The sequence below is a fragment of the Dendrobium catenatum genome, unplaced genomic scaffold, assembly GCF_001605985.2.
Source record: "Dendrobium catenatum unplaced genomic scaffold, ASM160598v2 fragScaff_scaffold_1508, whole genome shotgun sequence".
Classification (NCBI taxonomy): Eukaryota; Viridiplantae; Streptophyta; class Magnoliopsida; order Asparagales; family Orchidaceae; genus Dendrobium; species Dendrobium catenatum.
Window position 1 is genome coordinate 216,907 of NW_021319970.1, and position 72,089 is coordinate 288,995.

The 72,089-nt window shown below is 35.0% G+C and overlaps 1 protein-coding gene across 2 annotated transcripts; it reads left to right on the plus strand.

Annotated features, from left to right (window-relative positions):
- Positions 1-20,535: 20,535 nt before the first annotated feature.
- On the plus strand, positions 20,536-49,774 carry LOC110110711 (arogenate dehydratase/prephenate dehydratase 2, chloroplastic). 2 transcript variants are annotated; one of them, XM_020842315.2, is made up of 12 exons: positions 20,540-20,918; positions 21,007-21,071; positions 21,150-21,242; positions 46,264-46,464; positions 46,546-46,626; positions 46,863-46,958; positions 47,038-47,115; positions 47,266-47,355; positions 47,450-47,517; positions 47,681-47,762; positions 47,842-47,929; positions 49,337-49,774. In XM_020842315.2, exons 1-11 carry the CDS (start codon positions 20,660-20,662, stop codon positions 47,899-47,901), a joined length of 1,173 nt encoding a protein of 390 aa, XP_020697974.1. In that variant the 5' UTR covers positions 20,540-20,659; the 3' UTR covers positions 47,902-47,929; positions 49,337-49,774. The 2 variants fall into 2 exon arrangements, 1 of the variants encoding a protein (XP_020697974.1); XR_002304741.2 differs by lacking the exons at positions 47,842-47,929; positions 49,337-49,774 and having other exon boundaries at positions 20,536-20,918; positions 47,271-47,355; positions 47,681-47,754.
- Positions 49,775-72,089: the final 22,315 nt, after the last annotated feature.

The following is a 72,089-nucleotide window of genomic DNA, read 5'->3' on the forward strand; positions in this document are numbered from 1 at the left end:
TTTTCTCACCCTCAAACCCTCATATTTCTTTCCTTCTTACTCATACTCTTAATCCTTATCAATGACTGGTGGGAAAAGATCCAAAATGGCGATCAATAGTTCCTCGAGGGCATTTGTCGACCCTCATTTCATTGAGACGGCTGACCAAGCTTCCTATCTTAGATATACAATCACTAGGATCACACCTTTAAGGATTGTCAATCCTCGAACACTCACTTACCCGAAACTAAATTTGTTCACTCACACCTCCCTCACTTTCATTTTGACACTAGCCTTCCCATTCAACTCTAAAACTTCTCTATGAATTCTTAGCTAGTCTTAGGATGAAGTCCAACTACACCATCCTACAATCCTATGTACACAAACACCTAGTAGATATCACCTATCAAGATGCCATAAACTCCTCCAACTTTTTACTACTGGAGATAAGATTCACATCTTGTCTTCAAATCCTAATTATGACTAGGGTCCTACCAAACAACTACTGAGGAATATAAATGTCTCCTATCATGATGGGGCATCAAGCACCTTAGTCAAGAATGCTAGGACAATTTAATATGTTCTTAGAACCTTAGTAATCATAAAGGCTAGTGATCGTGTCCACATCACTCCCCTACTCTCAATCACCACCTTTTATATAATGGCCCATAAGGAGTTTAATGCCACTGATCTTCTCTTTCGATACATTGAGCACCTGACCAGTATTAGAGATCCAGGGCACAAAAGAAAACCCAATATTGTCTTAGAACACATCATAGCTTTTGTCCTGAAAACCAAATATAATCTTAAATATCCTACCCCACCATATTATTAACCTGTCTACTATAACGACAGCTCCTTCATGTTCTTTACAGCACTCTTCTCCATATAGGGCATGAGGAGGCTGAGGCAGATACAGAGGAAGCTTCTCATGTACCTATTTTGATATGCCAGTACTCATAGCTGGATTAGCAGGTAGAGCGGTTCGACTAGTGGGAGGCTAGGTTTGACTCTTATATTGCTGCATATGAGAAGCATCATGTGGGGAATGTTTCTAGATTTGAAGAATATGTGACACACCAACAGCAACATCATGATGAGGATATGGCCTTGTTTGGGAAGCAATTTTCTTCCATTCACAGTCTTTTTCAGCCACCACTACCTCATCCTTCACCTAATCAAGGCCCTCCATACTTGTGGAATGTTTTTTGTGATGTTTTCTATGTGATGTTTTTGTATTATTGTTAGTTTCTATTTCTTTTTTTTTTTCCTTTATATTTCATTTCTATTTCCTCCTCCTTTTGTGATATTAAAAGGGGAAGTAGTGGTATTGTTAGTGTGTTAGTGTTGTTTCATTATACTATTGTTTTTCATACTACTATTATTTAATGTTTATACTACCTATTTATTTTTAGTTAAATTTGCATTGCTTGGTTCACATTATTCTCCTTTACTTTATATTTCATTAATCATCTTGAGTTGAATTTCCTAATAAATATTTATCATCAACAAAAAAGGGGTAGATTGCTGCAAACCTAGATTTAAGGATTATAATTTTGATGATAATAAATATTTTTGACATTTTTGTTTATCTATTATTTCCCTACCTACTAATGTTTTAGGTCCACAAGATTAATTGTAATTCAAACCAACTCAAGATTAGGTAGATTAGGACTGAGTCATTCTGTAAGTGTAATTCTAATTATTTTTCCTTTTCTTTAGTTAAATATAATAAGGTGGATCCTGATATTAAGTAACCTTACACACACACACTCAGGGGGAGAAATTCTGTATATTTTAGAGTTATTTAGTTTGGATCATATCATCCGGGATGATCCAAAATTATCCTTGACGACTGAATAAAAAAAGAAACCATAATTAAAAATCTTGTATTAAGAAAACCAAATTAAGCAAATGACCATGGATGATATTTACATCATCCTAGATGATAAGCTCAAATAAAAAAGAATCAGCCACCAAATTCTTTTAGATATGATATTATTTTTGGTAATCGTATAGGAAAATCTCATATCATCATGGACAATTCATTATAATCATGCTTAAATTAGTCATGTGATTAAGGAAAGTAATTAAGATTTGATTGATCAATCATATCGTCCTAGACGATTGCAGGATCATCTTGGACGATCAGTTAGAAAAACCTTAGTCTTCTTCTGGATCACCTGGATGAACAAAATGATATGATGGACGATTAGTTGAAATTTTCCATCATTCAAGGGTATCAGCTAGATGACCAAAATGATGTGCTAGATGATAATCCTTATTTTTGAACTAATCATCCTAAACGATATATTATATTTTTTCATCGTCCAACATATATCTTCTAGACGACTAAAGTGATGTGTTGGACAATATGTATGATTTTAAACTAATCATTCAGGATGATATCCACATTGTCCTGGATGATCAGAACAAATAGGGCTACTAATCATCCAGTACTCCTAGATTGTCCTGGTTGAATGGGATGAAAATACATTGATCGTATAGGATGATCTGTCGATCGTCTTGGATGATCTTTGATGACAAGTTACAAATTAGGGCAAATTTTAAGCCCATCTGTATAAGATCTCTTACTTATTTAAGGAGAGATCTTTTGTTGTTATGCTGACTTGAGAGAGATAAGAGAAGGAGAGGGAGAGCTTGGGAGAGAGTGAGAGGATCTTATGAGGGGGAGTTTGTGAGGGGTTCACAATAGTTACTCCAAGCAAGGATTTGAGTCGTCTTCTCAAGTGACCCTGGTTCCTTGGAGGCTCAAGGAATGTCTTCTTTAGCTATCGATTAAGGTTCTCTGTCTGCTTCAGGATGAATTAAAAGGAGATGGGGTTCTCTATCTCACCAGGGTTAGTGGAAAAGAATTGTTTTTAAACTCTAATAAACTTTCAAGTGGTATTTGAGTGAGATTCATAAAATCTAGTTTTTTTAAAACTTTTGAATTTTGATCCATGGCTAACTTTAGTAACCAAAATATTGTGGAAGGCTATTTCATTACCCGACCACCATTGTTTGACAATATACCTTTTAATTTTTGAAAAACTCGTATGGCCACATTTTTATAATCTATAGATTATTACATATGGATGGTTGTTACAAAAGGTTATTCTACACCTTCACATGAAGTTAATGGCATCAAAACTGAACTTTTGTTTATCGAATGGACTCTTGATGATATTGATCTAGCATAACTTAATGCAAAATATTTAAACTATTTTTTCTGTGCACTAAAATTTGAAGATTACATGTGTGTTTCAACTTGTACAACTGGTAAAGATATTTGGGGTAAATTATGTATCACTTATGAAGGCACAACTGAGGTTAAGCAATATAGATTGAATATCTTGCTTCATGACTATATACTCTTTTGCATGAAACCTAAAAAAAAATATCTAAAATGTATACTATGTTTACATAAATTATCACCTCCCTACATATCTTAGGAAGAGAACTCACTAACTATGAGAAAGTTAACAAAATATTGAGATGTTTATCCTCTTCCTATGATGCTAAGATAACTGCTATCACTAAATTTAAGGATTTGCATACTTATTTTATTGATAAATTACTTGGATCTCTCATTGCTTACGAGCAAGGAGTGAACTAAAGACAACTTGATGCATGTGAGAAAAAGAAGGAGAAAATTGTGGCACTGATGACTAATGATACATATAATGATTCTTTTGGGTCTTAAAGTGATGATGTTGCCTTAATCACTAAGTAATTCAAAAGATTTCTAAGGAAGAAATAAAATCACCACAAGAAATGAAACAAAGGTAAGAGCAGTAAGTATTCTAAAGGTTCTTCTGATGTTATATTCTATGAATATAGGAAGCAATGACGTATAAAAGTTGATTGTCCTAAACTTAAGGCTCGCTCAAGAAAGGAGAAGGGTGGAGAGAAACCCAAGTTCAGGAAGGATAAGAAGCAGATTCAAAAGACTTTTTGGGCAGATTCTGCATCTGACTCCTCTGAGACTAAAGTTGAAGAGGACACTACAAACTTGTGCTTGATGGAGGATGAATATTTTGGTTATTCTCACCAAGAAAAGGTATGTGAACTAACCTAGGATCAATTACTTAAAGTCTCTAAGAAAATATATTCATCATATAGGAAACTTAAGAAATCGTATGCTAGCCTGAAATTGGAAATTTTAAACTTTTAAAAAGAGCATGAAGTTTTGCTTAAAGATTGATCTACACTTGATAGCAATCATATAAAATCATTGGATAAGTTTGATGAATTGAATAAATAGCACGAATTATTAAAATCATCCCATACTATACTTGAAAATAATTTTAGAATATTTATAGATGAATCTAAGAGTAGAGAGCACTATTTAAAAGTTGATAATGCTATTTTAGAAAGTGCTAACTCATTTTTTAAAGCTGAATTGAAAGTACTTGAGGAAAATAGGATTCCACCTACACCTGAACAATTTTTCAATCTAGATCTAAAACCAAAAATTTTGAAACATAGGAAGAGGCACTATAACCTAAATGGATTAGACCACCCTTTTCCTGGTGTTAAATGATTTTCATGTGGCATGTTATGACACATCTCCCACACTTTTACTGTTCACAATAGTACACATTGGGTGTGGAGACCCAAATTATATAATTCATAGCATAACACAAATGTATTGCATTCTTCTTTCTATAAAAAGGGACCCAAACTTATTTGGATTCCTAAATCTGATATTTGATGATTTTATAGGTGTGCTTTCATAAAATGACCTCGTGAGAGAATATGATACCTAGATAATAGATGTTGATGACATATAACTGGAGATGCCAATCAATTTATTTTGTTAGAGGCCAGGGCTGGAGGCAAGATCACTCTTAGAAACAACACCACTAGGAAAGTTATGGGATTAGGAATAATCAAAAACTCCAATAATCTTTTGATTGAAAATGTTTTACATATTGATGGCTTCAAACACAACTTGCTCAGCATCAGTCAGCTTTATGATAAGGGCTTTATCATAAAATTTTTATCAAGCACACGCATCATAAGTTTGAATAACAATACTATTTGGTAGGAAAAAAGGATCCACAACATTTACATGCTTGATTTAAATAACATTGAATGTGCTGCTTTATTTTGCTTAAAAACTACTGCTTATGAGTCTTGGCTATGGCATAAGAGGCTATGTCATTCTAGCATAAAAATCCTTAGGAGAGTAACCTAAAAGGAATTAGTTAGAGGTGTCCCCAAGCTTAAGTTCACTAGAATCACCTGTGTGATGCCTATCAATTAGGGAAACACGTTCAATCCTCTTTTCATTCCATTAAGGACATTATCACCTCTAGACCTTTAGAAATCATTCACATGGATTTATTTTGACCCATTAGCATTGCAAGCTTAGGGGGAAAAGTTTATGGATTTATGATTATCGATGAGTACCTGAGTTTCACTTGGATTAGATTTCTGTCACATAAAAGTGAGTCTTTTGATGAATTTAAATCCTTCTCCACTTAGATTCAGAAAAATCTAGGTTGTGAGATCTTAACCATACATAGTGACCATGGGTGAGAGTAAGGGATTAGTCACATCTTCTCAACTCCTAAGACCCCTTAGTAGAATAGGGTAGCTAAAAGGAAGAATAAGACCTTAGTGGAAGTCGCTAGAGCCATGCTTGTTGAATAATCACTTCCAAAATACTTTTGGACAGAAGCAGTGAACACAGCCTGTTATGTGTTGAATAGGGTGAATGTAAGATCCATACTGAATAAGACACCCTATGAGATTATTAAGGATAGGACACCCAACCTTTCTCACCTCCATATCTTTGGCTGTAAGATTTTTATTCTTAACAATGGGAAATCACTCTTAGGAAAATTTGACCCAAAATCTAATGGAGTGTTCTTGTGATATTTAAGTGTGGGGAAATCCTTTAAAGTGTTTAATAAGAGAAAATTGGTGGTAAAGGAGACTACTCATGTAGTGTTTAATGAATCTAATCCTAAGAAGTTAGAGTTGAGGAAGAAGATGAAGTATGAGAGATTACCCCAGGAATATAAACTATAAATTAGGAGAAAAGGGTAGAGAATCGAAACACTGATGGAGTAGGTAAGATTGCCCAAGGAGTATAAACTACAAATCTGGATGAAAGGGTAAAATCCCAAAAAACTTTGCATATAGATTAGAGATATTCTTAAAGTCATCCTAAAGATTGATCTTTGGAGACTCTTCTGAAGGTGTTAGAACTAGGCATGAACTTAGGAATAAAGTAAACCATTGCCTTTATCTCATTGACTGAACCCACCAATATCAATGAAGCCCTTTCTAATGAATTTTCGATCTTAGTTATGCAACAAGAACTGAAATAATTTATGATGAATGATGTTTGGGAGTTAGTAGAAAGAGCTAAGAATCAAAGTGTAGTATGAACCAAATGGGTCTTTAAGAATAAAATGAATGATTCTAGTGTGGTGGTTAGGAATAAAGCAAGATCGGTGGCTAAGGTGTACAACCAAATATAAAGGATTTATTTTGAAGAGATATTTTTGTTGAAACTCGTTCACTATGAATTAGGTTGTTAAACCTAAGCTTATGTCCCACGGCTAACCAAAGGGGGGGGGGGCGAGTGAATTAGTAATTAAAAATTAATCCCTCTTTTTAATTTTTTAAACCAAAAAATAAACTTAAATGAGTTTTATAGAAATAGATTTTTCAACCACAGTTTTTAAAAGTAAAAACACAAAAATTAAAAACAGCGGAAAAATAAAGACACAAGATTTATAGTGGTTCGGACAAAACAAGACCTACATCCACTCCCCGGAGATACCCTCCGAGTATTACACTAATACCAATAGTGACTTTCATTTTTCACCCACAACAAGGCGGAGAAGCCTTTACAAACACTCTTTCCACCACTACCCGGCGCGGTAGAGAACCATCGTCCTTTTACACTATCCCCAGTGTTGGCAGGGAACCGTCATCCTTTTATATTATCCCCAGTGTTGGCAGAGAATCATCATTCTTTTACACTATCCCCAGTGTTGGTAGAGAACCATCATCCTTTTACACTCTCTCAGTATAGGCAAAGAACCCTTCGGCTGTTCGCACTCTCCAAGTGTGAGCAGAGAACCGTTCGGCTGTTCACACTCTCCAAATGTCGACAGTGAACCCTTCGGCTGTTCACACTCTCCAAGTGTAGGCAAAGAACCAGATTTCCTTGACAGATCTTCTCACAAGAAATCTAGAAGGAAGAAAGAAAAGAGTGAAGTAATCCCAAATCACAAATAGAGATTCTTACCTTTGAATATCAAGAGAAGCCTTCACGCTCCAGTAGTAGAAATACTCCTTCGAACACTCTCTTATACTCTCTCATTTACTCTTCTTTTAATAGCCACGAAGATCAGTGGACAAAAAGATATTGTGGCAGTCAAAATTGGACTTTATATAGGAGAGACGAGAAAAATCGTCAAAAAACTGCAAATATTCAAGTCAATATGCATTGGATTGTCCCGTACGATCGTGGATCGTTCTGGATGATTTTACTTAAGTGCATTGGAAATGAACCTGATGTATATGGGTACGAAATGACTTCGTACACACACATCATCCCGTACGAACTAGGTTCGTCTGGTACGAACGGTTATTTCATAGGTCGGTTCCCAAAAACTGAAGAACATTACTAAAATTTCAGAGTCAGTTCACTTCGTCTTGGGATGAATTATGGGTTCGTCCGGATGAAATTCTTCCAGAGAGCAAATCATCCCGGGACGAATACACTTCATCCTGTATGATAGTACTCCAGAGAGCAACTCGTCCTGGAACCAATACACTTCTTTCTTGAACGAAAATTTTTCAGAGAACATTTCGTCCTTGGATGAATACACTTCATCCTGGATGATCAGGATTTCGAAAAATTTTCTTTGACTCCTGCTTGTTCCATTGCTCTTACGAGGAGATAGTTGACCTGATCGTCCCGTACGAACTATGTTCGTCCCATACGATCAGTACAAATTTCTCAAGATCTCCTTAAGTGTGTGTGTGTGTATTCGCTCAATTACAATCACTCCCTTTCAAACTTAATTCAAAGAAAAATACAAGTTTTAAAAACACAAAGTATCTCATGCTGAATTTGATTTGAAGTCTTTGTAGTCTGGAGTTTGATTTTCCTGAAATGTTAGTACACACAAGAGCAAAAATAACTCTTCCAGAAAAACTATTAGGAGATAACTATACATAGAACAATAATATTTGAAATCATCAAAACTATATAAGTTGCAAGAATGTAAAACATGCAAATAACAACTCTTTTAACAATCTCCCCCTTTTTTGATGATGGCAAAATAATTATTGTTTCTATAATTTTCAAATTTAAAAAATCTCCCAAACTCCCCCTGAATTGATGAACACGTGTACATAAGGAGGAATTTTTAGAAATATACAACAACCCTAAATAAAACAAAATACAACATACACAAAACACAAAACAAAAACAAAAACTAAAATAAAAAACAGACACACACACATACAATATGAATCAAACAAAACCAAAACCACGATACAAATAATTTCTCCCCCTTTTTGACAACAACAAAAAGTAAAGAAGAAAAAGACTTGAAATGTAAGTAGACATATGGAAATTATTTGATAATTCAATCTTGAAAGTGATTAAACTAAGTATACAAATAAAATTAAAATAATAGCCAAATAATATTAATTCATAGAATTTAAGAAGAGATATAGCATTAATAATAGAAAGAATATATCAAAAATATGAGTCAATTTAGACTCTAAGATAGAGAAAATCATTGCAAAAGGATGAATAAAAAATTTGTATATTTCAAATTTCAATACGAAATATGAATGTACAGTAGATCAATTTGAATTAAGAGATTAAAAGATAATGGAAAAAAATAATTACCACATGTGGCGCTTTGCGCATCTTTTCAAATTATTGGCATAGTTTTGTGCATCTTTTTACTTTTGGGCTTATTTTGTGCCTCTTTTTCAACTTGCGAATCATTGCTCATTTCTTTTGATTTTTGTACATTTTTTAAGAGTAATTTTGATCTTTCCAAAATCATAATAAAAAATTTTAAATTTTTTTGAGTCCATAAATATTTATTGATAAGTGAAATACAAAATAAGAAATCATCACTGTTGCAATAATAATATTAGACATTATTGTAGTCTAAATGAGAGACATGAAATTGACAATCTTAATAACATCAAGTTATAAGCAAAACTTAAATTTAGAAATAAAATTAAATTTTCTAATGAATTTAATTTTGACTTGCATTTCAAAGTATAACACTATTAAGATAAAAAATCTAATGATTGTCATAAATGCTAACACACATTTCAAAACCATAAAATCTAAAAACACGAGAACATATATTGATATCACTATGAAGATATTACAATCTAAGCTCAGGATATCAATACAAAAATAAAACATCTAAAGAAAAGAAAATATAACAAACTCACTTATAACATCAACTAACACACAAACTATAGAAAATATAAGTGCAACTATCATTGAGAATGACCCTGATCTGGAGGAGGAGGAGGGGGTGCAGTTCCAAAGATGTTAAAGTAAGTACTCATCATAAGCACATTGGTACTGATATCATTCAGTTGGTCCCTCATAAAATTCATGCCATGCTGATACTATGCGGCCTGCTGCTGAAGATGAGTCTCAATTTGATCAAAACGTTGATCAAAATGAGTCTCTATACGATCAAATCTTTGAACCAAATCCTGATAATTTAGTTCATTGGCGGGTGCAAGTGCAGCTTCTGGTTCTTCCTCTATATCACTAATGACATGTGTTTTACTTGGTTCTTCTTTGAAGATTGCTCTAAATGATCCATCGTTGTAGTAGAGAGGTTCTTCTAACTCTTGATCAAGATGAACCAAATTGTATTTCTTGTCCAGAATGTAGGCAACTAGATGTCCTAAAGCGATGTTCTTCTTTCTCTTATGCTCTACATGACCAATTTCAAACAACCCATAAAGATAGTCAAGGATAAGTTGGGCTTCATCTATAGGTTCTTTAGTCATAATCAAGAAGGTCACCATAGAAAGAAGAGGGGTAATGTTGATTCTATCACCAGCTTTAGGAATTATAGAAGTTCTAAGGACATGCTGGATGATACGTGCATTTCGAACGAGACCGGATACTCTAGCCACGTGTTCATTCACATTGTTTCCTCTAATAACATTATTAAGTTCATACAATGCATAATCATGAGTGTTGATCAAGTGATGGGCTCTAGTTCCCTCTGTCCTTAAATTCAAAAAGGCTCCTAAGTCAGCCTTGGTGATTTCAACTTTTTGTTTGAAGACAAAGGAACGGATTATAGAGTGGTCAAAATTAAAGGACATGTTGGTGAGGAAGTAGTGAAAGGTTTCTTTATTATAGAGATAGACGAGGGTAAGGATAAAACCAAATTATGTTGAAGCAAATACGTTCATCACCTGAGAGGAAATTTATTCTTGGATTAGGATTCTGGAGGGTATGATCTTCGTTGAGGCAAACCTAGGAAAAGATTCCTATTTGCCTTGGAAAGGAAGTTTTCAGATGGATTTCTATGTGGTTTCTTTGCCAGAATCTTTTGACTCTTAGTTGAACTTGCCATTTGGAAAAAGATCTAGAGTACGAAAGAGATTGAAAGTGAAGTTTTGAGTGTGACTGTTGAGTTCAAAAGCTCTTCTATTTATTGAAAACGAATAGTTCATACCAGACAAAAAATTTTTGTCCCATACGAATTTTTCGATTCGTCCTATACGAAAAAATTTTGTATGGACGATCCAATACGTAAAAATGAAATGGCTATTCGTAATCAACACAACTTACGAAGCATCCTTACGTACAGACTTTTGACTAGACTGATCGTACAGACGAACACGTGTTTGTCCTGGGACGATCAGAACTTATATCAGTTTAATGACAGTTGAAACCGTCCCCTCCATCAAACCGACATGTGTTCGTCCAGACGAACCAAAGGTTCATACGTACGAAGTTCGTATTAAAAACTACCTTATCCATTCAACTACTTTATTCAATCATCCCGTCATTTGAAAAACATTTTGTCCCGGATAATCGTTACGATCGTACAGATGAAGTGACAATAAAACACTGAAAAATGAACTCAAACGGTTCAAAATCCGATAGTTTATCACACTACACAAATCGTCCTGTACGAAAGCATTTCGTCCCGGACGATTGTCTCTCAAAATTTTCAAATTTTTGTACTCAATAAAAAAACTTAAACACAAACACACTAAAAATATAAAACAACGAAAAAATACAAACTTTAAATAAAGAAAATCACACATACAAGATCATAAACACATAAAAACACATTAACTAGTAAACAAACATCAATGTTGCAAAAACATTTTTATTTAGGCATTCAAATCAATCAACCATGCCTTATTCTTAATACATTGAAAGTATCAAAGGCTAAAAGTTTTGTAAAAATGTCTGTAAATTAATTTTTAGTAGAAACATGAGTGAGTTTAATTTCTCCTTTAGATACATGATCCCATATGAAATGATGTCTTATGTCTACATGTTTGGTTCTTGAATATTGAATAGGATTTTTAGAAATATAAATAGCACTAGTGTTATCACAATAAATTGAAATAGTGCCTATAGTTAATCCTAAATCAATCAACTGTTGTTTCAAACAAAGTACTTGTGCCACACAACTTTCTAATGCAATATATTCAGCTTCTGTAGTAGATAGGGCTACTGAATTTCATTTTCTACTGGACAAAGAGACTAGAGAATTTTCAATAAATTGATATGTTCCAAAAGTGCTCTTTCTATCCACCCTATTACAAATTGATTCAACTCTTCTTGTGTGGCCAAAATCCAAAATTCATCCAAAAGTGTTTGATCAATATTTATGGGTTCTATAGTTAAAATGAAGGCTGAATGATTGACTTCTTTGTTTAATCCACGCCTAGTCTTTACACCCTCACTTGGTTCACCTATAATCAATTCCCTTGGGTGGTTTTTAGAAAATCTCAAATTTCTAGGCAAAGGGTTTTCTATCTCTACATTTTCTTCCAAATTTATTTTTTCAATCTTTTGAGAGTTAATCTCAATCTCATCTTTTACAACATTTGGCTCTTATATATTTTCATATTCATCAAATACAACATGTGTGGTCTCCTCAATTACCAAAGTTCTTCTATTAATACTCTATTAGATTTTCCAACACTTGAGTATCCAACAAAAATTTCTTCATCAGATTTTGGATCAAATTTTCCTAAGGCAGATTTTCCATTGTTATGAATGAACACCTTGCAACCAAAAATATGCAAATGAGATAAATTAGGTGTTCTTCCTTTTAGAAACTTATAGGGTGTTTTATTTAGTTTAGATCTCACATTCATCCTATTTAGAACATAACATGCAGTGCTAACCGCCTCAGCCCAAAAATATTTAGGAAGTGAGTATTCTGCCAACATTGCTCGGGCGGCTTCTATTAATGTTCTATTTTTCCTTTCGACTATCCCATTCTGCTAAGGGGTTCAAGGTGCAGAAACATTGTGATTAATTCCTTTCTTCTTACAAAATTCTTCAAATTTCTCATTCTCAAATTCTCCTCCATGATCACTTTGTATAGAAATAATTTCACACCATAGTTTTCTTTGAATCCAAGTCGAAAATTTCTAAATTTCTCAAATGATTCACTCTTATGAAATAGAAATCTAACTCATGTGAATCTTAAGTAATCATCCACAATCACAAATTCGTATACCTTCCCTCATAGACTCACAGTTTCAACTGGTCCAAAAAGATTAATATGCAAAATCTCTAAAGGTTTACTAGGTCTAATATCCTTATTGGACTGAAAAGAGGACTTCACTTGCTTTCTTAATTGACATGCATCACAAAGGTGGTCCTTAGTAAAGTCTAGTTTTGATATACCTCTAACTAAATTTTTTTGGGTAATCCTTTTAAGGTTTTTCATGATAGAGTGACAAAGTCTCCTATGCCAAAGCCATGACTCATCAAATATAGTTTTCAAACAAAAAGTTGTAGGAGATTGAATATAATTCAAGTCTAGCATATAAACATTATTTACCCTTTTACCATTCAAAACATCTTTACCATTTAGGCTTAATATACAGCTAGTAGAAAAAAATTTCACATAATATCCTTTATCACATAGCTGGCTTATACTTAACAAGTTATGATTTAAGCCTTCTACTAATAACACATTCTCAATGTAAAATTTATTAAGATTTCCAATCATACCTGATCCAACCACCTTTCTTGTGGTATTATCTCCAAGTGTAATCTTGCCTCCACTCTTGGCTTCCAACGATATGAATTATGCAGTATCTCCAATCATATGCTTTGAACATCCACTGTCCAGGTACCATATGCTCTCACGAGATCTTATGTGAGAGCGACCTTGCAAAATTATCAAACGTTAGACCTGGGAATCCAACCCAAACAAGTTTGGGTTCTCCTTTTGGCAATTTATAATCAGATGCATGTATGATATGTCTAGTTTTATGCATCTTAGGTCTCCACACCAAATAAGTTTTCATCTTCAAAGTACAGGTGTGAGCTATATATCCAAACAATCCATAATTATTATATTTAACTTTTAGAAATTAATTCCTAAGTCTTCTACCATTCATCTGTCTATTTAGGGATTTCATAAATTTAGGATACATAATAGGATAAGTAAAATCTTCAAGTTTAGGGGGTATCCTATTATCCTCGAGAGCTTTTATCGTTAATTTGTAAAATGCATTTCGATTTGTATAATTTGATCTATAAATCTTGCTCTTTGATTCATCCTTAAAATTTTTAAAATCTTTTTCAAGTTTAGCATAGGATTATTTTAAATTTTCATATTTTTTATTCAAGTCATCAAACTCATCAAGTAATTTCATGTTGTTGTCATCAATTAAAGCATGATCTTTCTTAAGAATTTCCTGTTCCTTTTGTAATTCCTCAAACTCTAAACTTAGAATAGCATGCATTTTCTTTATTTTCCTATATGCATCATGCATGTGTTCAGAAACTTCAAAAAGTTTATCATAGGTTAAGTCACATACCTCTTCTTTATCTGACTGATCAAGACTATCAGCCATTAAGCACAGATTAGTGACTTCTTCATCCTTCTCAGTCTCTGATGAATCTGAAGCTGAGTCCGCCTAAAAAGCTCTTTGAAACTTCTTCTTGCCCTTCTTTACAATTATTTTCTCTTCAACCTTCTCCTTGCTAGGAGTGGATTTGAGTTTTGGGCATTCAGTCTTAATATGACCAGGTTTCTTGCACTTATAGCAAATCACATCATTTGAAATCTTGGCATTTCTATTAAATTTACCTCTATTTCAATGCTAGCGTCTGTTTTGCTTTCTCTTCAAAAAGCTTCTGAATTGTCTAGTCATCAATGCGATGTCATCTTCATCCTTAGGTTGTGAGTGTTCACTCTCAGACTCTTTCACATTTAGTTCTATGTTCTTCTCCCTTCGTAGTTCACCTGCATCAATCTTTATTTAGCTAACTCCTTTCTCATAAGCAATTAGCGAACCAAGAAGAATGTCAATAGAGTAAATGTTTAGATCTTTAGACTCTGTAATTGAAGTAATTTTAGCATCATAAGCAGTAGGCAAACAATGAAGAATCTTATTAACCATTTCAGCATTCATTAATTCCCTACCTAGTGCATGCAAAGAGGTGACTATTTGTGTGAATCTTATGTACATATCAGAAATGGTTTCATTTGGTTTCATGCGAAACAGTTCATAATCATGCAACAAGATATTAAGTCTAGATTGCTTAAACTCATTAGTCCCCTCATAAGTTATACAAAGTCTATCCCATATATCCTTCTCACTTTTGCAAGTGGAAACCCGCATGTAGTCTTCTGATTTTAAAGCACAAAAGAAACTATTCAAGCATTTGGCGTTTAGTTATGCAAAGTCATGTTCTTCTACTGTCCAGTCTGTAAAATGTGTTTCAACTCTAACTCCGTCAACTAGTATAGTTGGTTTTGTATACTCTTCCTGAACTAAGATCCACATACGATAATCAAGTGACTGTAAAAAATATAGACGCACATGCGTGTTTTTTAAAAATTAAAAGATATATTGTCGAACAGTAAAGGTCTAGTTATAGAGTAACCCTCGGGTGTATTTCGGTTTCCAAATGTAGCCATCTACGTTAATCAAAAAGTAGTCTAAACTTATGATTTTAAAATAAAGCTCTGATACCACTTGTTGAAACTCGTTCACTATGAATTAGGTTGTTAAACCTAAGCTTATGTCTCACGGCTAACTAAGAGTGGGGGGTGAATTGATAATTAAAAATTAATTCCTCTTTTTAATTTTTTAAATTAAAAAATAAACTTTAATGAGTTTTGTAGAAATAGATTTTTCAACCACAGTTTTTAAAAGTAAAAACACAAAAATAAAAAGCAGTGAAAAAATAAAAACACGAGGTTTATAGTGGTTCGGTCAAAACCAGACTTACATCCACTCCCTGGAGGCACCCTCCGAGTATTGCACTAATAACAATAGTGACTCTCCTTTTGCACCCACAGGCGGAGAAGCCTTTACAAACACTCTTTTCACCACTACTCGGTGCGGTAGAGAACCGTTGTCCTTTTATACTATCCCCAGCATTGGCAAAGAACCATCGTCCTTTTACACTATCCCCAGTATTGGCAGAGAACCATCGTCCTTTTACACTATCCCCAGTATTGGCAGAGAACTATCATCCTTTTACACTATCCCCAGTGTTGGCAGAGAACCGTCATCCTTTTACACTCTCCCAGTGTAAGCAGAGAACCCTTCGGCTGTTCACACTCTCTAAGTGTCGGCAGAGAACCCTTCGGCTGTTCACACTCTCCAAGTGTCGGCAAAGAACCGGATCTCTTTGACAGATCTTCTTACAAGAAATCTAGAAGGAAGAAAGAAAAGAGTGAAGTAATCCTAAATCACAAGTAGAGATTCTTATCTTTGAATACCAAGTGAAGTTTTCACACTCCAGTAGTAGGAATTCTCCTTCGAACACTCTCTTACACTCTCTCATTGACTCTTCTTTCAATAGGCACGAAGATTAGTGGACAAAAAGATATTATGGAAGTCATAATTGGACTTTATATAGGAGAGACAAAAAAAATCGTCCAAAAACTACAAAAATTCAAGTCAATACGCATTAGATCGTCCCGTACGATCGTGGATCGTCCTGGACGATTTTATTTAAGTGCGTTGGAAATGAACCTAATATATATAGGTATGAAATGACTTCGTACACACACATCATCCCGTAGGAAATAGGTTCATCCGGTACGAACGGTTATTCTATAGGTCGGTTCCCAAAAACTACAGAACATCACTAAAATTTCAGAGTCAGTTCACTTCATCCTGGGACGAATTATGGGTTCGTCCGGATGAAGTTTTTCCAGAGAGAAAATCATTTTGGGACGAATACACTTCATCCTGAATGATAGTACTCTAGCGAGCAACTCGTCCTGGAATGAATACACTTCGTTCTTGAACAAAAATTTTTCAGAGAACATTTCATCCTGGGACGAATACACTTCGTCCTGGACGACAGGACTTAGAAAAATTTTCTCTGACTCCTGCTCATTCCATTGCTCTTACGAGGAGATAACTGACCAGATCGTCCCGTACGATCAGTACAAATTTCTCAAGATCTCCTTAAGTGTGTGTGTATTCACTCAATTACAATCACTCCCTTTCAAACTTAATTCAAAGAAAAATACAAGTATTAAATACACAAAGTATCTCATGATGAATTTGATTTGAAGTCTTTGTAGTCTGGAGTTTGATTTTCCTGAAATGTTAGTACACAGAAGAGCAAAAACAACTCTTCCAAAAAAATATTAGGAGATAATTATACATAGAACAATAATATTTGAAATCACCAAAACATATAAGTTGCAAGAATATAAAACATGCAAATAGCAACTCTCTTAACAATTTTCCCCTGTAGCTAGATTGGAAGTCATTAGAACGCTACTAGCCTTTGCTTGTTATAAGGGATATATGCTTTTCCAAATGGATATTAAGAGTGCCATTTTGAACGGGATAATAAAAGAAGATGTGTTTGTAGAGCAACCACCATGTTTTGAGAGTTCTGAATTTTTAATTCATATTTATAAATTAAAAAAAGCCTTATATGGATTAATATGGGCACCCTGAGCTTGGTATGGAGTCTAAGCACATTTCTACTAGAGAGGGAGTTTCTTAAGGGGAGTATAGACACCACCCTTTTTTTGAGAAAAGTAGGAGATGAGTTAATCATTATTTAGATCTATATTAATGATATACTTTTTGGATCTTTTGATAAAAAGTTACGTGATAATTTTTTCAGAATAATGAGTAAGAAATTTGAGATGCGTATGATAGGAGAATTGTCCTACTTTTTGGTATAAGAAAAATGGATGATAGAACATTTCTTAATCAATCAAAGTACATTAAGGACATCTTGAAGAAATATGAAATGGATAAAGCCAAGCCAATAAACACTCTCATGAGCTCCATTATTCAGTTAGATAAGGTTTCAAATGAAAAATCTATTGAACAAAAGAAGTACAGAGAAATAATTAGATCACTACTTTACTTAACTGCTAGACATACTGATATAATATTTAGTGTTTATCTATGTGCTAGATTTCAAGCTTATCCTAAAGAGTACCACCAGATTTTAGTTAAGAGAATTCTTATATATATCTTAGGGACTCAAAACTTACGAATCTGGTATCCTAGGCACATCAGTTCTTTTGAAATTATTGGATATTCTTATTTTGATTTTGTAGGGTGTAGGGTGGATAGAAAGACTACTTCTGGAACTTGCTAATTCATAGGACAGTCTTTAGTCTCCTAGTCCAGTAGAAAATAAAATTCTGTTGCACTTTCCACTACTGAAGCTAAGTACATTGCCGTAGGAAGTTGTGTGGCCCAAGTCCTTTCGATTTAGGATTACCTGTAAGCACAATTTTAATTCTATGTGATAATATTAGTTCCATCTACATCTCTATAAATCCTATCCGATATTTAAGGATCAAACACATTGATATAAAGCATCACTTTATTAGGGAATATGTTACCCAAGGAGATATTGAGTTATTCCATGTAGCAACTAAAAACTAACTTGCTAACATCTTTACTAAACCACTGGCCCTTGATACATTCAGAATCATAAGGATAAGATTGGTTGTAATTGAAATAAATGCATGAACTTGATGATTATTAATCTCTAAACTTTATGTTTTCTAATCTTTCTTTTCTTTTTGTTTCATGACTGATCTTTCTTTTGTTTTTGTTTTCTGATCTTTCTTTTGTTTCTGACATTTCTTTTATTTTTGTTTAGATTATTGATTTCTGATTATTTACTATGGCTTTCTATGTTTTCATTTCTTATGTCTTTATTTTTCTTTCAGTTTTTTTTTGTCAATACTGAAATGATATTTTATGCATTATTTTTACTCTTGAAAATTTCTAATCAATTATTGACATCCCTAAATCAGTTAAAAGAAGAAACACCATTGATTGTTTCTCTTCCTCTAACTCCTTTTGAGGTGTAAGTTTCTTTTCTAAGAAAAAATCTTTTTTAAATTAAAAATAAGACTTTGAAATTGAGATATTTTCTATATTCCTACAGAAATAAATCTCATATGAATAATATTTAAAGTTTTTAAATCACTTTCAAGCTTTTCTTGATCAAGTTATTGTATTTATCATATGAATATAATTCTAATTTGTGATTTATTCTTACTTATATTAGAGAGTGAGGTTTTTTTCTCTATTATATGGAAGTTATTCTCACAACTAAGAGTCTTTAAAAGTTTGAAAAGAGAGTCAGCTTGCAAAAATAATAAGAGGCATATAATGAGCCTAAAAAGAAAAATTAAAAAGGTTCGTAATGATCGCCAAAAAATTAAAAGATACATAAAGTATATCAAAAATCAAAAGATGCATAAAGTGCACCAATAATTGATAAGAGGCACGAAATGAGCCCACAAAAATTAAGCTGTCTTATCTTTAAAACCCTTAAAATCTTAGAAGAATTCATATGTCATCTGATATCTTCAATCACATGTTTTTTGAAACCCTTGATTTTGACTAATTACTTTGATATATTACTCTATCAGATATGTTTTCTAGACTGAAGTGTTGAATAGATCACTTTTCTTGGCTGATTTTCTTTTTGAATTAGATTTATGTTTTCAAAATATATACATAATGCCTAACATAATTAGAGAAATATCATTGATATTTGTTTTATGTTAAAAATATGCTGAGAAGTTTGTTTCAAATAAAGTGACTCCTAATAAATGATAACATCTTATATTTATAGACTATTTATGGACTATATAAGTCATTTGAAAGTGATTATAACTAAGTAGTTCGAACCCATGGCTGAAACATCATAAGTGTTTATTTTCCTTTAAATGTCATTTGTGAGGAGTGAAGCTGGTTAGGGAAGGAAACAACACGATCTACAATGTGTGAGAGGAGAAAAGGAGTTCGCATATATACCTTGCTAGAGAGTCATTGCGGGACAAGTGGCATGCAATTGAGTTTATAGGACCAATGACATGTGAGGAAGATTGGACCATGGAATTGGCAACATGTGAAAGAAAGAATTCATGAAACTTGTGGCCTTCAAGAAAGACAAAGAAGAGTTTGTAGTTTGTGGGGAGAGTGACATTCAAGAATGACTAAGAGCAATTCATGGGACTGGCAGCATGGAATGGAGCTCATTGTTGAAGGCATTACAAAATTGGTGGCCTGTTAAGGGAGATATTATTAGGTGCGGAGTACGGATGGGGAGAACCGTCCGCAACAAGCATTGGGTACCTAGTGGTACCCAGCAGTACCCAGCAGTACCGAGTGGTACCCAGTGCTTGTGCGGACGGTGCACACTCCGCACCTAATAATTATTTCTGTGAAGGAGTAACTTTCAGGAAGATGTGTAGCCTTTGAGAATGATAAGAACAACAAAGGTTCAAGCCTTCTTCTAATGGAGCTATTATTCTGTACGGACATCGGACGGGAGAACCGTCCGGTTAAACGTTAGGTACCCAGCGGTATTTAGGGGTACCGAGTTGGGTACCTAGCAATAGGGTGATGTGACACATTTTTATTGATCTCCGGAGGCCCTCCAGACTCCACACAGTATAATAAATCCTTCCCATGAGGCTTGAACAAAAAATTGATTTATATTTAAATTAGATTAGAATCTGAATTAGTTTGTTCATAAAAAAATTTCATAAATAGCATGTGTATATAAATAGGAATAATTTCAAATAAAATTTTATATTATTTCATTAGTAAACTAAAATGTTAAGTATATTTTTTCAAATTTATACAAAACTAAAAAAACTAACTATTTATATTGTTATAAATATAATTAAAAGTCTTTTTTTTTCTTAAAAAATATTCTCCTGACAATTTTCTTAAAAAAATTATGACACAAATTTTGTAACAGGGCAGCGCTCACATTTATCCGAATAAGTCAAATTTCCCCGTAATACCGCATCGAATATCTGTACAACTGTACCATACAGCACGCCCTTTATACGTCTATTTCTCCTCACGCACTCTCTCTCTCGCTCTCTAACTCAACCTAGCCTCACCGACTCCTTTTGCTACAAGTGGCGATAGCGCTCACTGATAGCGAAGTCGGCCTCAAGCAATGACTTCCATGGCCGGCATTCGAGCTATATCGACTGCAACCTCCTCACAAGTTGCCAAAGGAACGAGGAAAACCTCCCAAATTCCCGTGAGGATCTCTATCAAACGCCGTAGCGATGCCTTCGCAAAGGCTACCTTCGAGGCCGATGGTGGCCTCAATGGAAGCGCCAGCAATGACAACTCCAGGGCGCTGGAGTTGAAGAGGACTCTCAAGGAATCAAAGCCGGAGATTTCTCCCAAGGACTCTTCAACACTTCCTAGTGAGAAAACCCTCTAATTTATTTCCCTTACAGTTCCTTCTGTCATCTTTTCTCTTATTAGTCGGTGCTTATGTTATTCCTACTCTAGGACCACTTACTGCTTCGGACTTGTCCAATTCAGTCAATAGATCTCGCCTTAGAGTGGCCTATCAGGTGAGAAATCTGATTACCTGTTAAATTTTCATCTAGGATGCTTGTGATTTGGCTCTTAGATGATTTCCTCACATTTAGGGTCTTCCGGGAGCGTACAGTGAATCCGCAGCAGCGAAAGCTTATCCCAATTGTGAAGCTGTTCCATGCGAATTGTTTGAGACGGCCTTTGATGTGAGTTCCATCTTTTGTATCCGCTTTTGCGAACCAATAACTTTATATTCTTGTTATTTTCTGTCAATTTAAGCATTTCTGTTTTAAAGTCATCAATAAATTTACATTTTTCATGCATTTTGGTGATAGGACCCCGTTTATGTTTTTTTTTAAGATTAATCCTTCAATTCTGTACTTGCTTAAAATTATTACTTTTTTTGACTTGATTCAACCTGTCTTGGATACTCCGGTCTTAGAAATTTACAAATTAAGTAATTAACCATTGCCATCAGCAATTGTTATGGGGAAACAATTGCAATTGATTGTCAGGACCTTACGAATCAAGCAAACTACAGTACTTTTTTTGATTTTTGGAGATTAATCAATATGATGCTGTTGATAATCTAATCAATAGTTTTCTTTCAGTCCATATATACAAGTTGAACAAAAGATTTGGCAACAACCACACAAAATAGAATAACAATCATTCGACTGAAATCAACATAGAACTTTTTCCTTCCAAATTATGCTCCTCTTATACAAGAACAATATTGCTTGCTAGCAAACTAATTCCCAAGGCTAACAGGTAGCATAAAGTAATAATTAAAAACACTAAAACAATAGGTGAAGAGTTAAAAAATGACAACAAGAAAATTACGTTGTTCGGTAAAGTGGATGTGCCTACATCCGCATGAAGAATTTAGGATTTAACATTATAGAATTCAATGTTCAATTGGCTATACTTTTGCAATCCTTCTATTGCCCTTTTTTCATAGATTTTCTTGCAAACTTATCCTGATTTCAAATCGAAGCTATATTTCTTGAGGAAGAATATGAGAGGAATGAAAATTGCAACAACCTTTCTTGATATCAATCTATGTGGAGGGAAACAAGAAGATGACGAAGACCTTTTGACAGCCCTTGATTTTGCCCCCAAGAAACCAATCTCAGTTGGCAAACTTCCTCACAATCTCCCTCCCTTCCTTGGTAGTAGTAGGAATCAAAACCTCTTACATAGTTTCACCTCACGTATCTCTATTGTCAATATCTAGATGCAGATGCATGGACGAAATGAGCAAATATTATCTGTAGATTTCTCTCAAATCGCCTCATCAACATTCTCAATTTATGTTCTAGGTATCCCTTTATTGGATTCTCTCATTTTGTTTTTATTGCAGACTAGCCCCTATCCAAAACAAATACAAGAAAAAAACTAGCCAGAGAAATGGCTGTACATTAAAAAACTAACAATAAAGAAATGAAATGTAGCATAATTGACTATTGGGAAAATAAATGCAAAACTTAATTGAATATCAACTTAATCGACTTTTAACTTACTATATCCAAGGATAAACATCTCAGAGAGTTTAGTCCTCTCAACACCTCCCTAATTAGGTCCTACCAAAAGCAGAGTCAAGCAATGTTGAAATTTTGTTTTAGACATTGCCTTTGTCAACATATCTGCATGATTCTCATTAAAATGAATTTTGTGAACTTAATTGTACATTGAGAAAGATAATGTTTAAAAACAATGTATCCTTATTTCTTTGTATTTTATTTCTTTTTATCAATTTTATGGTAATTGGCTGTCACACCAATAATAGTTTTCATTTCTTTATTCTCGAGCACCTCTAACAATATTTTCATCCACATACTTTCATTTATAAACTTAGTAGCAGATACATATTATGCCTATGTGATAGATAAAGCACAATGGATCGAATATTTGCTCTCTAGCTCATAATATCTTTAGAGACTGAGAATATAAAAACTAGTTTCTGCTGAAATAGTTTTTGGTTTTACTTGTTAAGTATTTGGAAGATAGATTATATTAAAGATAAGATACTATTTAGAGATTTCACACTCATTTTGTAAAGACTTTAAGATGCGGTTTTAGGTTTCATATAGGCATAAGCACCTATGATTAATTGCCCTTCTCAATAGCAAGAGAGAGTATTAAATTCAAATTAGTAATTAGTTGGCACTAAGTGCTTAGTGTATAATAGAAGCAAATTCATTATAAGGTTTGAAATTTACTTTCTGAAAGTAAAGCGGGTGATGGGGAAAATGATCTCGAACCTGATTAAGATATTGTAGTTTCATTATCTTGGATTATCTTGATCTCAAATCTATTTAGTTAAAAGAGATGGTCGACCAACCTCACCGAAAGATCCTTGTCGGCAATCATGAGTTGCTTTGTCCAAGAGAATCTTGCACATTTAGAGTGGATGTTTGTCTAAGGGAACAAACTTGAGTTGAATTTAGCTAATATAGGATTTTGTGACCCGTTAAGTGCATCATATGATGCCTTATTTTAGGGGATTTTAGATATTGGGGATTTTATTGGCTTTCGTCATGACCGTAATTTAATGGTGTTATTTTGTAATGAAACCGCTCAATCAAAGATATCATTCATAACCATTTATCGGTAATCCTATTTCGTGGAAAAACCACTATTTAGATATCACGTCCCACATCTTTATTAGAGAGAAATCATTTGAGAATGAATTATAACTACACGCTCGTACTGATTGTACAGAGGCCCACTCCTTCCTGGGTTGCTCTACTCTGGCAGTTATTGTTTTCTCTGATCTTCCATCGTTACGCCTCTGAATTGGCCTTTCGTGTTGATTGGCTCGGGCATATGTCGTAGACAGATCAGCATATCGCTTCACTTCTCTGCGAGGAGGACGAGTTGCTCCTCTGTCATATGGTCTAGCGCCTTCAACATCTAAGACCTTTGATCTTTGTGAGTTGAGGTTATTTTCAAAGTTACCATCCTCGATAAGTGGTTGAGGATGTTAAATTTTGTTATAAGTTTGAAAAGGGGTCAATTCACTTGAATTATTTTAATTTTGTGATTTTTCCATTTTTTTTAATATTTTTACTTGAATTCAAGTAAAAAATATTTTGCATGAGGGTTTGAGGGCATTTTTGAAAATCGGGTCCCCTTTGGTTAAGATTGCTTTCAATATGCCATTATCAGGCTATTTAAATTATTTTATTTTGTTATTTGAACTTTGTCAACTTTGCTAGCTTACTAATATAGGATCATATTCAAATACTAATTTGACGAGCTGCCATGCGAGCAACAAACCCAAAAGTTTGCATTTTTGCAATGAATATCTTTTACCCAACTTTGCTAGCTTACTAATGCAAACATAAAAATGAAATATCTTCATGTATTTCACAACTGTATATCCATTTGCAAACATAAAGATTTACAGTGGGCTGTTAGAAACATGTTTTTTAGTCTTTTATTTTAATAAGAGTACACGTTTTTAGAAATAAGATTTTAGATCTTAAGATTTTGTCTGTGCATGAGGATGCTAATATTATGTGGGAAAAAGTGGCTAGTGATATTAAGAATATTGCAAATGATGTCCTTGGAGTATCAAAGGAAAAAGCTCATAATAGTAAAAATAGTTGGTGGTGGAATCCAATTGTGCAAGAAAAGATTAAAAATAAGAAGCTTTGTTATAAAAATTGGTTTAATTTTAAAAATTATGATAATTGAGAAATATATAAAGTGGCTCGTAAGGATGCTAAGAAAGCAATATGCGATGCAAAGACATTAGCTTTTAGTGATTTATATAATAGATTAGATGACTAAAGAGGGAGAAAGATATATGTATAAGTTAGCCAAACAAAGAGATAGGAGTAGTAAGGATTTAGTTCAAGTGAAGTGTATTAAAGATGAAGATCAAAAAGTACTTTTCTTAGAAGATGATATTCAACAAGATTGATGAGATATTTTGGCTAAACTTTTTATGAGATTGTGAAAATAAGATTGACTATAATGACCTTAGCACCTAAATGAAAATAAAGATTCTTTTTATCGGCATATTAGTAAACTGAAGTTAGAGAGGCTTTAAGAAATTGAGGGTGGAAAAGCTGTTTGGACCTGATGATATTCAAATAGAGGTGTGGAAATGCTTAAGAGATGAAGGAATTTCATGGCTTACTAAACTTTTAATACTATTTTGAAGACTAAAAAATGCCAGATGAGTGGGAATGAGTGTGTTAATTCTATTTTTTTAAGAAATAAAGGTGATGCACAAGATTGTGCGAATTATAGAGGTATTAAGTTAATGTGTCATACTTTAAAACTATGGGAGCGAGTATGGAGCATAGGTTGCGGCGTGATACTAATGTTTCTCAAATCAATTTGGATTCAGCCGGGTAGGTCGACTATGGAAGCCATACATTTATAAGAGGTTTTGATGAGAAATATAGAGAAAATAAGGAGGTCAATATTGATATTTATTGATTAGAAAAAGCATATGATAAAGTTCCAAGAGAGTGCTATGGGAGTTCTTGAAAAGAAAGGAGTCAATAATGTTGTATCAAATCATTAAAGATATGTATGCAGAGCGTTTACTTGGTTCAAACACAAGGTGGATTGACCAAGTATTTTCCTATTCGTTGGTTACATCCCAAGGATCAAACCTTAAGCCCATATCGTTTTTGCTTTATCATGGATGTTCTCACCGACATTTGCAAGAGGAGACCTTGGTGTATGCTTTTTGCTGATGATATTCTTCTTGTTGATAAGACTAGAGAGGGAGTTGAAGGTAAACTTGAATTATGGAGGTCAACCTTAGAGTCTAAAGGTTTTCGCTTGAGTAGATCTAAAACGGAATATATGGAGTGTAATTTTAGTAGTAATAGACCTAGTGAGGGGATTGTGTCTTTGGGCGATCAAGTCATTAATAAGAGTACACGTTTTAGATATCTTGGATCTATTGTTTAGAGTGATGGTGAAATAGATGGGGATATTATCAGTAGAATTCAAGTTGGATGGTTGAAGTGGAGGAATGCATCGGGCTTGTTATGTGATAGAAATGTACCCCTCAAACTTAAGGGAAAATTCTATAAGATGGTAGTGAGGCCTGCAATGCTTTATGGTGCCGACTGTTGGCCATTAAAAGAGAAGCATAATTCTTTGTTAAGTGTGGCAGAGATGAGGATGCTCAGGTGGATGAGTGGCTTTACCCTTAGAGATAGGATACGAAATGAGCATATACGTGAAAAGGTTGGAGTAGCTCCAGTAGAAGATAAGATTAGAGAGAGTTGCCTTAGATGGTTTGGTCACATAAAACGGCGGCCTTCTGATGACCCGGTTAGGAGAGAAGAGGTATTAGATTTGACTTATGATAAGAAAGGTAGGGGTAGACCTAAAAAGACTTGGTTAGAAAATTTAGGAATGACCTTACTTTATTAGATTTAAACGAGAATTTGACTTTTAATTGGACACAATGGAGAAAAAGGATTCATGTAGCCGACCCCACGTAGTGGGATAAAGGCTTGATGTTGTTGTTGTTGTATTCTTTATTTTAACCTACTCGGTGTTCTCGGACATCAAATTTAAGAATTTGATGTGTTTCGTCGAAGCACTTGCTAGTGTTTTCACATTTCAAAAGAGATTTAAAATTGAAATTGGTTATGAAACATATTTGCACGCTTCTTGGAGTGAGAAACTTAAAATTCATTTATTTTTTAATCCATGTAGCATTCTTAGACATTACTTTTGTGCATTTGACATGTTTGTCAGTGCATATGTGAATATTTCAGTTTTAAAATATATGATTTTCACAATTTTCAGTACACCTGCATGGATACTTACATTACACAATTGCATAATTTTCAGTGTGTTTAATGCATTTGCATGCTTTTTTAACCAAATTTGAATGTCACATCGTGATGTGGCATATGGCTTGAAAATATTTGGATTTGTTTTGGATCATTCACAAGACTTGCACAAGGGTATTATAGATAATCTCATGAATCACGTGTAAACTTTGATATTTTTTAAATTTTAATGTTTACGCTTATATTTTGTTATTTTTATGCTTGCAAATTTTCCATTTTAGAGTTTTTAACAATCATCTTCTATCCACTTATATGAAAATTTTGCAAATCTGGTGGCAATGAAAACAAATTTAGAAAACCCTAAACATGTGTTCCATATTGTCCATTTATTGTTGTTATATAATTTAAATTTGCTGAGGCGGGTCCCACAGGAGTTAAATTTTCCTATATAAATATGGGGGATGATAGTTCACTTCTTGCATCCCCATAGGCTCACTTGAAGTCGTTGTGTGAGTTCTTGAATGTTTTAAGATTGGTAGCGAGCACCTGTTCATGTCCATAGTGAGCTTGCCAATGTTTCCATAATTCTTGTAAGTCCATTTGATGTTTAGTATTTGTGCATTCTTTTCATTTATGGGTTCACATTGGTTCTTATCTTATGGTATTTTAGTCTCTCTTCATTTTGACTTTAGTTGCAGTTATGTCTATGGATTTTCTGCATATTATATTTTGTGTCTATTTGGTCTAAATTTTGGTAGCATCCTAGTGTCTCCCCTATGTAGATGGAATCCATAGGGAGTTTTGTGATACACCGTTGAGTTAATTTTGGCAAATCACTGCAGGAGATTCATTGAAAGCAGTAGAAAATAGCAGAATTTGGAGGAAATAATAACTGATTTCGATTAATAACTCAACAAGAAATAAAAAATACAAGCGATCTAAAATTAGAGAAGTAGATGGTTTCTCCCAATCAACCTAGATGACACTAGTAGGCCCTCACAAAAGAAACTACAATAAAAAAACTCAAACAAAACATAACCCTATTACAAAATAATAATCCCTATATAAGCCCCAACTCATTCCCGGGTTCCCAGGTCAACCCGAACCCGACCCGGTTTTTCAAACAGGTCGGTTTTTCAGACCCGAACCCAACCAACTTCGGGTTCGGGTCAACCCATACCTGAAATTTTCTGGTCGGGTTCTGGTCGGGTCTAATATTGACACCCCTATTTCACCCACTGTAGTTTGTCCGCCCCCTGGCTGCTGGGCCAGTTGCAGGACTGATTTTGCTGGATTGGTCGTAACATTTTGTCTGCCTACTAACATTAAGAAAGGCGTGCATAGTCTATGCCCTACAAAATCATGATCAAAATTTTCTTAACCCACCATGCCAAGAAAAGCACACTTGTCATACCTTTGCGAGTGAAATTGCAATAAAATATGAATTTTTCTATAACACTAAAAAGTGCAAATTGGGACAGCCCATTGCATTGTGAGCATTTTCTACAAGTTTACTCTATTGCGCTAAAATAAGTGGGCACAAAATTTGCTTGTCGCACCAAATGCTCCATAGATGATGTTCTAGAAGTTTAACCATCTCGTTGTGAGCAACATTAATCAGTTTCTCCTGTCGGGCTAACAAAAGCATGCTTCGGTTTCACTCACTGCAACAAATGTTGAATAAACAGGATTTTATGAGTTTATGGGTTATTGCATATTATACCGCACGCACAGATTCAACAAAGTTTGTGATGATAAGATGAACATGCGACCAAATACAATACGAATTATTTTTTGGCTTTTCCTTTTTTGATTTTATATATATATATAAGATTAGAGAGAGTCGACTTAGATGGTTTGGTCACATAAAACGGCGGCCTTTCGATGACCCGGTTAGGAGAGTAGAAATTTGACTTATGTTAAGAAAGGTAGGGGTAGACCTAAAAAGACTTGGTTAAAAAATATTAGGAATGACCTTTCTTTATTAGATTTAAACGAGAATTTGACTTTTAATAGGACGCAATGGAGAAAAAGGATTCATGTAGCCGACCCCACGTAGTGGGATAAAGGCTTGATGTTGTTGTTGTTGTATATATACCATTGACTCTTTATGAAGGATCAAAATGATCCCCAACTATGTTAATTGATCATTTTGGTTCCTCATGTATTTAAAAATGAATCAAAATAGCCTCATAGTAGGGCTATTTTGGTTCCTCTTTAAAGATATGAGGGATCAAAATGGTCCTTCAATATAGTTGGTGACAATTTTGGTCCTTCATAAAGAGTCAAGGAACTATTTTGATCTTTTTGTCATATATATATAAGAGAAATAAAAGTGAGAGAGGGAGATTTGTAGTGAGAGAAAGAATGGTAAAGAGAGAAACTTTCTCTCTATTTAGGAGGTTGGTTTTCTCTCCATTTAAAGAGAGAGAAGAGAGGAGAGGGAGAGAAAATGAGATGGAATGAGAGGTAGAGGGTGAGGAAGATGTTAGTTGCAATTGGGAGTTCGTTGGTGACAAGTGAGGGTGTTGGTTGGCGAGGGCTATGGCTTGGAGTGTCATCGGAGAAGTAGGTATCGACGGGGTTGAGGTGGTCGACGAGTTGGTGTTCATATGAGATGTTTGGTTGTCATGTGTGATGTGTTGAAGCGATTAGTGAGTTAGGGATGGAATAAGTAGGGTTTGAGGGCGGTTGAGCCTTTGGTGTAGGAGAGGCATGGAAAAACTAGAGCAATGATGGAGCTTGAGTCTTGGTTACATGCGTCCTAGAGTGTCAAATTGAGAGAGGGAATAAAGAGAGTTTGGTTTTTAATAAAATTTCTTTATTTCATTCTGTTATTGTTGTGAACACCTATAACGGGACAAAATAATCATATGATGGATCAATTGCATAGGGGAGATTCACAATTTTAAATTAATTATTTAATTTATAATGATGTGTATACATATATAATAAGTATACCTTTCTTTTTGATAGAATAGCCAATGAATTAAAGGAAATAAACAAACAAGAACAACCCAAACTAAGTGATTTAGTCCATCACGTTTCTCTTTTAACAAATAATAAAAAGTAGGAGAACCTTTTTGACTTCTAGAAGCCAAAAGAAATCACCTTTCAAAGCATTAGTTTAGCATACAATGAGCTAACTTATTACAAACTCTATTAACAAAATGGAATAGGATAAAAAATTACCTCAAAGTACTTAAGAAAAGCAAGTCCTCTTTTAGATTGTCCCTTCTCGGCTGTCAATCAACCAAAGTCCTATAAAGTAAGCAATGACGTTAAAGTTGTCTCCTTCCACAATTTAAGCCTTAGCATTGAACATCCAGTCTTTATAAACTCTTCCATGAAACGTTACAGCAGCTAGCTCAAGAAATCCAATTCCTAGTGCTACCGAGAATTCGAGTATGCAGGGGGGGGGGGCAACACAATTGAATTTTTCTTTGATTTTCTTGCCTTGTGTCTTTCATTCCCCCTCTCTCTTTATGTATCTGTCCTTTATTCTCCCATTTGATCTTTGTGTTATTGTTGCGTTCATGAAGGCAGACTGTTTTGCGGTTTGAGACTTATGTAGTTGAAACTCTAGTTAGGACATGTCAGCTAATCAATTCCTAAACATATATCTGAGTGAAGACCAAAGGAGAATAGCTTCATTACAATGTGACGCCATAGAATACGACATTTAGATTGCTAAAGATTCATTATGAGTGAGTAAAGAAAGGACTATAAAGAGGATGAGTGGAACTTATGTTCTCTTACCTCTTACACTATAGGTGCGGGCTCGGGAGAATGCCTGCGATTATTAATTGTACCCATCATATAATTAGGCTGGGCTCAATGGAGAAACAATACCTAAGAGCACAATATACATTCAGGAGCTTTTGTGTTGAGTATGTAGGTCCCCACTGCCTCCTCCTTGCGATTACACATATGTCAGAACCTCCCGCGTCTGCTGTCTCTTGTAGAGAGTATTTCATCTCTTGCACTCTCCCCTCTGTATGGATACTTGTGCTCTTTCCGGCCTCTCTCCTCTTCTCTTTTTGACTTTGATATATACTAATAGATCCTATCAAGATCTTCCACCACTCTAACCATAGTCCATATAATAGTCGATGATTCCTGAGTCTTGGGTTCTCATGTATAAGTCAACTGTGAACTGTGTTTTATCAAGTTTGAGTCTGTAGGTACGCACTAAGAAACAATGCACATCTAGTCAGAAGAAAGCACAGCTACAATTAATATACTAGTAGCGAGACAGTAAAGACTGCAATTACGGATGCTGAATGTTACTAGACGTGCTAAAGTTCAATATATCCGAGAGATAAGTGAAGAATTATTAGGGTGGAGTGAAAGCTACTGCTTAAATCTTCCTTTCTTCCTCTATTCCAACCTCCTCAAAGAGAAGTTCGCGCATCTATTTTAGTTACACACTCATTATAGAAGCTGGGATTGCAACCGTGGCCAATTAAATTGGGAACTTCTCAATTAAATGGATGAACTGTTGGTTTACGTGTGTGCCCTCATGAGGGACTCGTTGAGAGACCAGAAACATTCCCTGCTTGGAATATAGGCATGATATGACCAGAAATTTAGAAGGTTCGCACTGCTCACTGAACTTTGACTTTCAATCATAAGATGGAACCATTGTGGTTCTCACACTTTCTCGGCGTTAAGACTGCATTTAGACAAATGACTCTTACAAATGACAGCCTTAAAGTTTGCGTTACTTTGAGAAGAGGGATACAGGTGAGGTGGCATTGCGGATAGAAGAAAAGACGGATTAGGAGACGAGACGAAGGTTGGAAAGAGCCCGCAGGATCATAGTTGAGGGGAAGAAGATTGGGGAAAAGAGCCGCAGATTTCCAAAACAAACAACCTCTCAGGTTTTTCTCTCCAAAAATAACTGCAACATTCATCTTTTGGTGTCATACCAGGTCATTTGGATTAATGTCCTTAACGCTAGATATTCACCTTGATGCTTTGGAAAACGTGGGCAATTTATAAGTCACTACTGTATATCATGGAAGAAATTGTGGCTGCTGCTTTGGAACTAATGTCGTGCCTTTTGGCTTTTCCCCCAACAGGCCAATGCACCCATATTCCCCCAATAAAACTTTAGGATAGGAAAAGCCAAAAGGCCACACATATAGTTCCAAAGCAAAGCAGCCAGCAATTTTATCCAGAAAACAGAGCGAAAAATGCCACGGGTTCCAGCCACAGGTTCAGAAAATTCAACCGGGGCACCTCAAAATTCTCAAAAGGTGCCACGGGCCAGCCACAGGAACCCAAACCCACAGAATAAAGGTGTCATATCCCCTAAAGTATATACTTTGGAGGCATAATTATGGTGCATTGGCTGTGGCAATTTCTTCTTTGCTTTATAAGTGATGAAATGCTCTTGGCATAAAAGATGTATGAAAAAAAGATGATAGTGAGTTTATTTTTTGGAGAGAAAACCTGAGAGGTTTTGTTTTGGGAAATCCTGCGGGCTCTTCTCCAATCTTCTTCCCCCTCCTATGAAAATTCCTGGCCGGGCTTCTTTCCAACCTTCGTCCTCGTCCCTCCTAATCTCTTTCTTCTATCCGCAAGTGCCACCTCACCTGTATCCCATCTTCTCAAAGATAACGCAACTTTAGTGTTCATTTGTAAGAGTCATTTAAGAGTCAAGGTGTAATATCATCTTATGTTGAAAGTTCAAGTTTGTAAGTTCTTTCTTTATTTTATAATATTTAAAAGTTTGTTTTGTGCTAAATTAGTCTAATTTTATGAGTTATTTTTTAATCTTTTTTTCTCTAGAAAGACTTTCCTTTTTGTTGTAAAAATTTGGGTCCTTCCCCCAATTTTGTTGATTGCATGCAATTTGGATCAGAGCAAAGTTAGAGTCCTAGGTTTTGTTTAGGTTTGTCAATTTGAGTCTTGTGAGTTTGTGTCAAAAAGTTTTGTGAGTCAAGTCAAGTCAAGTTGTGAGTCTAAGTATTAGGTTTAGATTTTTTTTGTGTCTTTTTTTATTATTTAAGTAAAAAATGAAAAAACATAAAGCAACTCATCGGGAGATGAGTTCTTCGTAGGGGAGTTTGATGTATCGAAAGGGGGGGGGGTCAACACAAGTTGAATTTTCTTGTATTTTTGCTTGTGTCTTTTTCATCTTCCTCCCTCTTCCTTTTATGTTTATTGTCCTTTCATCTTTCCATTTCTCCGTTTGTATGTTTGATTGGGTTTCATGTAGGGCATTGGCTTGTTTTCCGGTTTTGAGCTTATGTATTGAAACTCTAGTGGTGCCAGCTAGTATATTCTAGGTGGAGGGAGTGAGTCATTTGAGGATGATGTTTTAGCTCTAATTCTTATGAGGTGTCGATATTAGGTGGAGTGGAACTTGTTCTCTTGCTCTTCCTTTGCTCTTATAGCGATGCTGTTATTTTCCTCTTTAGGCTGTTGGAAGTGGACTTCAATGGGTGCTATTAATGGTTGGCTGTTGGTTTCTTGTGCTTGGCTTGTTGCGAACGAGAATTCCCTCTTGGATTTGCTGTGCCGTTTGGGGTTTCACTGTGGCTGGAACCTGTGCCAACCTTTGGAGATTTGAGGTGCGGTTGGAATTTCTGAACCTGTGCTGGAACCGTGGCATTTTTCCTCTGTTTTCTGGAAATTTGGCTTGGCTGCTGCTTTGGACTAATGTGTGCCTTTTTGGCTTTTCCTATACCTAAAGTTTATTGGGGGAATTATGGGTGCATGGTAGTTGGGCTTTCTTCTTTGCTTATAGTATGAAATGCTTTGGCATAAAGATGTTATGAAAAAAGATGGATGTGAGTGTATTTTTGGAGAGAAAACCTGAGAGGTTTTTTGTTTTTGGAAATCCTGCGGGCTCTTTCCAATCTTCTCTCCCTCCTCCTATGGAAATCCTGCGCGGCTCTTTCCAACCTTCGTCTCGTCTCCTAATCTCTTTCTTTCTATCCAGCAAGTGCCAGCCGAGTACCTGGTAGTCCCCTCTTTCTCAAAGTAAACAGGGAACTTTAGGGTGTCAATTTTGAAGAGTCATTTGTAAGAGTCAAGGGTTGTAATGTCATCTTATGTTGAAAGTCAAGTTTGTAAGTCTTTCTTTATTTTATAATATTAAAGTTTGTTTTGTCTAATTAGTTTAATTTTTGTGTGTTATTGTAATCTTTTATTCTCTAGAAAGACTTTCTTTTTGTGATAAAAAATTTGGGTCCCTCCCAAATTTTTGATTGCATCAGAATCCAAATGCTAGAAGCATTCTTCCTTTATGGTCTCTAAATATGCCTCCAATTCCTGCTTCATTAGAGTTAAGTAGAGAAGCATCTATGTTCACTTTAATCCATCCGGGTGGAGGAGGATGCCAAGTTGAAGAAATCAGCTCATATTGTTGGTTAGCACCCAGTGGTCCGAATGAAGATTAGAAGATGAACTAGATGCATAGGTGATGGCATTTGTCACAATAATTCCGGCTCCTAGCTCTTGGCCTTCATGAATTAACATGTTTCTACTCTTCCAGGAATTGAACACCAAAGCACAATAAAATTTTGCTATAAAAGGATTCTCCTCTCCTTGCTTTCTCAAAAAATACAAGCAATCTTTTAAATTGTTTATAACAGGTAAATGAAAACCCCAACGGCTAGCCTTTTGAATTACCTGTTTTAATTCAAACAATTCACTGCCACATGCTCTCCATCTTCTATCATATTACAACCTCTAGGACAAAGGTTGGTTCCAATCAATCTTCTATGCAATAAGAAATCTGTTGTAGGGATTTCATTCTTCAATAATTTCCACCAGAATAAAGAGACCCGAGGATTAAGTTTCATTTTTCTAATACAATTCCAATCTTGGATTAACATTGGTTCGAACTCTTCCCTGTTAATTCTAGCATATCTAACCATGCCTGAAATAGTTTTTCCAAAATGTATCTTCAACAACTCCAAATTGTCTTCATGATTTTCCACCTCAATCTTTATATTGCAGATGACTTTCACCATTTCCTCCCCAAAGAATTCTTGTAGCTTCTCTGGTACCCAAACTCCTTCCGAAATGAAGCTAGACAGATTAGTTAAATTGTCAATCTCATTTGTAATGAAAGTGGGCCAACTGTCCAATCTTCTATCAAGGATCCAAATGTCCTTCATAATATTTACTGAAACACCATCTTTAATGCTCCATTTCACAATGTCTTAAAGCTTTGGCACCACTTAGAATTAATTTCCATGCTGAAGAAGAGTTCGGCCTTCTACCATCATCCTAGACATTCTTACCATATTTAGCTGATAATGATTTACTGAGTAAAGAAATTGGCTTCTTAAAGAAATTCCAAACCAGTTTGGCTCTAAGGGACTCCACCGAATCGACAACATAATGAATGCCAATGCCTCCTTGGTTTTCCGGTTTACATAATTCTTTCCAAGATACATAATGTAATCCGTTATCCCCATTGCTTTTATTCCACAGAAACTCCCTGCTCATTCTGTCTATTTTCTTCAAAACTGATAACGGAACCAGTGACATTGATGTATAGAAGACATGGATTGCTTGTAACACAAATTTGATAAGTGTAACTCTGCCAGCTGAAGAGATAAGCTTCTTGCCCCATATGTCCAATTTAAACGCTGCTTTCTCCAAAATACTTGAGAAGTCTGAAGCCACACGCCTCCTTAAGGTAATTTTAATGCCCAAATAATTGAGCTCTTTGACCTCCATGAACCCCATGAGCTTAGAGATTATCCTCCTCCTTTCCATATTCTTACTATAAATAATAGCAGATTTTGAAACATTTATTTGTTGACCTGTCCAGTTGCACTAGTCCATAGTGATCTTTTTAATTTTCTTAATATTCTCTAATTTAGCATTAGAGAAGATCAAGATGTCATCCGCAAATAATGAATGTGAAATCCTTGGAGCCATAGGGGCAATTTTTAAACCCAAATTCCTTCCATTGGATAAAAAAGCATTAGTAAGTAATTGGGAACAAAGAATGAATAAGTAAGGAGATAGAGGCAACCCTGTCTAAAGCCGCTTCTTCCTTTAATTCCTTCCAATTCCACTCCATTAATATGAACCAAGAAAACCGGGTCAGTAACACATTTCATAATGAGATTAGAAAATCTTCCTAGAAAACCAAAGTAATTCAAAACTTGTTTAAGGGTGTTCCAAGCCATACTATCGTATGTCTGTTCCATATCTAGTTTGATTGCCACCAATCCCCTTTTAGATTTAGAGAACCTGAATTTGTGAAAAAGTTCCTGAGCAAGAATCATATGCTCAGATAAGGCCCTCCCTTTTATGAATGCCACTTGCTCTTCTATTACTAAGCAATGAATTACTTTCATCAATCTGTTCAACAGTACTTTTGTCACAATTTTGTAGATTGACATACATAGGCTAATAGGCCTAAAATTTGAGGGAGATAGAGGATTACTTTGGGTAAAAGTACCACTAATGTCTCCTTCCATTTAGAAGACATTTTACCCGAATTCAAGCATAGTTGGATGGCTTTCCACACATCCATCCCAATAATCTTCCAATATGCTTTAAAAAAGGAATATGTGATTCCATCCAATCCAGGAGAAATGTTGTTGCCAAGTTCTCTAATCACCCTCTCAACTTCTTCCAGAGTAAAAACAGCTTCCAGATTTCACATTCTTCTTACTTCAGGATGTTCTCATTCAAAGGCCAATTGACCAATTGGCATTCCTTGTACTTCCATTTGTTACAAAAAAACTGAAAAAAACTGCTCCTTATACTAGCCGAGTCTTCAATCAACTCTCCATCCTCATTCTTCAGTTGCTTGATTGAATTGCCATTTCTTCTTACATTAGCAAAGGCATGAAAGAAAGAAGAGTTCAAACACCCTTCCTTCATCCACTTGTCTTTAGCCCTTTGTCTCCACAATGTATTCAACCTTGCAAGAGTACAATTGAATTCCTTGACTCTGGTTCTAAGGAGCAAGGCTTTGCTGTCCGAAAAAAGCTGTTCTGATGCTTCTTCCAGCTGCAATTCTTCAATCTCCATCTTCAAATTCTCCTTTAATTCTTCCAATTTTTGATGTTTAGCCTTACTCCAGAAAAACAAGGCTTTAAGTACTCTAGACATTCTCTTATTTAGAGCTTCCATATCATCATCTCTCACTGGTTTAGCCCAATAATTCCTGACCACCGATGTTGCAGTTGAATAAGACATCCATACATGTTCAAATTTGCGAAATCTGGTTCTATTAAACTATTGATGAAATGACTTCAATATTATGGGGCAATGATCAGACGCAATTCTATTCAAATGCCTCACTGCTGCTTGATTGATCAGTTCAATAGCTTTTGAATTCAGCATGCATCTATCCAGCCTTTCTAAATCCGAGCACTTCCATCATGTAGGTCATTCTAATTCATAAACGCCTTCATTTCCATTGGCCCATGTGAGAAAGAAAATTTCTTCCCACCTTTCTTTTCATCGAGAATGCAGTTGAAGTCGCCTCCTATCACAGATGGAACTTCCTTCTTAACAATACCATCCATAAAATTCCACAATACTCTTCTACCTTGAATCTCCCTGCTGCCATAAATAGTAGCTACCATCCACTTGCCTTTGTTGAATATCTCCAGCTCTCCCAGCAAACATTGGTCCGATGTCTTTATCAAGGAAAATGAAGCCACATTAGTTTTCCAGATCACCATAATTACACCAGAATTTCCTCTAGAGGGCTGCAGGATAAAATCCCAGTCCTCACCCATCAACTTGCCAAATTCTTCTTTAGAAAGAGAAGCAATCTTGGTTTCAACAATACCCACAAAAAATACATACCAATCTTTTATACACCTCCTTCAAATATAAGGAGGCCTCTTTCTTGTTAGCCCCCCTACAATTCCAAAAGCTAATAGAACTCATTTGGACATGAATGGGGATATACCCCCACCCTTTTTCTTGTTCATACTGTTTCTAGCTTGCATGGAAGCCAAATTTAATGAACCCAAATTTCTCAGTTCCTTGGCTAGTTTAGTTTTTTGGGAAGAAGCCTTTCCGATACTCAGAGAAGAATTTTCCTCAGCCAGAATAACAATATTCTTCTCAAAACTGCCCTGAGCAGCTGCCTCTATGTCATTATTTTGACAGTCCTCCAGATTTTTCATTACTTCACCTTCTTCCAACTCCTCTACTAAGGAATCAACTTGAATATCCACACCATTGCCTTCCTCACATAAAGAGTTCAGCAACTCAAATTTATTACCTGGCGATAAAAAGGCCATCATGGTTGAATCAACCTCCAAATTCCCCACGGGATCTCTCTGTTATGCCAAATTTATGGCTTGAAAAGTAGCTCCCTTCGCAGCTTCAATAGAATTCACTGCAGCTTCAACTGAATCGCGAACTTCAACATGATTACTTGCATCTTTCGGCACGTTTGTCTTAACTTCAGTCTTTTTTCTTTCTCCAGGCTTGCAAAGGTTATTGTCTCTGCCTTCCAGATTCATCAATACTCCTCCTTTATTCATCACCTTATTGGAAAGCTCTTCATTAACATATTTCAATGATTCACCTCCCTTTGGAATGAATTTTATCTTCTGCATTCCGAAGTTATTCTTTTTATTTCTTCTGTAATTGACTAACGACCATGAGTTCAAATCTGGAATTGTTTTGGTACTAATGCCCTGTTCTGAACTTTCACAAAGGCTGTTTATTAATCTTCACTGATCCTGCATTCTTCTCAGCCACATTGCAAGATTCCTTCAAATGACCAATGCATCCACATTCATAACAAAAGTTTGAAATTTTCTCATATTCCACTTTTTGGAAAAATTTGCCATTAACTCCTTCCACCCAGACACCAGTAGGCAGCTGACGATCAAGCTGAATTCGGACGCAGACCTTGACAAATTCTCTCCTTCCCCATTAGAACATATCCCCATCAATCAAAATGGGTTCGCCCACAGAAGACACTATTCTTGAGACATTGATTTCATCCCAGCAGTATAATGGCAAACTCGGCATTCTAATCTAGATTGGAGAAGATAGCCCTTCGAGAGAATCGGGATTAAATTCTGAGCTCCATTTATCAAGCCCAACTATATGCCCGTTGACAAACTATGGTCCTTCCAAAAGAACATTCTCCATGGCCTCCTTAGAGAAGAATGAACATAAAACCCAGTCATAACCAAGGCTCGTCAGATGAAATTTACCAAATTTCGTCCACTGTCGTCTAAGCTCTGTTGCAACCAGATGTATTGGAATACTCCTCCCAAATACTTTCACTACAATGGAGAATTGTAACTTCTCTGAATTGGTTTTAACATTAGGCTGAAATAATTTGACAGCAGAACCATCTTCCGTCAGAAAAGAATCACTAGCCGGAAGATTGACTTTAATGTATGGACGTTTAATCCATGGATTAACTTGCTCTTGTTCAGATAATAAAACATTGGTATTGCCCTCTACTACAGGATTAGAATGATTTCCTTCTTCTACAGCTTTTTCACAAACAATTGGTTTGCAAATCTGGGCCTTTTCCGACAAATGATTGACTTCCATACTAGGTTTGTGTTTCACGTTGGCGAATCTGCTAACAATTAAATTTCTCCCTGAAGCTGAGCCATCATTACGATGAGGAGATTTCTCTTCTTCAATCATAATTTGTTTACCTTTTCCCACCACAGGTGAAACAACTGCAACCTTCTCCATAATTGGCTCTCGGATCACCAATGCCGAATTGCTATTTCTCCATACTTTCTCCAAATAAGCCTTATCTGAAGTCGCTGATGCAATTCCGTTCCACGACGGCACATTCCGATCATCGGAGATGGTTGGAGTGCGATCCTCCATCCTCCGCATGAATCCCGCCAACGGGCTGATTCAATGGAATTTTGAAAATTCTCATATATATATATATATATATATATATATAAAGTAGTAGTAATAATAATAATTTTTTAATTTAACTTAAATTGTATATGAATCACTCACCAAAATTTTCATTGCTCACGTTGGTGGATTTTTCGTTGTTTCTCTTTTGTCGAGACTTGGGCAATATAATTGTTCTTTTTTTGATAATTTCGATGTTCCAAACATAGTGGTTCAATCTGTTTCACAAATGAAAAGCTTTCGGGCAATCTTACACAACATTGCACTCATAATCCATCATTTTTAATTGTGTTAACTTGACTCGATTGCTAAGGGTTCCTTTTTAAGTATTTTGATGGTTTGAACACATCTGTGCAATCTGTTTTGCAAAATGAGTGAGATTTGTGTGATTTTACACAACATCATGTTTGTCATTTGTTGCCTTCGTGAAGTTTGATTGAATCATTTGTAGGGTTTCTCTTTGGTATTTTTTATGATGTCTGTGTGTCGGCATTGTCAGTTTCATAAAATGGGTGATATTTACTAATTTTCAATAGCGATGAGGCACTTTGAAGTGATTTCTGTTCATCTATCAGTCTCCTTATGTTTGATTAAGTCAAGTTGTGGAATAGATTTGGAGGTCAATATAAAGATCTTTGTTTATCCAATCGTCAATTTAATGAGTCTACAATTTGTTCTCTTATTTTGTTCTCTTTTTCTATAACACAAATCAATTTCAATCGACTCTTATAAGTACTTGAAGATCCACTTAGCAACCATCCAATGTTCTCTTCAAGAATTAGCCTCATATTTATATATCATAGTTATCGCATATGCTTTATTTGGTTTGATACAAACGATAGAGTACATAAGACTGCATGCAGCATTAGATTATATCATTATTTTCATATACCTATGATCTTTATGTTTGATGGTGAGTGCATGATTGAAAGCTTGAATAGTTATTCCTAAGGGGATGAAATAGTTTTGGCAATAATCATTTCAAAGTTCTTCAGCTTCTTCCAAATATACATGCATTCAGTTAAGTACAACAAGCGTTTCCCCCTGCTCCTTATGTTATCAATACCAAGAATGTGTCTGGCCTGTCCTAAATCCTTCATTTCAAACTTATTTTTGAATAATGCTTTTAAATTTGGTACCTCCAATTTAGAAGCCAGGATATTCCTTTTATGGGGGCACAAAATTTTCTAATTCGATAATCTATTTGACTTCAAATACATCAATTTCCTACGAAAGAGTGATAACTAGAAAAATAAATTACAATATTCTATTGGTCTAAGCAATATGATAAAATATTGATTAATAATGCATTTCAAGTCAAAATTATATCTATTATTTAGAAATATTAAAAATTAAAATTTTTAATTAACATAAAAGTCTCATTAGTGACTATCAACAGTAAAGTACATGGATTCGGGTTGTCTTAGGTTGACGGTGATGATGAGGACAATGCCTGCGAGGACACCTCGCAAGTCTCACGATTATCTATATATAAAGAGAAAGAAAGATGGAGGAAAATAAAATATGTAACAGAATTACGATTGAAGGTGACAATGCCGGTGAGTTTCACGGTCTTGCGGATAGGGGAGGGGGGAGAGAGAGAGAGAGAGAGAGAGAGAGAGAGAGAGAGAGAGAGAGAGGAGAAATATTTTATAATTGGCTCACAGTTGATGATGACAACGAGGGCATCATAGAGAAACTGGAGGCAAGACTGATCCGCCGCAACCCAACTGCCAATTGTTCTCAGTTCCTGCCATCAATGATGCGATTGCTATGTTTTGTATGCATATTTAAGGAATTAAATTGTTTGTATTTGCTAAATTAACTATTTAGGGAAATAATATTTTGTTTAAAATTGGGCAGTGGAGGCTCATACCCCAGGGCCTCTATTGTAGATCTGCCTTATGGCTATTAGCATATCATTCACATAGAAAAACCCAATAAAAGAAAAATCACAATCAGGCCTCTTATAGTAGACACACACATCAAAACCACCCCTATTGAAAGAATTCTTAGGCATGTAGAGTCAAATTTCTTGTACTATTGACCATTGTACTCATTCATCCCATTTATGTTAAGACTAAATAATTTTTAGATCTTAAAAATCTGATTTTTAACTTAAATTTTTCATTGCTTGAATATCTTATATTTCAACACATATATCCAGATTTTTCTTGAAAATCATCTATGAATGAGATAAATATATTTCTATACCATAAATTGGAACATTAGTAGGTCCATAGATATCAAAATGAATGTAATTCATAGTACTTTTAGTATTATGTTTTTGTGAACCAAACTTTACCCTAATCCACTTTCCAAAGATATAATGGTCACAAAAATCAATATTGCTCCTTTGCTTTTCCATTTGGCCCCTTATTTATATAGAACATTAATATGTTGTAGTTGAGGTGTCAAAATCTTATTTTATTTGTTTCTCCAACATATGATACCTCAAATGATTTAGTCATTTTTTCCATAGCAATTAATATTGACCAGAACGTCTTCTTGCCCTTCATAATAACCATCAATGCCCATCTAGAGTACTAAGTAACATGTTTCTTTATAAGTTCTAGTAACATCTAACTTCAATTGCAGTCCTAATGATTCCGTCTCCTATTTTGATTCTAACAATTCCGATCCCAATGTCTTCACAAAGAACATTATACTCCATAATAGTTTTCTCACTGCTGAATTTTATGTATGATTCAAACCAATGCCAATTTGGAACAACCTAAATCCATCATCCAATCATTATTACTAAAATCAGTAGAAACTATTGAACCCAATAATCATCATATCCATCTAACACTGCTAAAGCTTCCCCAAACATCATTTTCCTTTGTCCTTTTTATATCTTCATGGAAAACTTCTTTTAAAGTGATCTTCCTTGTGACAAAAAAAAAAGCATTTGATTTTAGCTTTAAATTTGGACCTACATTCAATTTTTTTTTTCTTCTTGGATCTTCCTACATGCAAACCTAATGCTTCTTCGATTTTTTTTCCTATTTTAGTTTCTATTTCATTGGATTTCGAAGTTATCTAATGATCGTTTTCTAAACATATTTTATAGTTTAACAAAATGCCCATGTGATTTAGCCATTAAATTAAGTATAATTAGAGCATTATCCTCATAATTCATCTTAATCCCAAGGTTTTCTAAATCTATTACAATTTTATTGAAATCATTAATCTCTTCCCTTCAAACATCATAAGCCCAAATAGTTTACCCTTGGTGTGTATCCGATTTTGCAATTTTTTAGTCTTTTACATTTGCTCTAGCTTTAACCAAATTCCTGTAGACTATGAACCTCACGAATGATCTAGTTGTTCAACTGTAACACAAATATACTATATGCCAACTCTATCATTTTGGCATGTATACATTCAAAGAACTCGACAAATTTCTTTCTCAATCAAAAACTTTTGCTTCTTTCATGAACAAGAATGGCTTTCATCTATTTCCACAAAATCAATGCGTTTTTTCATTGAACCTCTCAATCTTAACCTTTGAATGCCCCATTCTTGATAAACTTGCCATTGGCTTTGATTTTATGTTGTCTGGACCTTACCAATTATGCAAATTGCAATCTTTCAATTGAATTGTGAACATTAACCAATATAATGTGGACGGTTATCTAATCAATAGATTTCTTTCAATCCATACACAAACTGAACAAAAGATTTTACAAAAACTTCACAATTCAGAATAACAATCTTTCCATTAAATAAAATTAAACTTTCTCCCTTTCAGAGATTATACTCCTTTTACACAAGAACATGATCACTTGCTAATAAACTAATTTCATAGACTTATAAAAAAAACATAAAACAATAAATTAGAAACAATAAAATAGATGGTAAAGAACTTTTAAAAAAAATCATGAAGGCAATAAGAATGATGTAGTTTTGTGTGATGGATACCAGTATCCACATTGAAATATTATGAATTAGCTTTTATAGATGATCGGTTAACTTATGCAAGCCTTCCACTATTCTTTTCCACAAATTTTCTTCTTAATCTATCTTGATTTCAACTCAAAACTAGATTCCTTGAGGAAGAAAATGAGAGGAACCAAACCCACCACTATATTTCTGGATATCTATTTGTGTGAGGGAAAGGAAGACGAAGAAGACTTTCAACAACCTTTTGGTTTTGATCTTCAATAGCCTAATCTTAGTTGGCGAACTTGCAATCTCTATCTCTTGGCAAGAGCATGAATGAGAACCTCATATTTTCAACGTTTTCCATATTATCAGCCTCCAGACCTAGACCCAAGGACGAAATGAACAACTGAAATATTTGATTTTTCTCTAGCTGTCTTACTTCTGCACTCCTGATTCTTGTATTTGGAATCCCTCGATTCTTTTGCTTTGTCCTAATCGCTGAACATCCCCTGTCCAAAATAAACACAAGAAAAAACTACAACACCACGAACCAGCCACAGGAACAGCTATACAGAGAACATTGATAATAAAAAGTTTGTAATGCAATGGCAACATAACCAACTACTGGAAAATAAAAAGCTAAAAGTTAATTAAATATTATATAAATTTTGATTCACTCTGAACTAATAATTAGGATATTATAATTTCCATCTGAAATCTCACAGTTTATTTTCTTATTCATGTACCCAGTTTAATCCCCTTCTGTATTTCATACTATAGTATTTGAGCGCGTGTTAACTATCCATCAGCATTTTTCCTGTATTTATACTTCTTGAAAGGATCATTATAATAGATGTTTAGTTTTTCTTATGTGTAGCCATAACTATCTTCTATTGAATATTCATGTGAATGCGTCTGTCATTTTTTTGAGATGACTTAATTTGTTAGGCCAACCTTAATTGTTGATTTGTAAAATATATTGTTATGGAAATGAAAATAAACATAATATGTGCAAAAAAATGCTGATGAGTGAAACCACAGGGTTTCCCTTTTGAGCTTATTTTGATTTACAGCGTGTTTTCAAGATGGCATATGTTGGAGTATAATACTGGGAGGAGGCATCGAGGAGGCAAAAGGGAGTCATGATGATTCATCGAACAATCTTGTCCTTAGAATCACTAATGTAAAGATCCAATGGCAAATTGTTTGCTGTTCATCAAAGTATGAATTGTACTTAATGTGTTGAACTAAATATGATTCTTATTTCACACTTTTTGTTCATACTATAGGTAGAACACCACTTTTTTCAAGCTTATCTATTCTTACTGGTTGATGAGGGCATCTCGTGCTTACTCAACCACAACACTTACAAAAAATATGTACCATTTTTTACAATTTTATTTTTTGGCATTCTTAAAGGGCAGTTCATATTGAACTGCCAAGATGGGGCCGGCGGTACCAAAGGGGGCCCAAACCGCCTAACCTAGGGTTGGGAGCCACTTTGGCGGCCAAAAAAAGGAGAGGCTGGAAGCCAATAGGGAAAGTGGATTTAATTAATTAAAAAGATTTGATGTTTTTGTATTAAATAAATAATATCTTATATTAGGAAGTTTTTAAGGAGGTGGAGAGGGCTATTTAAAGGAATTTTTATTGCGTCCTCCCACCTGACGTAGAGATACGTCCTCCCACCGCCAAAAAACTCGGTTTTTGCTCGGTATTGCTACGTATTATTTGATAATAACGAGGAATATCATCATGTGAAGACCAATACCGAGTTATACCGAGTTATACCGAGCAATACCGAGCAATACAAAAAAATACCGAGTTTTTTCTAGGAAAAACTAGGTATTTTTTTGTATTGCTCGGTATTGGTCTTCACATGATGATATTCCTCGTTATTGTTTGGTTTTGCTCGGTATTTCTCGTTTTTTAGCGCGATTTTAGCTCTTGGAGGACGTATCTCTACGTCAGGTGGGAGGACGCAATAAAAATTCTATTTAAAGGGCATGAGGGGGTTAGGGTTGGGCATGTTGGTATTGTTTGTTATCTTGGAGTTCTTTGGTGTTTGGGCTCTAGACTCTTGTCTAGAGATTTTGGGAGAGACGATCCTCCTCTTGAATTGAGGATCAATTGTATATTTACTTTGTGTTTGATTTGCTTTGATGTCCCTAATAAAAATCTGCTGTTTGGAGCATATTTTCTTGAAGTTCTCATATTATTCTTGTTGATTTTTCACCGAGTATTGCTATGGTTGCTTGCGAACTCAAGTATTTCCAAGAGGATTACTTGCGAACTCAAGTATTTCATATCACATTCTTAATCAATATTTAATTAAAATAAGTAGTATGTATTCGGCACTCTTTCCCAAATTCAACATAATGTGGTTTTGGATGCCATTCAAATGATAGGATGTTAGATTCATGCTTTTACTTTCTTCTCCATTTATAATTATTCTACTTTTTATGGTTAAAAAAGTGGATTATGTATGTTTCAATGGTTTTTTTAGCCCTTTCAACATGCTTTTGGGTAAAAAAAAGACAAAAGCTTACTTAATGATGCCTTCAATCGCCACTAGTACTTTTCAGTGTCATGTCTGTTTTCAAATTTTTGGTGAATCTTACTAATTTTTTTTGGCAAAACTAGTTCTTCTTCCTACAGTTGCTTAATTGTTTGGTCTCTGATGCGTAAATTTCTTTTCTCTTTACCACAGGCTGTGGATCGTTGGGTGGTTGATAGGGCCGTTTTACCAATTGAGAACTCTTTAGGTGGTAGCATCCATCGTAACTATGACTTGTTGCTTCGGTATGGCTTACATATTGTTGGAGAAGTGAAGTATGCAGTCCGGCATTGCTTGCTTGCAAATCGTGGTGTGCAAATTGAAGACCTAAAGAGAGTTCTTAGCCATCCTCAAGTATTGAATTAGTTTTTTGTGTAAATGATTCCTTTCATTTGTTTTAGTTTTAATTGTGCTCTTAATGTATGTAAATCTCAGGCCCTTGCACAATGTGAACATACTTTAACCAAATTGGGTGTTGTTAGAGAAGCTGTGGATGATACAGCAGGTGCTGCAAAGGTTAGACATAGGCACCTTTTAAACCTCATGTGATTCCTTGTCATATGGTAAACTAGGAAGCAAGGTCATGAATCTAATGCTCAATTTTGGTTTTTATTGAAGTTTTGGGAGGTCCTTTATTTTCCTAATTTTAATTCAATTCTCACTGTGCATGCTTCATTTGGTTGTGATGCATACCAAGTCAACCAGATTAAATGCATGGCACTCTTATTAATTTGTTCATGTTCTTTTTATAGTTTGTTGCTACTAACCAGCTACAAGATGCTGGGGCAGTTGCAAGCTCCTTGGCTGCTGAACTATACGGTTTGAATATTCTTGCTAGAGATATCCAAGTATGAATCATAGTCTTGCATAACTTGTTGGTCTTTTATTTGGGTATTTGCTTTCACTATGACATGAACTCTTCTGCAGGATGACTCTGATAATGTTACTCGTTTTTTGATGTTAGCAAGAGAGCCCATTATTCCTGGTATTGATAGACCATTTAAAGTAAGTTCGGCAATATATGTAGAAAATGCTATTGTACAGAAGTTTAGCATCTCTAAACCACCTTTTGTTTACGTTGACTGATAAAAGTTATAAATCACGTTGTTTTCCCATTGGTTGTGTAATCATGCTGTTAAACTATGTTTTTGCAAGACAAGTATAGTGTTCTCTTTAGAAGAGGGGCCTGGCGTGCTTTTCAAGGCACTTGCTGTTTTTGCTATGAGGGATATCAGCTTGACAAAGGTAATATTGCTATTTTCTGTTGTGATAAAATATTCTTGTGTTGCTACTTCTTTTTTTTCTGCGCAATTAATGACTCTTATACTTTCTGAGTTAGATTGAAAGCCGGCCCCAAAAGAAAAGGCCTACGCTTATATCCGTTGATGTATGCAGTGGATCTCCAAAGTATATCTTTGCCTGACCCATTTTATGTTTTTCTTCAACATTTATTTCTTTAGATACTAATTTTAGTTCCACCTCCGATTCTTCTGAAAAACCATTACTTGGCGATCATCTTTGCATGGAACTTAATTGAGTTGCTAATAGCTTTTGTTTAACTTTTCTCCAGGTACTTTGATTATCTTTTCTATGTAGATTTTGAAGCGTCAATGGCCTCACAAAATGCGCAGAATGCCCTAAGGCACCTAGAGGTATGCCTCATAGCATAAATTTTGGAAGTATTTGAATAAGTTTAATACATTTGATTATTATTATTATTATTATTATCAGGAATTTGCAAAATTCCTAAGAGTGCTTGGGAGCTACCCCATGGATGTCAGCCAAGCTTGAATAATCATGTTAAAGCCTGTATTCATAGGTAACGAGCATCATTCTTGGATTATTTTATGCTGAGTAAGAATAAGTGCATTTAGTTAGAAGTAATTTTGCCCTCTAGTTTAAGTGTGTTACGCCTATTGGGGTGCCTGCTTAGTCTTCCCATGATGATTATCATCAACATTGTAACTGCCATTTTTTATCATTGAAATCACTATTTACGGTCAATCTTATGAATCCTTCCTTGTAAGTAAATGCTATATGTAGTAATCCTTCAGCACTACTAATCATCTTATCTTTGAACTATCTCTTTTGCGATAAATTAATCCTATCAACCTATCTTTTTTTTGCATCTCTTTGCTTTTCATCGCAAGTTCCTAAACCATCTGATTGATTTTCTTCAGGCCTAATTTTGCCTCTTTTAATAGCGTTCCTAATGGGCTTTTAGAAATGGGAAAATTCTTATTGATGTAAGTTATAGCTTTTGTGGCGGCTGTAAAGACGAGGTTGACTTATATTTTGTTTGCTTGATTGTTAGAGAGATGGTAGGCTTGTACATGATTTCCTCCAGAGATGGAAAGGTGAAGATTAAGACAACCAAAGAGGGAGGGAGCGAAGAGAGAGAGAGAGAGAGAGCATCTTGCTTGCAATATTGATTGAATCTTATAAATAAAGAAAAAGTTGATTACGTATTTATTAAAAATTTATCCTAATACGACATGTGAGGGCATGTCCAAATACAGCATGTGCTGAAATTCCAAGTAACTATGTTCTGCATTAGCTCCCTCATGATTTGTAGCAATAAGCCAATCTTTGACAATGCTGTTGATACGTTGGCTTTTAAAAACCCGTAGTTCTGCAATTCTTTTGTGTTGGACATGCATTAAGGAAAGCGCTACCCGCCTGTGCATCCCATCAATGGTTTGACAATCATTTAGAGAACACTTGTGGCGCTGTTCGTTTAAACTATAACAGGTTTGGATCACTTCATTTTGTGCTACACGACGTTAGCTAATGAAGCTTAAATGCTTGAAGGAGCATGTGCTGTCTTATCCAGAATCTCAAATACTCCTAGTGCTTTAGATTCCTACCCTGCTGAAGCATTAACTTCATACTGTGAAAATCATCTCAAACTAGTTCTTGTTCAGCCAAACTTAACCAAAAGTGGGAAATTCGAACAAAATTAACATAAAATCATTTTTCCAAAGGCATGTAATTTCCAGGTTTTCCCATAAGATTATAGAATATTTCTTAGTTTTAATCCTTTTTCAATTGCAAGTCACTATTCCATTAGCCATTGATAAAAATTTTGGCCTCTTTTTTTTTTTTTCGGTGAATTACATATGTATGTTTTACTCCTCTATATAGTTTTATGATTATGTTAGTTTCTATTATCTTATGTTAGAAATACCGGTTAACTTGGCAAAGTTCTTTTTGTTGTTCCATGCAGTCCTGGTACGAATGGATTGGCCATGTTTGACTGGTAGCAGCTTGCCTGTTCTCAAAACTGGTATTTGTTTATATTGATTCACTTTCAGAGCTCAAACAGCTGTGAGCTTTCACAAATTGAATGAAAAAGTGAAAGTCATTTTTTTCAGTTTATTTTTTGTTTTAGAGTTTAAAATCTTTGCCAGAATATGTAGTTATTAAATGTTTTACTAGAAGAATCACAGCTTACTTTATATTTTATTTTACTTGGTTGGTGAGATCATGTTTGAGGCAATAAATGCTTGAGTATGGAAGAATTTTTGGGGGAGAGTTTGAAGGATGAGAGAGGTTCCTTTTATTTGCTTAAATAATTCCCCAATATGATGTGTAACTGAATCTCTTTTGGATGTGAGATTACCATTTTTTTTTTCTTTCGTAGTATTGAAATTGTCTTTTCTTCTAATTGCAATTATACTTCGTTTGTTCATCATATATGTATCAGAATTGATTTTGACATACTTTGGATTGAGCATTTTTATAAGCGTAGATCAACAACAATTAGGGAGACGATTTGTGGATGAGTTTCTTCAATGAAGTGGAGAAGGGTGAAATAACTCTTGAAATATATTGTACTTGCTAACATATCTTACAAACCACTTGTTTTATTTTATTGTACTTTAGCCTCCAATTGCACCCATACCAGTTATTTCTCATTTAATTGAGCTTTTTTTTTGTTTAGGGTATATTGACCTAATTTTGGTCATAATGGTTCCCAAAGCTACTCGATTTATTTTTGGTATAAGTTTAATACATGGAAAACCAGTCAAATTGTGTTGTTCATCTCAAAGAAAATTCAATAGTTTCTCATTTCGATTAAGGTTTTGTTTAGGTCTTTTTTTTTTTTTTTTACTATTTTTTAAAATAATTTTTAATATCATGTTGCCATGTGGCAACCTGACTACTTGACAAGTCGAACTAATATAATTATAATTTTTTTTTTTTGCGTCGTTTCCAATTTACTGTGTGACCTGATGACCTGATTCGGTCCAAAGCCATAAAGTAACTTTCTATTAAAAGAACATAGGCGTTTTAATGGAAAATTGAAAAATGAGGAGTTTCAATTTCTCTTGTTTCAGGTGCTCTTTACTTTCCGAATTTCCTTTTTTTTTTTTTTTTGTGCTTTAGATTTTCGTTGCAGAATCAATGGCTAAGGTGAGTTTTATTTTTAGAGAAGTAATTTATCACCAAATATGTTTGTTCTATTTGTTATGTATATGTAAAATAAATTTTTTTCTTTGAATAATATATTTTATATTAACATAAATTTTTTTCTTATATAATAAAGTTCTTAGGGTTTAGGTTTAAGTTTAGGGTTTGGAACATTTGCATATTGTTGTAAAATGTTTTCTCACAAGGTTTAGAAACAGGTTTCCTATAAGTGGTCTAATACAAAGCTCTCATCCCATTGACGTTTATTGTAATCATGGTTTTTTTAATGATCTAGATTATAGTTCTGTTGAAGGCCTCAACCAACTCATTAGCCTAGAGGTAGTAGATTATTGAGTATCTCCAGGTAATATTATGCTATCTTGTAAAATTATTGATTTTCGTAAACTTGAAACTTGACCATTATTGAATATGATTCTGTGGGGTACATTAAATCGATAAACGATATGATCACAAAAGAACTTCATGAAATGATATTATGTTATATTTCATAGGAGAATTGCTTCCGTCCACTTTGAGAAGTAATCATTCGCTGCCAAAATGAAGTGATGACTGTTTGAAGAGGCAGGGTCAACCGGCTCGATAACATTCGTGCCCCAACTTTCAAAGTACTACAAAGCTATCGTGGGATGCAACACGTTAGGCGGCTGATGTAATATCACACCATGTACTTGACATTGATAATAATATTTTGCAATACTCATGTAATCGTCAATCATCATAGGCTAGTAGTATCCAAATTTTTTGATTTTCAACTTCATCTTAGAACCCAATTGATGAGTACCACAGCTCGGAATGGACCTCATTTATGATCTTTAGGGCCTCTTGTTTGTTTAAACAATATTGTCACATCTGATCGAATGATTGATGGTATAACATATTGTTCACAAGTGCATACGAGAGAGTGAGGTAGTTTGCTTTATTGAAGGTAGTCAATTAACAGTTGCCTCCAATCACCTTCTTTGCCGGTTGCTGAAGAGGCAGATAGGATTTGTGAAGAGTGCTGGTTGATGTGCTCCAAATCTTTAGGATGACTTGACGACTCTGAATCTCTATAGGAATGGAGTCTTCTTCTGGACATGCAAATTCCTTTGCAAGCTTTGCCAAGACATCCATCACTAAATTGTTTCATGGGAAATAATGTACAAAGTTGTAACATGAATCTTCTTGAGCAAGTGACTAGTGTAGTGGTGATATTTAAGGATTTAGGATTTAAAACTCCTGCAATCTGGTTGATTACCAGATGATGATCATAAAAGATTTTAATCTCTTTAATCTCCATCAAGATTACAAGTTTCATGCCGGTTATTAAAGCTTCGTACTCTGACTCATTGTTCGTGCAAGACTCTAATTAATAATAGGAAAAATGCATCATTCCCTTCTCTGATGTTATGAAAATTAGACAAATTCCGACTTTTCCAGTGATTGTAGATTTTTAGATTTTGCCCCGTTCAGAGAATACCGCACCATCAAAATATAATTATCAGATATGATCGTCAGATTCCTTTAAACTCATGATTTGTTTGTCAGGTAATCATCATTTAAAGGAGAATCCATCGATAGCGGGGACGTTGCTAGGAAGTCTGCAATAGCCTGTGCTTTCACAACACACATGAAAATGAAAGCGACATCGAATTGAAGTAATATCGTAGACTACCATTCCAAACATCCTGATAGCATAGGCCGGGTCATAAGGTATTGTATGGGATTGACTCTAAAAATCAAATTTACTTGACGAGAGAGCACATAATGTTTTAATTTTTGGGCTACAAAAATTAAAGCAAGATAATGTTTCTCGATTGAATGGTAGAAGATTTCCATAAGAAGAAGCCTTCAGCTCAGATAATAGAGAATATTATCTTTCCCCTCGTCGTTGATTTGAGCTAGAAGAGCACCAAGCAACTCATCAAAATTAGTGGTGTAAAGAATAAGATGTTTCCCTTGAATAGGGGCTTCCAAGACTGGCGGATTTGTAAGGTACTATTTGATGCTTTCAAAAGCATTTTGACATTTCCTGTCCCATATGAATTTGCATTTTTTTTTTTGCTAGGAGAGAGAAAGGTTGGCATATTTAAGATGGTCTCAATTTCAGCAGGATCAATTTTAATTCCACAATGCCTCACTACGAAGCCCAAAAACTTCCTTGAAGTGACACCGAAATCATACTTCAGGGGGTTCATTTTGAGGTCGTAGAGGTTCAACCACTAAAAAATGACTCTTAAGTCAATACATTATCCTCTTTGACTTTGACCTTGATAACTAAATCATCAATATAACACTCAACTTGATTGTGGATTAAGTCATCAAAAATATAATTCATGACCCGCTAGTAGGTTGCACCAACATTTTTAAGGTTAAATGACATCACTTTATAACAAAAGATTCTTATAGGGGTTATAAATGCAGCTTTTCTTTCATCTTATAGGGCCATTTTTTATTTGATTGTAACCAGACGAGCCATCCATAAAGGAGAAAATAACACGCGATGAGGTAATGTCCACTATAAGCTCGGTTATGGCCAAAGAAAATTCATTCTTGGAACACGTCTTATTCAAATCCCTATACTTGACACAAATCTAGATTTGATCATTCTTTTTTTGAATTGGTATGATGCTGGCTACCTAAGAGGGATATTGCTTCTCTTGAATAAATATGGCCTTGACCAATTTCTTGATTTCAGAAACAACTTGCTGCTCGATCCCTAAGCACATGCGTCAATGAGCTTATTTGATAGGAATGACATCGTATTGGATTCCAAGTTTAAGAGTTTCTACGTTAGCAGAAAAGCCAAACATTTTGACGTATGTCCAGGTGAAGCAGTATTTAAACTCATAAAGAAGTTGAATTAGATACCTAGACTCATCCTCACTAAAAAACAAGCTTATGAAGGTGGGGTGAGGGTCATCTTCTGTTCCAAGGTTAACCTTTTTTAATTCGTCTACTGTCGATTTAATTTCTTCTTCAAATTCAGGGGGTTCATCTCGAACTTGAAATTCATTAGAGTCATTTGAAGTTTCCAAATAAATTCTATCGAGGGGAGATATAACTTTCATAGGGACATTCTTATATTCAAAATGATAAGTTATCACAAGACAATATTCATTGTCGCCAAATGAACTAATGATACTAAAGCCGATATCACTCATCAAATTTCTCCTATTTTTTGTATACCAGAGGCTTTCATTGGTATCGAGCTTGACCCTTAGTCAATCGACTTGGCGTGGGACTCTTAGAGATAAGACTTCTGACATCAGCAAGAAAATAACCAAAAGGTAATTCTATTAATTCATTAAAATCTACCTCCTCAAGGTTACACCTTCTTTCCCTGAGGAGGAGGAGCCATGATAGAACTTTTGGATTTTCCTCCCTTCACCATCTAAGTTAAGAGCTTCCTTAATAACTAACCCTGCAACCCTGCCTGCAGATAGTGGGGTTAAGGTTAAGGCTTCAATTCTTCTACTGAGTTTTTTGTACATCATTAATTCAGGCTCATCACCTTGAACTTTTGTAGCTCAACCTCAGGGTCACTATCCTGTTCTAAAGTGAGATCAAGCTTTGGATGAGGATTTATTTTTTGGTAATCAAAAGGAATTGCAGCACCCCATTTTTCTTATTCTTCATGGGAACTTGATTTCGGATAAATATACAACAGGGTTATTCTCCTTTCAAATGAAGCATGCCTACCACGTACTCTTTGGGTCATCCTCCCATCTCTTTGAGGTAACCTGCTTGGAGGTCTATAGACCATGATCTCGAGGTCATCTTCACTATCCGATTCTTGCACTTTTTGATCTTTTCCTTTTTCTCCTTTTGATTCTTAATTTTGGTTGGAGCTTTGCCCACTTGTTTTCTCTTTCTTCTTGATCCTGATTTTAGAATGGGTAGATGTAACTTTAGGAGCATAATATGCAACATCCTCATAAATCTCGATCTTTGGAATAGAAAATAGTTGTAGGTCACCCTTAATCATGTATTCAATGTCGTCCCATATGTACTTGACGCATTGATGTAGGGTATACAGAACCATCTTGTATTTATAGATCCAGGGCCTACCTAAAAGTGCGTTAAAGGATGTTATCAAATCAATTGTATAAAATTTCGCTTTGATTTTCTATTCTCTAATCTCTAAAAGCAAGGTGATTGAACCTAAAGCTTTCTCTCCCTTTTCGTTGAACCCGCGCAACACCAACTTGTAGATGTTAAGCTTGCGTGTATCAACTTTAAGATATATGAGAGTATTTACATTCATCACGTTGATCGGTGCACCCAAATTAACCAAAATTTTGGATAACATGAATTTTTCCACATTTATAGTGATGTAAAGTAGGCGATTATGATCGACAATACCTAGAAGTAAATCCTCATAAGAGAAACTTACTCCTAGGATTTCCTTGAAGTAGAGGGTTCATCTTGTGAGGTTGAAGCTAGTTTAGCTAAGTAGATCTCTAGATTGAGAAGTGCTTTGATTAATGATTCCCTCATCTCCTTTCAGAGGACGAGGTCACCGTAGATGCTCAACTTGGTGGGTAACTTCCTAAGATGAACCTGGACATTGTAGTCAACCTTAGGAACATTGAACTCATGACCCGAAAGATTTGAAGGAAGGTTGGATTGTTGAGGAGGATTTGGAATTAGATCGTTAGAGATAACCTGCTTGCCTTTTTCTAGGGAGGAAGCCTAGGGGGTAAGAGATTTCCACTACGAAGTTGTACTTCCATGATCTGATCGAGAGGATAGACTGAAGTGGGGTTTATGCTCTCTGTAGGAAATGCATCATCATTTTTTGGAGAGGAGTTTGAATTTGAAAAATCTATCATGATAGGACTCCCCTGAAAATTAATTTAGGGGTAGTCATTATCTGATAAGACCTTAGATTCGACTTCCATTTAAGGAGTGGAATAAGGACGGTCAAGTCCCTTTGTCTTTGATGGGGTAAAGTAAAAGTCATATAACAAAAAGTACGAATAGGATTTATATGACACCATCCACTGCTCAGATACATCTCTCATCACCATTTTTCCTCTATAAAAAATATCACTCTTTTTCTTTACATTTAATATAGTAGTTATTATAACTACTAGAGAAAAGAAGCTCAACATCCTCCTACAAAGTCTCCAGGTCAACCTCCCATATCGAGCCGTGAGCTCTCGTCTACAGCTACTAAGAAAGATGAAAAATTTGTTAATCAACTTTTTAATTACCTGGGATTAAACAATGTACCAACCATCTTTAATTGAAAAAGAAATATTAGAATGATTACTTGAGATAGTCTTGACCGACCCCTGATCTTGGTCTACCAGACAGTCTTTAAGAATGATGATTTTACCTTACTTAAAATTCTTCTCTATCCGGTCTTTGAAAATAACATTGGCTTCAATCGTATGACTAAGCATATGGTGGTAAGGATAGTACTTAAGATCATCTTTCTTATCTGCGTCCTCTAGCCTCTTAGCCTCCAGTAGTTTGAAATCTTATTTTTTAGAAGACTTCTAGAAACTTCCTTAGTGACTCTCTTTTAAATGGGTATGGTCTTGTGAACTTCTCTTTAATATAGGTCAAGGTTCTCTAGGAAATTGAGGGGTTATTTGGAATAATTTCTTTTAAACTGGTGGTGGTAGAAGAACACTAAACTGGTTGTGATAGGCTATTTTTCTTTGTCCATGGTTGACACTGTAGCTGCTCTATTTTCAAAAAGACTTCACCAGTTTCGGTCCCTTCTTCTCGTCAAACTGATCCTTTAAGAATGACATCCTTGGAATCTCTTCCTGTAGGTTGCTTGCCTTGTTTAGAATCTTTTTAAAGGTTTTGGTTGTCAACCCTTTCAGGAGAAAAGCAAAATGTCAATGGATATTCTTCAGAAGAATTTCCACTATGTGCTGCTCTTGCAATTGAGGTTCAAACTTCAACGAGAGGTTTTTCCACCTCAAGATATACTCAACCAAAGACTCTCCTAGATTTTGTTTTTCAACGACCATATTACCCATAGTTGTCTGCTGCTGTTCCCCATAAAATCTCTTGAAGAATAGATTTTTCAATTCATTAAAGGTTCTCACCGAACCGTTGGGTAGATCGACATACCACTCAAAAGCAATGCTAGAAAACTACTAACAAATTGACGAAATAGTAGAGCATCCGACCCTCCTATGTTGCAATAGCTCACTCAAAAATAGGCCAAATGCTACATTGCATTTTTAATGCTGGTGAAGATTTTTAAGGATGGGGACACAAAGTCTTTTAGATAAGGGATTGAATTATATTCCTCGGGGTAGGGCCTACCCTTTGGAATATTTGTGGTTTCTTAGGAATGGGTTAAGGCCTCCCTTACCTGATCCTCGATTAACTGCTTAAGATTTTTCTGAGCTGGCGGTGGAGGAAATGAAGGGAATGCTAGTTGGAATAGGGGAACTAAAAGAAGTGATTGCTGGCTAGAGGGACTTTCAACGCTATCTTAGGGAATTTTGAATTGGACTCTAGTTTTTTGATCTGATCAGTCACTACTTAAACAACAAGTTATTATTTCTTAAATAGAGGTTATTATGACTTATCCAACTGTTCTTACATTTCTTTGACCTACAACATGTATGCAACTTGTTCTTCAATGTTCTTAATATGTTGATCATCATCTCTAACCCTTACTAATACATCAGAATCTGTATCAATAGTCACTGATTCTTCTTCCTTTTCTAGAATAGCATTTACTTGACTCAGTTTCCTTAGCTGATCCCCTAGTTTCAACCATGCAGATGCTGCTAGTAACCACATCTTCATCCATTAGTAAATCATCAAGTTCTTGATCAAAAGCTTCTGATGCTTCCTTTTTTTTTAAGATATCCCTGATTTCCTAAACGACCTCATCGTCTGGTCTATCATAAATTATCTCATAATCGACTGGTAAGTATCCCTTATAATCTGGCATCTCTTCAAAATCCTTCATATTAAACTCGAAAATAATGTCTTGTAGTTTTAGATCTTATACAAAAACAGGCTCTTCTTCCATCTGATCATCCATTTCCTGGTCTACATCTAATTCTATCCCTTCCCCTTTGACTTCCTTGGGGTCGATAGTTAGAAGGGTGGCATCCTCTATAAGATGAGGGGTATCTACTTTAGGAGGTGATGAAGGAGCTTGAAGCGCCATAGCTCCTACATCGGGCAAGGTAGAGTCCACAGATCCCTCGGTTGGGAGCTCGGGGATATCAATTAGGATCTAGACATCTTCAATTTTGTTGACTTTCTTAAGACTGCATTTCTTCTCAGAGGATTTGAGCCTCTTGCCCTTAGCTTCAACAATATGTCTGTTCTTATTTTCCCTCTAGTCTTCACTACCACTGAGGCCATCTTTCCAAATTTAGGGGAAGGGATCGATGGCCTACCATATTCGGTATGTATAATTTCCTCCATCTTAGAGGATGGGGGGCATGGAACCCAGTGGAATCCATCGACTAACACAGGCATCATTGGTTATTTAGCAAACTTTTTAATCTTTTAGACGGGCTGGAGAGTTAAATTATTTTCTTTAGACTACTCTTGTTTAAGAATCTCTTTCTCAAAGCAGTGTGAGATCACCCCCTTCAGGTGCCTCACATATTGTTCCTTAGTTTCTCCTTCATGGATAGCGCATGTTTGCATTGTATTTCCCAACATCCTAGTTCTTTTTAATTGTTTCTCCTTTGGTGTTTTCTTGGTAGAGTAATCCACCATACATAGTGGGGAACTAGCTATCCTACTAGCTATCCTAGCTATCCTCTCCTCCCCTGTGACAGCAACAAGGTGGTAAAAGTGACACCCCTTAAGGAGTGGGGAGGTAACTGGAATAGGGAGCTCCTCAGTAGCCTCTGGGCTCCAAGTTGGATCCTAACTCAAAAACACTTTCATAACTTAATTATAACTCAATCGAATTATATGAAATTTAAAACAATAATATAGACTTCCTATACAGTTATCCTAAGCAATTAATATTAAATATCCAACGCAGTTTATATATATATGCATTAAATTAAATATATAAACACACTTGGTCACACTCTTTTGATTTCAATGGGGTCTTAACCATTTTTATTACATGCATAAGACATGTCAATTTAAAGGATTTTGAATTTTCCCCCTTGAGTTATAACCATATGTGAGTATGGCCACCTACAGAAAACTCCGTGAGAAACTAGATCGTACATAACCTAAGGATAATTTAATGTCCATCACATCAATTCAAAGATTGCATTGACTAAATAAACCCATCAACCAGAGCAATCATATCCATCAACCAGCATGTAGTGAAAATCACAAAAAACTCAGCACACCGCTGTAAAATGTAAACATCGGCCTAGACTAGAACTAGAGTTAGTTGTCATTGAAAATCATCTAAAGTGTGTACAAAAAGGCTGTGAGGCTTAGATATTTCCTAAGTTGGGCAGTTTGCTAAAGTTGTCTAGTTTTTGGGTTTATTAAAGGTCAAAAGGGAAATTTAGTTTGAGTTTAAATATTAATGCATTAAAGTTTATTTTAAAATGTATTTTAAATATTAATTGGTTACTACCTTTATTGCTCACTAGAGTCATGAAAATTATTTCACCTTCTTTGGGGCTAAGCTAATAGCCAGATAGGCCCAGGTTACATAGTAGTAATCGATATTAATTAAGTTAATTTAATTAGTTGAGGATTCAAGGTTAATAAATTTTTAAAATCAATTGATTTAATTACTAGTTTAAATGAATAAGTTAGAATTTTTCAGAATTTTAGGTAAATTATTGAATTTTGAAATTATTTGAATAATTATAATTCATTAAATTAAGGGTCAAAATTGACTTTTTAAATTAGAGAGGATTTTAAAGTTTTAATATTTTTTCAAAAAAATAGACCTTAAGATGAGTAATTAGACTCTAAGTTTTCTAAATTGAGAATTTTTCACTTTAAGTTATGATTTTCTAAAGTTTTGATAAAGTTTTAAACTACGGTTGACTAGAGGGTTAACTTTTTTACTTTAACTTACTTGTGGTGGTTTGACATTTTATAAAACACTAGACCCTTAATAGAGTTAAATGGATTTTAGTTCGATCAAATTGAAATTTTCTAGGGTTACTTATGAATTTTCAAAGTTTGAGTATTTTTGAATTTTTTAAAATTGTTTAATTAGAGATGATTTTAGAGTTTTGATCTAAATCAAATCCAAACTCTTTTGCATCACCACCAAAGGTCATATATGACCTAAGGGGATGTTTACAAGTGTTTAGGGAGTTTTTTTGGAATTTTAAATATTTTTAATTAATTAAATTAATCAAATGTTGATTTTCATTGAAATTAAATTAGAGTAAAAATTTAAGTCATCTAATAGGGTTTCTAGTTTTCATGGATAGAGGGTTGAATGATAGTCAATTTGATATCTTATGTAGAATTTTTGGATTTCATATGAATTAATTATGATTTAAATAATGCTATAGGTTAAATCTAGAGGGTGATTTTGGGTTCCCTAGATAGTGGGCCAAATGGGCTCCATTTTCAGTGAAACTTGGGTCATGAGTTCATCTGACCCCAAGGCCCAAGTTCACTGAATTAGAGCCCAAATTGAATCACCTAATGTGGTTAACCAAACCACCTTAGGTAACCCTATAGTTACCTTCAAAAATTCAAAGGGGCTACCTAAGGCAAGGAGGGGATGAAACTAGTGGCTCTAAACAATCAAGTCCTATATCTCATTGGATAGGTGGATATGTTGATTTGAAATTAAGGATACCATGACCTTTAGGCTCAAATCAACTAAAACATGCCCTTATCCAAATCAAATACAGGAGAGAAATTTTGGGCATGTTAGATACATCCCCAAGATCTCTCCCAATGTTTTAAGATATGAAGAGGTCAATTAAAGTCATAAATACAAAACTTTCATAAACACAATTATTGGAATTAACATAAATACATGCATAATTAAAGCTTGAAATCACAGGGCTTTGATAAGTCACCAATTATTACGTCTTCCGACCGGACGTAGAGGAACGTCTGGTCAGAGGCCAAATCGCGCCAAAAAACAAGAAATACTGAGAAAAACCAAACAATAATGAGGAATACCATCACGTGAAGACCCAATACCGAGTTATACCGAGCTATACCGAGCAATACCGAGTTATACAAAAGTTGTACCGCATTTTTCCTAGAAAAAACTCGGTACAACTTGGTATTGCTCGGTATAGCTCGGTATAACTCAATATTGATCTTCACATAGCAGTATTCCTCATTTTTATCAAATAATGCCTAGTAATACTGAGCAAATACAGAGTTTTTTGGCGGGATCTTTTCCTCCGACCAGACGTTCCTCTACGTCCTTACACCGGACCTAATAAAAGTTCCTCCTCAAGACCTTTCTAATGGGCCTAAGATCATGTAAATTAGACAACTGTGTGATGGGATGTGATTTTTTAAGTTTCCTTGAATTTATGTGAAACTTAATTGTAGAATTATCCAATCAGTTGTAATTTTCCATGTGGGCAACATGTGATTGGACAGCCAATCATTGACGGCTAACTAGAAAATGTGTGATTAACTGCGGCCATCTAATGCAAGATTGAGCGGCTAGGATTAGATCTGCTCTAAGACCGTGGGATTTCATCAGAGCCGTTAATTAAGATCATCGGTTCTTATTACATCTTCAACCTCCCATAGAATCCCATAGTTATAGGGCTTCTATGGTATGATCAAAGAGATCTTTCCAGCAAAGCCCCTTTAAATTTCTCAAAGAGCATCAGGTCATTAGAAATCTTCAACCCAATGATAGAAATCCATTAGTGTGAAGGTTACCTTCACACTTGACTGTACTACTTATCTAGGGAGCTTAGGATGAGGATCACACCATGTAGAAAGCCCTAATGAATTAGTTTTTTTATTAAGAAGCTTTAGGGGATGCTGATGAATGATTCTCCTTTAGATGTCTCGGTTGGACGACCACTGAGCATATAACTTCGAGGAGAGGGCTGAGTGGTTTTGCTGGTGTTCACTCGGGACTATGGTTGTAAGAGGCTAGGAATGTGGAGAAATAGAGAGGAATGATTAGGGGGCTCTGGGGAAGATTTTCAAAATGTTGGGAGTGAATGAGCTTCTCTGGATTGAAGTGCCCTATTCAAATGACCCTCGCGGCCATGGACAATTGAGATTGACTTGGTGGACCGTCGGATGGTCTCTATGTGGAAGGGGACAACCTGGGGAGAAGTTTTGAGCTTAGGGGATTAGTTCAGGCCTGAAGGAAGCTTCAGCCAGGGCTCGTGAAGGGGGGACCACTGGAACTAGTTTGTCATTTATTCTGGCTGTGACTGGCCATTGGTTGTGTTAGGCTTAGGTAAAAAGGCTTCTGAGGGTTTGATGAGTTGAATGGGGGAGTCAATTGGCCATGATGGCGGCCAATTCACTAAAATGGCTCAGGTTGACCTAGACATGTACGATTTGGGTTAGTTTGAATGTAGTCTGGGCCAAGTTAAGACCTGAGCTTTATGGGGGAGGTAGGTTGGGCCATGGTGAACTAATTATGGGTTGAATTGGCCATGAGGTGGCCTAAATTCCCATCATGGCTTGGGTTAACCCATTCTTGGTGGGTTTAGGTCTATTTGGGTCAAACCCTGGTTAAGTCAGGTCATGATATTAATGTAGGGAATGCATGGGGTCAAGGGGAATCTAATGCAAGTGTTGGATTGTCTTGTCAATCTGTAGTCAAAGATGGCTTAGGTCAAAGTGGTTTTGGCCACTTTGGGCTAACCTAAGTATCGACCCAACTGAACCCAAGGATTGGGCTAACTAGGGTAAGTGTTTTGGACCTAGGGCCATCTAATGGTGGTGTTTGTTTGGCATGGTGAAGCCTTGGTTTGGAAATGGATTAACCAATAGTGGTTTTGACCACTTTGGTCTAGCCCAATTCCTAACCTGTGTTGACTTAAGGGATAGGCAAACTAGGGTAGGTGCATTGGGTCATGGGGACCCAATGCAACCATTTGTTTGATTTGGTTTGGCCCATGGAAGAACTTGGCTCATGGATGATTCAAGCCAAATGGCTAACCCAAGTGAACCCAATGCTTAGGTCCACAAGGGGAGGTCTCCTTGGGGTCCCTATGTGTCAAAGCATGGGTCAAGATATGCTTGAAAATGCCTTGGTCAAAGGGTTTGAAAAGGATAGTGGTGTATGTGAGATTTAGTCAAACTTGGTTGACTTGGTCAACTAAGTTAACCTTAGATCAAGGGTTTGATATCCATTGAATTCAAATTGATCAGATGAATTCAATTGAAGTGGTTTCAAGTCAAGAGGAGTTCATTTGGTTTGAAATGGCCATTTGAATCCTTAAGGAGCACTTTGGTCAAATATGGTTGGCTTGGTCAACAACCTCAAATCAAGGGGTGAGTTTGAGTCCCATGTTTCCCTATGTTTAGGACACATTATGAGAGATTTTTTGATTTGATATGGTCAAGCCACGTTGAACTTTGGGGAAAGGATAAAAAATATCCTTAATGGATATTTTGGTCATTGTAACCCCTTAGTCAAACATGATTCAAACTAAGCTAAAAAAATGAATTTTACTTGTCAGCATATCAAAATAGAGGATATGAGCATGTTCAGTGGTTTTGGAAAAGGTCCCAAGGTTAATTTCCACTAAATGACAAGTTTAGTGGCACAAACTATAAATATTTGAATGTTTTACATCCTTTTAAAATCAATTCAGTTTATGGGAGTAATGGCCTCAAATTGAGCTCAAATTTGAATGGTTGAACTTAGGGACATGTCTAATCAATATGCATTTAATAGACCCTAAATTAAATGTCATTTAATTGGGTCTCAAGGTGAAAGAAAAATCAACTAGAAAGAGTTTTAGGACTTAGGTCCCTATCCTTGAGATTTGGTTTGGAATTCTAAATTTGGAGTAGATTTTTGGACTTGAATGGTTGAGTTTGAAATACTTACATTAATCAAATAAATAATTGAGATTTATTGGATGTGATTTGAAAGATAATTGAAGGTTGATTGAAGGCTGGTTTAGAGTTTGGGGTTGAGAATTGGACTGGAAATTATATGGGAAAATAGACTCGAATTTTATTAAAGATGTATTGGAATTTTACTGGGACCTACATGATTGACAAGTGAACACATGCCAATCATCAAGTCACTAGAAGGGAGCTCAGGTTGGTCCTGGTGACCTCACACAAAAATGAGGTCAACACATACATTCATGCATCATACTGGTGGTTATGTTCATGAAGTCTTTCATCGGCATACCTCAAGACTTCCCAATATCTGGCCAATGCAGATGGCATAGCATAATCAAGAAGCTTGTAACGATACACATATGTTGGAGGGAACTTGTGATACACTTTAAATAGCTCAAATGCTACAACTACCCACCTTAAAGAGCTAAGAAGGTATAACCACCCACCTTAAGTACCTGATATGACATAGTAATTTAATAAGTAATTTTATAATACTACAACTACCCACCTTAAAGAGCTGAAAAGAAACAACCACCTACCTTAAATACCTGAAATGTTATAATAACCCTAGTTAAATAGATGAAAAGCTACAACTACCCACCATAAATAGCATTCTATAGTGGTACATAGTCGTATACAATAAAGGTACACAACAGTACACATTAATAATACACAAAGGGATAGAGAAGAATGATAATAATTTAGCAATGAATTCATCAGTTACACAATAACAACGTAATTTAAATTTATAATACATTTGTTAAATGTCTAGTAATAATCAATGTAATTTTATGGTACATATATTTTAACAAAGAATTTTATGATATCCAATGTAATTTTATAATGTATTTATCAAATACATTATGGAATATTATAGTTTATTCTAATTTTATAATGAAATAATTAGACATCATACATATTGAAAGTTCATGAAGGTTGTGAAACCCTAAAGAGCTAGCTTAAGGCTAACCAGGAGGAGGAGGGGGAGGGGGGTGTAGGGGGTGGGGTGAATTGGTTATTTTAAAAATTCTTTAGTAAAAAAGAACCTCTTTAAAAATTTTTTCAAACCCACACACAATAATCGATATAGTAGATACAAAAAGAGTAAATTTCATAATAATGAAATAAAACAAATTTTTTGACCACGCATATAATTATATAAAATAAAGTGCATAAAATAATCAGAATGAACACACCAGAATTTATAGTGGTTTTGTCAACCTAACCTTCGTCCACTCATTAGAAACTCCCTCTCCAAATATTGCAATAAATAGTAAAGACTCTCCTTTTGCTTCCACAAAAAGGCGGAGAAGCTTATACATATGCTATTTCATCTCCTCGGTGCGGTAGAGAACCATGACTCTTTTACAAGCAGAGAACCTCAACTCTTTTTTCACCCTCCTGATGATGGTCAGAGAACCACAACTCTATTTTCACCCTCTAGGTGATGGTCAGAGAACCATAACTCTATTTTCACCCTCTAGGTGATGGTCAGAGAACCACGATCTTTCGTGAAGAACTTCTTCTCTAGAGCCACAAAGAATCTAGGCAGACGCTTGTAGATGCTAGCTAAGATTCTTGATTAGAGCAACCTTGTGAATCCCCTCATAGCTTCTTCCTCAAAAAATCTCCCTCCCTTCTCTCATAAAGATCTCCTTCTTTTCTCCCTTAGAGATCTCTCTCTTGAAGTCTCAAGAGCCAAAGATTTTCTAATAGGAGTATTAGAAAACTTTAAGTAGTGGGCTTCAAAAAACCCTAGTTTTTAAGAAATTCATCTTCTGTTCATACAGTATGATACATGTATCGTATGGTACAATCAGTATGATTCAGACTCATCAAGCAAGATCATTTTTATGAACTGTTCAACTTTTATAACATTTCATACAATATGATCAAAATGACGTATAGTACGAACTGTAGATATTCCTCCTTCACATTTAGGATACTCCTTGGGACGACCAACTATACATTGTCGATCATCCAGGTTTGTGGACATCGTACAATACGACCAGTACAAAAATTATGGATTTTGTTTGGTACAATCTCTAGGATGACCAATTTTGTACACGAGTAATCATACAATACAAACAATATTGTACAATACGATTAATCACAATAATTATCTATAATTTGATTGCCTGATAATGAGGGATTAGTAAGAAAGATTTTAATTAGGGCATATAGTACAAACCTAATCGTACTATATGACAAGTATATAATTAGTATATTTCTTAACCTTTGGCAGCTAGGGTTTGGACAGAGCATAACATATAGTACAATACAAATTAAAATCATTCAATACAAAATATGATTGTACAGTATGAAGCCAAAATTGTACAGTACGATGTACTTAAGAAAAAACTCTCTCAATAAATATTTTTCTCTCTTCCCCTGTGTGTGTGCAAGGTTATTCAACAATGATATTCACTTAAATACAAGATACGACTTACAAAAGGAAAAAATACATAATAAAATGAAAATTAACTGTAACCCTAGCCTATCCAGTCTTGAGCTGATCAGAATTACAAGTTAATGGTGGACTAATTTTCTGAAATGTTAGTACACAAAAAACCCAAAACAAAATATTACAAAATTTACAGGATACAGTAATAGACACACTAATATTTGTTATCATAAAAAACATAGTACTTGAATCAGGTTTGCAACACCTATTTCTCTGATTCAATGATTCTTATCATCATTCTTACATATGCTGGTATTCACTGGGTGGTTGATGTACGCGAATGTATTCACCTTTGAAGCATTCTGGTATGTTTAAGAACTTCACATGATTGACTGGTTCGCTTGGTGTACACTATTATGTTATAGTTGCATGGTCTGCAGTTCTCTTTTTTTTTTTTTTACATTTTTCTTCTCCTAGTGACCATTCAATATTACATCAGAGATGACTTTAGGCTTGTATTTAGTTGGTTTTTTAATAATTTAAACCTAGCTTGTGTAACAGCTTACAAACTTAGGGTTATTTCTCTTACCATCCAGGATGAAGTCTATATTTTTAGCCATGCCAGCCATTATAGCCAATATATATTGCTATGCCTCCTTATTTTCCTATGCACCTGTGCTAATTTGATATGTAATCTGCTAACATGATTTCTGAAAATCATATTAGTACATCCTTCTTGAGATGGGATTCCTTTCTTACCCATACCCATGAACCGCTGGCCAATATAAATTTCTTTTCTAGCTCTAGTTGACCATCTCAGTAGTAGGTAACTGGATGAAATATTAACTATATCTAACTGCCTTATAACTTACAGTAAGTAAGAATATAGTAGACCAATCATAACAAATGTTTCACAACTGCATTGAATGGTACCCTCTTTTGCATCAAAATGAACATTCCAATGGATCAACTAATCAATCTTCTCAACACTTTTGACAAAATACATTGATTGGTCACTTGAGGCATAGTCTATACATATTTCACCCACACCCTAAAAAAATTTTATTCAAAAAATGAATTCAATTTCTTAAATAAAATCTATCAATTTTTTTTAGTATTGGGTTACTTTTTATTAAAGATATTATTTTTGACTGGCTACATCTGAAATCTTCATCTTGTTCATTCCTATGTCAATTCATCATCACTTTCTCCAAGTCCAAAAAATAATCAGTTATAAAATTTGTTGGCTTCAAAATATCATGACATACATTATTAGCGGATTCGCTACGCTATGTTGAAAGAGTGACAATATTAAAACAATTATTGTTGAATGTTGTTGGCCACTTCTTCCTAATCCTATATTCTTCCTTGAACCAATCATGTATGTGGAGATCCCTTCAATGATCATTTCAACCCAGGTTCTCTTAAACTCCTCATCACAATCACATTTACTTAAATACCTATAAGAAAGACATCTAACTTTGTTGTTCTTATTGAAGCACCACACCTTGGATAGAGCCTTCTTGGTGATGTGGCATTGATACAACCTATGCCATGTATGAGGTAATACAATTTCTATTGGCTTATCCTTGCTTGGTCTTGATCAGTATAATTGTTATGGGTTATTTATCACTTATTATTCGTATTAATATTTCAAATAACCAGATAAATGATTCAATTATCTCTTGCAATAGATTAGCCAACTCTAACAGAACATTCTTTTAATGATTATTAACTCCAGCAAATGGTGCACAAGCTAAATTATATTTGTTAAATCTATAGCTAGTATAAAAAATTATCACATCTCCAAAACAGTCATAATCTATTCTCCCCAACCCATCAACCCAAAAAAATTCAACAATCTATCTTCTTTATAAGTTTAGACATCCCATGTATACATGTTGTCATTAATTAGTCAATCTTTAAATAGTTAAATTAAAGAATTGGTGTCCCCATTCTCAATAATTGCTCTTTCTCTATCTTAATTAGTTATATGCATCTTTCTTAAAGAATCCAACATTTTCTAAACCTCCAACTTTATCAACGATTCTTATCTCAACTTATGTCATTAATTTAAGAATTAATGCTTTCTCATCACTAATATTCCTACATTATCTAAGCAGATATTAATCTTCTAGCCTATGTAATTCATGGTTGTGGCTCTATATACATTTCGGCACAATCCAAACTCCATCTTCATCAACTAAAAATCTAATCATAGCAGGACTCCCCGTTATGATATTTGAATTTCGCTATTCGGATTGGGAGCTTAAGTCAATTCCCTTTTTAAATATAGCTTTCGAATAGAAAAAGTCCTTGGTTTTTATTTTTCTCGAATTAGGGCAGTAATTGTGCTATTCTTTACGAACACTAAAACCATTATTATGAGCATAATAACAATACATATCATATGCTCCCCTCTCACAATTATAAACACCATATGCATAAGAAAAACATATTGAATCATACTGATATAAACATGGAAGAACACAAAAGTAATAGCATTACACAACAATACACATATGCAATACACTGTGGTACATAACAGCAATACACAGATGTAATACACAGTGGTACACTACTGTATATAATGATACACACATATAGTACATAGCGGTACATAATAATTATACAAAGCAACGATAAACATTAATAATACACAAAAATAACATAGTAATAATACACAACAAATTATTTTTTTAATCTAAACTTGTATACATAATCTAAACATGAATCTAAGCTTGTGCATAGAAATAGAACTTCAGAGAAAAAAAGATTTGAACAATGCACCCTAAACAATTAAAACACTCTAATTTGTCAAGTGAAAAATAGTAAAATCACTTCAAAGTTTAAAATTTACCAATAAAATCCCTGACTTATCTCCACTTGCTCGCTACAGCATGTCTTCGACTACAGGGAAATCATTTATTACCGACGAATTTTCAAGCTGAAATTTGTTCGGTTTCCGGAGAATTTGATGTCCTCCAAATCGATTTCCATTTTCATAGCCTCCTTTTCTCTTCTTAGCTTTTAAAGAAATATTCCAATTATCTTTGGAGAAATCCTACTGTAGGTGGCCTAAATAATGCTAAAACCTAGATATTGGCACTTTACATGGGTATCTTTTTGAAAGTGCTCAGATGGCACTTGAAAGTTCGTTAGGGATATTAAGCCCTTATGAACTGGCCCAAGGCTAACAAAGAGAGAGGTGAATTGGAAAACTTTAAAACCAAAGATAAAACTCAAACCAAAATCACCACAAAGAAAACCAAATGTGGAAATTAAATGCGGAAGCAAATAATAAGAAAGAACACACCGAATTTATAGTGATTCGGTCAAACCTTAACCTACATCAACTTGTTGGAGGCACCCTCCAAGTATTGCACTAAAACAAGTGTCTCTCCTTTAGCCCCCACAGCTAGGCGGAGAAGCCCTTACAAAATCACTTCCACCTTCCCGGAAGCGGCAGAGTCGCCGGGTCCTTTGACACCAAAGAGATCTTCTTCTTTGGTGAACTTCCCTCGAGACAAGCCTTGAATCCGACAGTATTTAGGTGCAAGCTTGCCGGAGCAACCGTGTGGATCCCCCTCCACACTCCCTTGAGTCCCCCCTCACAGGATCTTCTCCCTTTATAAAATCCACCCTTTCCTCACTCCCTTTCAAGCTCTCTCTCTTCAAGTTTCCCCCACAAGAACGAAGCTATAATGGCTGCCAAAGACACTTAACAAGTGCCTTGACAAAGCTTAAATAGAAGTGCTCAAAACGAGCTCATTAATGCAAGTTGCCGACACTATCATCCAGGACGATAGGCATATCATCCTGTACGATTAGTACAATTTAAGCCCAATCAACCGGGACGATTTGAGATGATCAGAAGAAGTTTGTTCATATCGTCCTGGACGATCAGTACAAATTGTGGAATATCGTCCTGAACATCGCCCTGAAAAACAGCTATCCAGTGTCCAATCGTCCAGCATATCGGCCAGGATGATTTGGCGATCGTCCAGGCCGATTTGATCATGAAATCAAGTCATAATTGCTTTCCTTAAATTCCAGAGAAAATTTGGAAAAATTGACCTGGATCGTCCTGGACGATATTTTATAGTCCTGGACGATCCACCTGGACGATGTCCAAAAATAGGTTATTTCTAATTAGATTTAGCGGCAGATTCTTTCTGAATTGAGCCTATCGTCCTGGCCGATACAAAATCATCCAGGACGATGTGTTTTGCATAATGACGGCTGCTTTAATGAGGATGCCCTAATTAGGATTTCTTCTTTTGAACAGATCATCCCAGCCTATATAAATATCATCCAGGACGATGTTACCAAAAAAAGTAAACTCTAGGAAACAGTCAGAAACTCTCATACGTACAAAGCATCAGGAGCCACAATAAATACAATAGACTCAAGAAAGGAAAAAGTGTACAAACTGACTCAGACCTAGTCTACCCAATCTTGAGCTGGTTTCAAATTGCAGTCTGATCATGTGAACCTGAAATGTCAGTACATAAGACAGTCGTATGGAAATTAGAATGTTTGCTATCATCAAAATCATAAACCATTGATCCGCAATAATCTCCCCCTTTTTGATGATGGCAAATAATTCAATTTGAATTTTCAAAAAAAAAAAAAAAAACAATTTCTCCTAATCTCCCCTCACTTGAATAAACCCTTTTAAAAAATAGGGGAGCTAAAAATATTTTTGTTGTTTTTAATTTTTTTTTGAAAAGAAAAAAAAAGGATACAAATTCAACATTACGTTCTCCCCTTTGACATTATCAAAAATAGAGGAGGCACAAACAAAAAATAAAATGAACAAAAGATAAAAACGTTCCCTGATCTAGTGAAAAAGCAAATATTCTTAAAACGAGAAAGTTACCTCTTGGTTTTAATTAAAAACTTAGTAGAATTGGATTGACAACGCATAGCCCAGAAAAAGTTAGAAATTCAAAATTTGATAATCCAAACTCAAGTTCTTTAAAAAGGCTAAAAAACTTTTTAATTCAGTATCTAAATCATAAGACAAATTAGAGAAAGAAACAGAAATTTTTCAAAACTTCTTTCATAAAATATATCTTATAGAAGATTAATGCATGAATTATTGAATGAGGAATCAAGATTTTCAAACTCAAGTATCGAAAGTATCAAGGGTTTTTCTTAAGCTTTTAAGAAGTACAAGAATGGTAAGCATTAAATTTTGTGGGCTCATTTTATGCCTCTTGTCATTTTGAATGGCGCTCTTTGCGCATCTTTGATTTTTGATATACTTTTGTGTATATTTTTCAATTTGGCGTCATTGCGCATCTTTTATTTTTGACATCATTGGCCAATTTTTTTTTAAAATATGCTACCTTTCTAAAATCTTAAAAACAAAAGTAAATCTATCCTATTTATAAAGCGAATTCTTGATTAAGAAAATTATAAGTTAGATTCAACAACTTGCAAAAGATTCCTATGTGATAAATAAAATGTAAGGAGATAAAAAATTTAGTTTCAGAAACTAATTTAAAAGATGAAAAAGATTTTAAATCAAAAGTAGAATAACTTCTTTTAGAAAATAGAGATTGAGAGTCAAAAATATGAGTTTCCTTCCTTTGACTGTTTTGGAAAAGTCAAACACAACTTACCAAAGATTTCAAGAAAAAACAGGAAGTGGATTTTTCATTTTTAGAAAAGTGAATGTGTGTATGTTGATGAGAAAAAAACTTTCACGAAAATGAAAATTTCAAAGAATAAACAAAACAAAAACACAATACAAAAACACTAAAGGCTTTTAACCATTATCTCTCTCCTGGTCCGATGCTTCAGAAACCAGATCTACCCATGAGATTTTTTGTCTTTCATTATTTCCCCAGTTTAAATTTTGTTTCGCCTTGCCCTTTTCTTTCGTAGGAGGAATTCTTAAATTAGGGCATTGATTTTTCATATGTCCAGGCTTCCTGCATCGAAAGCAAATAACGTTAGAAGAAATATGGACATCCTTCCCACTTTTACCTTTTTTCCACTTTTGCTTATGCTTTGGTGAGCTTTGTGATTTGTTTGTCAAGTTATTGCATTCGTCACCAACTAAGTTATCTCTTTCTGTATATTCATTTTTTAGAACAATCGTTTCACCTGCATCCAAAAGTCTTTGACCCAAACCGTGCTCGTAGGCAATGAGTGAGCCAATCAAATTATCAATAGAATAATC

Bases quoted from the DNA above. Each gene is read 5' to 3' on its own strand.
- LOC110110711 (XM_020842315.2), top strand. From the start codon at position 20,660: ATGACTTCCATGGCCGGCATTCGAGCTATATCGACTGCAACCTCCTCA. The intron at 20,919-21,006 runs GTGAGAAAACCC...TTCCTACTCTAG, and splicing joins GGACTCTTCAACACTTCCTA to GACCACTTACTGCTTCGGAC. The intron at 47,518-47,680 runs GTATATCTTTGC...ACTTTTCTCCAG, and splicing joins GTATGCAGTGGATCTCCAAA to GTACTTTGATTATCTTTTCT.